The sequence below is a fragment of the Malus domestica genome, chromosome 16 (genome assembly GCF_042453785.1).
Source record: "Malus domestica chromosome 16, GDT2T_hap1".
NCBI lineage: Eukaryota > Viridiplantae > Streptophyta > Magnoliopsida > Rosales > Rosaceae > Malus > Malus domestica.
Window position 1 is genome coordinate 37,029,711 of NC_091676.1, and position 70,873 is coordinate 37,100,583.

General features: G+C 40.1%; 4 protein-coding genes, 2 long non-coding RNA genes and 1 pseudogene across 7 annotated transcripts in view; 5 read left to right on the plus strand and 2 right to left on the minus strand.

Moving 5' to 3' along the window:
- The window catches only part of LOC114823684 (transcription factor bHLH18-like), a 2,656-nt gene extending 1,228 nt beyond the window's left edge, over window positions 1-1,428 (plus strand). The window contains exons 3-5 of the mRNA XM_029099104.2: window positions 1-289; window positions 566-937; window positions 1,027-1,428. The exon at window positions 1-289 is cut by the window's left edge and continues 320 nt beyond it. Of these exons, the coding sequence (XP_028954937.1) occupies window positions 1-289; window positions 566-937; window positions 1,027-1,101 (736 nt within the window). The 3' untranslated portion in view covers window positions 1,102-1,428. The remainder of the gene's footprint in view (window positions 290-565; window positions 938-1,026) is intronic.
- A 9,438-nt stretch (window positions 1,429-10,866) lies between these two features.
- On the minus strand, window positions 10,867-17,712 carry LOC139193139 (disease resistance protein RPM1-like; annotated as a pseudogene).
- A 2,089-nt stretch (window positions 17,713-19,801) lies between these two features.
- Window positions 19,802-35,882, minus strand: LOC114823678 (DEAD-box ATP-dependent RNA helicase 5-like). The gene is made up of 13 exons (XM_029099099.2): window positions 35,255-35,882; window positions 35,038-35,162; window positions 25,646-25,753; window positions 24,079-24,159; window positions 23,694-23,772; window positions 22,010-22,095; window positions 21,878-21,934; window positions 21,707-21,774; window positions 21,400-21,468; window positions 21,223-21,316; window positions 20,415-20,579; window positions 20,241-20,333; window positions 19,802-20,080 (listed from the first exon to the last, which is right to left on the minus strand). The coding sequence occupies exons 1-13, from the start codon at window positions 35,775-35,777 to the stop codon at window positions 19,988-19,990; spliced, it is 1,641 nt and encodes a 546-aa protein (XP_028954932.1). The 5' UTR covers window positions 35,778-35,882; the 3' UTR covers window positions 19,802-19,987.
- Window positions 35,883-36,245: 363 nt separating this feature from the next.
- Window positions 36,246-44,437, plus strand: LOC114823681 (secretory carrier-associated membrane protein 4-like). 2 transcript variants are annotated; one of them, XM_029099101.2, is made up of 12 exons: window positions 36,246-36,681; window positions 38,740-38,853; window positions 38,932-38,994; window positions 39,409-39,442; window positions 39,537-39,659; window positions 40,761-40,823; window positions 40,927-41,020; window positions 42,124-42,169; window positions 42,248-42,315; window positions 42,478-42,526; window positions 43,610-43,675; window positions 44,215-44,437. In XM_029099101.2, the coding sequence occupies exons 1-12, from the start codon at window positions 36,613-36,615 to the stop codon at window positions 44,245-44,247; spliced, it is 822 nt and encodes a 273-aa protein (XP_028954934.1). In that variant the 5' UTR covers window positions 36,246-36,612; the 3' UTR covers window positions 44,248-44,437. The 2 variants fall into 2 exon arrangements, with proteins under 2 accessions (XP_028954934.1, XP_070671694.1); XM_070815593.1 differs by lacking the exon at window positions 36,246-36,681 and adding an exon at window positions 37,039-37,478 and having other exon boundaries at window positions 37,586-38,853.
- Window positions 44,438-45,352: 915 nt separating this feature from the next.
- LOC114823680 (phosphoribulokinase, chloroplastic-like) lies at window positions 45,353-49,050 on the plus strand. The gene is made up of 5 exons (XM_029099100.2): window positions 45,353-46,493; window positions 47,861-47,945; window positions 48,027-48,111; window positions 48,227-48,471; window positions 48,603-49,050. The coding sequence occupies exons 1-5, from the start codon at window positions 45,949-45,951 to the stop codon at window positions 48,849-48,851; spliced, it is 1,209 nt and encodes a 402-aa protein (XP_028954933.1). The 5' UTR covers window positions 45,353-45,948; the 3' UTR covers window positions 48,852-49,050.
- Window positions 49,051-55,613: 6,563 nt separating this feature from the next.
- On the plus strand, window positions 55,614-57,884 carry LOC139192822 (uncharacterized). Its single transcript, XR_011577244.1, has 4 exons — window positions 55,614-55,825; window positions 56,017-56,154; window positions 56,773-56,831; window positions 57,683-57,884. It is a non-coding gene; the product is annotated as an uncharacterized lncRNA (long non-coding RNA).
- A 9,520-nt stretch (window positions 57,885-67,404) lies between these two features.
- LOC139192823 (uncharacterized) lies at window positions 67,405-70,269 on the plus strand. Its single transcript, XR_011577245.1, has 3 exons — window positions 67,405-67,530; window positions 68,149-68,207; window positions 70,073-70,269. It is a non-coding gene; the product is annotated as an uncharacterized lncRNA (long non-coding RNA).
- Window positions 70,270-70,873: the final 604 nt, after the last annotated feature.

Here is a 70,873-nt window from a genome sequence, read left to right on the forward strand (position 1 = left end):
ACCTCCAACCACTTCTCAGCAGTACTATGGTCTAGATTGCAAAGTTATCAAGCCAAAGAATGAGGTGGAATATTCTAATGGAAAATTGAACCCTTCAGCTTTGGCTTCCCAATGTTCCTATGACACCCAAATTTGTTCACCCAAACATGGACAAGGGATCAAGAGGGCAGCTACGGTGACTAGAAGTCCTTTACATGCTCAAGATCATGTTCTTGCTGAGAGAAAGCGCCGAGAAAAGCTCAGCCAGCGGTTCATTGCTCTATCTGCCTTAATTCCAGGACTAAAGAAGGTACTAGCTAATCAGTTAACTTTTTTGTTGGTACTTCTAATGTGTTCACTGTTAGACAGTATGTTATGTTTGTAAAGTTATGATCTAATGTAGCCTTTTTCACACTATCATGTTTTAAACTGTTAATGATCTAGATTTTATGGAAGAGTTTGTCTAATCAATGACCCAAATTGATAATCTGGCAGTCGTGTTGTCTGCTAAGAGAACACTTCCGTAGTTTACTTTGGTTATAATGCCATTAAAGATTCTAATTTACCCTTTATCACAAAATTACAGATGGACAAGGCTTCGGTCCTCGGAGATGCGATCAAGTACGTGAAACATCTTCAAGAACGTACGAAGGTGCTGGAGGAACAAGCAGCCAAGAAAACTGGGGAAGCAGTGGTTTTTGTGAAGAGGATGCAGTACTCAGCGGATGATGATATATCTTCATCCGACGAGAACTCCGAGAGCTGCTCTGACCAGCCACTGCCAGAAATTGAAGCAAGAGTTTCGGACAAGGAGGTTCTCATACGAATCCACTGCGAGAAAACCAAAGGATGTTTGACAAGCATACTAAGTGAAATAGAAAAGCTTGGTCTCACCATAGTTCACAGCTGTGCCTTGCCCTTTGGCAATTCAACTCTTGATATCACTGTAGTTGCTCAGGTACCGATACTTGGTTAGGTTAATTTGGTACTTAAACCTGACATTTTTTTTACCCTTAACTAATAAGACTCTCTATTTCTTAATTACAGATGGATGTTGAATTCAGAGTGGCAGGGAAACATCTGATAAAAAACCTAAGACATGCTTTGTTCAAGTTGGTGTGAACAGAAATTTGAAGTTTTGACGTTCACTCGGCGTCCTAGAGTTGGAGATAAATAGGAATAAACCTGACAGTTTTTTTTTTTTTCTTCTAGACCTTTGGAGGAAACACCAGCCATTGTACTCATGCTGCGAGCAAGGCTTTATTTTGCAGGAGGGTTTTTTCCTATGTGTTTTTTGCGTGGTTGACCGGCCGTTAACCACGTTCGATTACCCTCGTGCTATATATGAAAACCTAGCTGCAGTTTTTTGTTGTTGTGAAGCGCTTTTGTGTGAACTTCCTTAGCAATCTCTTTGCTATCCTCTTGGCAATTGATTCTTTTTTATTTTGATTTTTCTTTTTGTTTGATCGTATATTACTAGTTACATGCTCACATATGTAATTATATTTGTCTATTATTTCTTATAAAATATTTATATTACTTTTTTTAGAAACCAAATTGAGAGTGAAAGTAGAGGAGGGAGTGGGGGTTGAAGTGGGAGACGTGGGTTATTATTATTTTTTTTTAAATCAATTATTTTTATTGTTTTTATTAGTTGTTTGATATATTTATTCATACTCAGAGCATTTTCATTCATGTTAAATTGACATGGCTAGATCTCAAATCCGACCTAAAACACACCATCAATTTTTGGGTCGCCAAGGCTCACCAATCATGGCTGGCGCCATGTCGATTTTGAGTCCAAGCCCAAATCCATGACCCTATTGTCAACGTATCCATTTTTTTTTTGTGCTACATAAACTAACGCTTGGGCCAGCCACAACAGTCAGTTGGGCTTCCAACAACTACTTCAACACTAACTATAACCACGTGGCCAAATCTCGGACGTCCATTTCCAATTTTCAGTTTAATCCAACTATTATACTATTCTTCCTAATAATAACTGTTTAATCCAGAAAATATAAGAAAAAATAGAAAAACCAAATAAAAAAATATTCCAAAAGTTACTTGTAGATTTTATACAAATACTAAATCTTTTTTTCTCTTCTCACACCAAATTTTATACAATTTTTATTTTCTACATTCTTATTTCATTGTCTACATTCCTATTTTGTTTGTGCTTACAAAAATGGCATCTCCCATCGAAGGTGTAGCTGAAGCCGGAACCACATGGTTGACTCGCTGAATATGTTTTTTGTGTGAGTATTGGAAAGTCGTTACCCGTTGTCCAATTACGGGCAATGAGCATGCAGAGGTGTGCTAATATGTGGAAGCAAATTCATGAAGGTTATGTCGGTTGGTATGGCACTAGTCGTAGGGAAGGCGCATTTACTATTTAAGTGAATAGTAACTGCCATAAGTCTACTCCTAGATCTGAATCTATCAAAGCTGGTGGGAATGCAATTAGGGCCAGTTTAGATTGCTGCATTTTTTTTTAAAGATTGATTCTACTGTTCTTTAAGAATAATCAACTATTAAATACAACATTTGAGTATTTGATAAACTGTATTTTTAAAAGCGTTGTGAATATGAAAAGCAGTGTAAAGGTATTCGGTGAATTTAATATAAAAGTGATATAATTGTTTATAATGACAAGAATGGACATGGTAGTGGGAGTGGTGGCAATGACACCGATGGCGAAGGCGGTGATGGTGATGGTAGCAACAATGGTGGAAGTATGATGGTGGTGACAATAGTGGGATGTGGTAGTTAGGGTGAAAACATAATAATCATGGTAGGGGTGATGGTAGAGGAGGTGGTGGCAGTTCTGGTTATAGTGGTGGTGGTGGTGATGGCGACAACGATGGTGATAGCGGTAGTGACGATTGTGGTGGTAATGGTGGTGGTGGTAATGTGGTGGTGGTGTAAGGTTAGTGTTTGTAGTGGTAGCTAGTGGGGCTCACTTTGTTTTTCAAGGGACAAAGGGTGTGTAAAATGAAAAATAGTGGTAGCTGGAGGCTATTGCTTTTACAACATGCAGGATATTTTACTTTTACTGAACTTTTTTTTATTGTTTGACTTTAAAGTGAAGCAGTTTTTGGTAAAAAAAAGGGGGGGACGTTAGTTAACTTATTTTCTAAAATTGAATTATTTGTGAAGGGTTATAACTGTTATTTAATGGGTTTTTGGTTTACAAACTGTGTTTTATTAATAATATAATTATTTATAATGATAAGAATAGACATAGTAATGGGAGTGGTGGAGATGATACCTATGGCCAGGGCAGTGGTGTTGATAGTAGCAACAAGTTGGAAGTATGATGACAATAATGGAGGGTGTGGTTGGCGTCCAAACGTAATAATAGTGGTAGAGGTGGGGGTGGTAGTTCTGGTTGTGGCGGCAGTGGTTATACTGGTGGTGGTGGTGGTAGTGGCCATAACGATGGTGGTAGTGGAGGTAGTGGTGGTAATGGCGGTGATTGTGTAAGGTTAGTGTTTGTAGTAGCAGATGGTGGGGCTCACTTTGTTTTTCAAGGGATAAAATGTGTATAAAATGAACAATAATGTCATTTAAAAAAATAATAATGATGGTATTACAAAAATTGAAAATATTTATTAAAAGCTCAACTTCGCTTTTTATAAAGAAGCTTTTAAAGGCAATATGTAGATTGCTCTTAAAAACTACTGTCTGAAGTAGCCCTTATTTTTAAAATATGCAGGATATTTTATTTTTAATAAATACTTTTTTATTGTTAAACTTTAAAGTAGAGCTTTTTTTTTTATTAAAAAACAGGTCCTTAGTTAACTTATTTTTTAAAATTCAATTATTTGTGAAGGTTATAATTGTGATTTAATGGTTTTTGGTTAACAAAGATTATCTTGTTAACAACAACAACAACAACAAAGCCTTTTCCCACTAAGTGGGGTCGGCTATATGAATCCTAGAACGCCATTGCGCTCGGTTTTGTGTCATGTCATCCGTTAGATCCAAGTACTCTAAGTCTTTTCTTAGAGTCTCTTCCAAAGTTTTCCTAGGTCTTCCTCTACCCCTTCGGCCCTGAACCTCTGTCCCGTAGTCACATCTTCGAACCGGAGCGTCAGTCAGCCTTCTTTGCACATGTCCAAATCACCGGAGCCGATTTTCTCTCATCTTTCCTACAATTTCGGCTACTCCTACTTTACCTCGGATATCCTCATTCCCAATCTTATCCTTTCTCGTGTGCCCACACATCCCACGAAGCATCCTCATCTCCGCTACACCCATTTTGTGTACGTGTTGATGCTTCACCGCCCAACATTCTGTGCCATACAACATCGCTGGCCTTATTGCCATCCTATAAAATTTTCCCTTGAGCTTCAGTGGCCTACGACGGTCACACAACACGCCGGATGCGCTCTTACACTTCATCCATCCAGCTCATATTCTATGGTTGAGATTTCCATCTAATTCTCCGTTCTCTTGCAAGATATATCCTAGGTAGCGAAAACGGTCGCTTTTTGTGATCTTCGCTAGATTGCTCCGGTCATTAGTGTGGATAAGTATATAAATGGATAGAGATAGGAAAGCAAACACAAGATGTACGTGGTTCACCCAGATTGGCTACGTCCACGGAATAGAAGAGTTCTCATTAATTGTGAAGGGTTTACACAAGTACATAGGTTCAAGCTCTCCTTTAGTGAGTACAAGTGAATGATTTAGTACAAATGACATTAGAAAATATTGTGGGAGAATGATCTCGTAATCACGAAACTTCTAAGTATCGGAGTGTGGTGTCGTCTTGACTTGCCTTATCTGTCTCATAGGTAGATGTGGCATCTTCTCTGGAAGTACTTTTCCTCCATCCAGGGGTGGTATCTTTAACTGGTGGAGATGCACAAGGTAATGTATCAATTTCACTTGAAGCTTACTTGTAGTTTCAGGCTTGGTCAAGCGCGATACAAACCATGTAGTAGGAGTCCCCCAAGTCGCCGAGCTAGGGGGTCTGCTGAAAGAGGTGACAGACAAGGTAAGCAATCAGAGCTCCGACTGATTGTTCACCTTCTCCCCATCTTGCAACAGCATGAAGGATAAAGAGAAGAAAAATGAGAAGAGATGATATGAGATACTTTTGCTTTTGAAGAAGTAACTTTACACAGGCTTATTCTTGAACTGAGCTGGAGGGTTTTCTGGTTTCCTCCAGAGTATAAGGCCGACTGAAGAATTTGAGGGTCAAAACAAGTCCATCAAATCTAGAGTACGTTCCACCCTGCTGATATGGGATACTTTTGCTTTTGACAGAGTAATGGATGTATCGGCACGTGTGCTGTTACGCTTGTCTCCACATGCTTCCTTGTATCCTTCGCACTTGCCCTATCTGTTCCTCAAGCAGATGCGGAATCTTCCCTGGAAACATAAGATGTTGAAGATGAGTACTCGAGAGCAATGCCAGGTAAGTAATCAGGTAAGGGGTTCCAGGCAGTCAGTTCCTGGCTGGAAGCTTGATTCCAAGTGCTGACTGATTGCTCTCTTTCTCCTTGTCTTGCAGGTAAAAACAAGGCCAAAGGAAAAGACAGGGAAAAAGCATGATATGGGATACTCTTGCTTTTAACCCTGATGATATGAGATATTCTTGCTCTAGTATAGCTTGTTTGCAGAGGTATTATCGGGGGGAAAGAAAGCTGAATATTTCGAAAGGCTTCGTTGGGAGTGCCCTCTCAGATATGATGAAGGGTTGAGCATTTTTGCAGGTCTGCCTGTCCGTTGGGGATGGAGGTCGACATATATAGGCGTCTCCCTAACAAGTAATAATGCTATTCCTTTACCCTGCTTGGTCATAGCACGGTAGTGGGAGATGTCAGTTTCACATGTTTTAACTCTGTCAGAGCACTTTGAAAAAGTGGTCTGTGGTATCTGGCTCTCGAGATTCGGAGAACGATGCCTCTTCGATTTTTGAGAAAGCAATCATGCTGGGGGTCTGGCTCTCGAGATTCGGAGAGCAGTGTCTCTTCGATTTTTGAGGAAGTAATCATGTTGGGAGTCTGGCTCTCGAGATTCGGAGGGCGGTGCCTCTTCGATTTTGGAGCAAGCAATCTTGTTGGGAGTGTTGTCTCGAATTTGAGTAAAGGTTGGGCATGTTTGCTAGTCTACCTTGCCACGAAGCACAAAGGTTGACACACAGGGACTTTCCAATTATCCAGCAATGGTACTGTTCCTTTACCCTCTCTTCGATTTTGAGAAAGTAGTCATGTTGGGAGTCTGGCTCTCGAGATTCGGAGGACGGTGCCTCTTCGATTTTGGAGCAAGCAATCTTGTTGGGAGTGTTTTCTCGAATGTGAGTAAAGGTTGGGCATGTTTGCTAGTCTACCTTGCCACGAAGCACAGAGGTTGACACACAGGGACTTTCCAATTATCCAGCAGTGGTACTGTTCCTTTACCCTTGTGGGTAATAATATGGTAGCTAGACCTTCAAAATTTATGTGTCTAAACTTTGTTAGTGCTGTTTCTTTGCTCTTCTTTTACCTTTCTTGGTCAGAGCGATGTAGTGGGAGCTGCAAGCTTCACGTGCTCAACTTTGGCAGAGAACTTTGACAAAGTTATCTGTGGTACCCATGAGCTATTGTTGCGTGTGGGAAGTGGATAATTGAACAGTAAGATTCATGTGTTTTCTACTTCACCAGAAATCTTCGACAGAATGCCCATAATTTCTGCAAAGCTGAGTGTGCGTGTGACAGGTGCTGACAAGGCTAGAAAAGTAGGTGCCTCTTCGATTTCTGAGATCGGCCCTCGTGGTCTCTGAGCAGCCCAGCTTTTGAGAAAGCGAGCGCCTCTTCGATTGATTCGGAGAACGATGCCTCATCGATTTTTGAGAAAACAATCATGCTGGAGGTTTGGCTCTCGAAGATTCGGGGAGCAGTGTCTCTTCGATTTTTGAGAAAGTAATCATGTTGGGAGTCTGGCTCTCGAGATTCGGAAGGCGGTGCCTCTTCGATTTTGGAGCAAGCAATCTTGTTGGGAGTGTTTTCTCGAATGTGAGTAAAGGTTGGGCATGTTTGCTAGTCTACCTTGCCACGAAGCACAGAGGTTGACACACAGGGACTTTCCAATTATCCAGCAATGGTACTGTTCCTTTACCCTCTCTTCGATTTTTAATAAAGTAGTCATGTTGGGAGTCTGGCTCTCGAGATTCGGAGGACGGTGCCTCTTCGATTTTGGAGCAAGCAATCTTATTGGGAGTGTTTTCTCGAATGTGAGTAAAGATTGGGCATGTTTGCTAGTCTACCTTGCCACGAAGCACAGAGGTTGACACACAGGGACTTTCCAATTATCCAGCAGTGGTACTGTTCATTTACCCTTGTGGGTAATAATATGGTAGCTAGACCTTCAAAATTTATGGGTCTAAACTTTGTTAGTGCTGTTTCTTTGCTATTCTTTTACCCTTCTTGGTCAGAGCGATGTAGTGGGAGCTGCAAGCTTCACGTGCTCAACTTTGGCAGAGAACTTTGGCAAAGTTATCTGTGGTACCCATGAGCTATTGTTGCGTGTGGGAAGTGGGTGATTGAACAGTAAGATTCATGTGTTTTCTACATCCCCAGAAGTCTTCGACAGAATGCCCATAATTTCCGCAAAGCTGAGTGTGCGTGTGACAGGTGCTGACAAGGCTGGAAAAGTAGGTGCCTCTTCGATTTTTGAGATCGGCCCTCGTGGTCTCTGGGGAGCCCAGCTTTTGAGAAAGCGAGCGCCTCTTCGATTTCTGAGATCGGCCTTCGTGGTCTTTGAGCAGCCCAACTTTTGAGAAAGCAAAAGCCTCTTCGATTTCTGAGATCAACCCTCGTGATCTCTAAGCAGCTCAGCTTTTGAGAAAGCAAACGCCTCTTCGATTTCTGAGCAGGCGCCTCTTCGATTTCTGAAGCTCCGTCGAGTGCAGATTTTTATAGGGGCTGTCATTAAGTTCTAAAGCACACTTGAATCTCCACCAGTAGAAGCTTCATTCTTGCACTTCTAAGATCTTGATTTGTCCGACCTCTTCTCTCTTCAACACCTTTGAAAATGTCTGGCCCCTCCGACCGTCGTTTTGACTTGAACCTTGTTGAAGAGGCAGCCCCGCCTTCTCCAGACAACATATGGCGCCCATCCTTCGTCTCCCCTACTGGTCCTCTTACCGTTGGGGATTCCGTGATGAAGAATGATATGACCGCTGCGGTGGTGGCCAGGAACCTTCTCACTCCCAAAGATAACAGACTACTTTCCAAACGGTCTGATGAGTTAGCTGTTAAGGATTCGCTGGCTCTCAGTGTTCAGTGTGCAGGTTCTGTGTCTAATATGGCCCAACGCCTATTTGCTCGAACCCGCCAAGTTGAATCATTGGCGGCTGAAGTGATGAGTCTCAAACAGGAGATTAGAGGGCTCAAGCATGAGAATAAACAGTTGCACCGGCTCGCACATGACTATGCTACAAACATGAAGAGGAAGCTTGACCAGATGAAGGAAACTGATGGTCAGGTTTTACTTGATCATCAGAGATTTGTGGGTTTGTTCCAAAGGCATTTATTGCCTTCGTCTTCTGGGGCTGTACCGCGTAATGAAGCTCCAAATGATCAACCTCTGATGCCTCCTCCTTCTAGGGTTCTGTCCAGTACTGAGGCTCCAAATGATCCCCTTCCGGTGCCTTCTCTTTCTGGGGCTCTACCGACTGCTGAGACTTCTCCTAAGCAACCTTTGTGAAGGCTCCCTCTTGTGTGTTTATTTTGACTCATGTATATGTACATATTTGTAGCTTATCAGGGATATCAATAAATAAGCTTTCCTTCATTTCAACGTATTGTGTTAAATACACCAAAGCCTTCTTCGCTAAGTTCTTTGAATTTTCTTTTGTTGAAGCTTGTATGTTGAAGCTTTCTGAGTGGAGCATGTAGGTTGGGGTAGTGTTCCCTTAATTTCCCGAGTGAGGAAAACTTCTCGGTTGGAGACTTGGAAAATCCAAGTCACTGAGTGGGATCGGCTATATGAATCTTAGAACGCCATTGTGCTCGATCCTGTGTCATGTCCTTCGTTAGATCCAAGTACTCTAAGTCTTTTCTTAGAGTCTCTTCCAAAGTTTTCCTAGGTCTTCCTCTACCCCTTCGGCCCTGAACCTCTGTCCCATAGTCGCATCTTCTAATCGGAGCGTCAGTAGGCCTTCTTTGCACATGTCCAAACCACCGTAACCGATTTTCTCTCATCTTTCCTTCAATTTCGGCTACTCCTACTTTACCCCGGATATCCTCATTCCTAATCTTATCCTTTCTTGTGTGCCCACTCATCCAACGAAGCATCCTCATCTCCGCTACACCCATTTTGTGTACGTGTTGATGTTTCACCGCCCAACATTCTGTGCCATACAGCATCGCCGGCCTTATTGCCGTCCTATAAAATTTTCCCTTGAGCTTCAGTGGCATACGGCGGTCACACAACACGCCGGATGCACTCTTCCACTTCATCCATCCAGCTTGTATTCTATGGTTGAGATCTCCATCTAATTCTCCGTTCTTTTGCAAGATAGATCCTAGGTAACGAAAACGGTCGCTCTTTGGCATTTCTTGATCTCCGATCCTCACCCCTAACTCGTTTTGGCCTCCATTTGCACTGAACTTGCACTCCATATATTCTGTCTTTGATCGGCTTAGGCGAAGACCTTTAGATTCCAACACAACAATACAATAAATTTCTTCATGTAAAATCCATTCTCACTTTTAATAATTTATTGCAACACTGACAACAAGTTGAATTTCAGACCAAAAAAGTATAATTAAAGACAAAAAAAATTGGATTGTACTTTTAGTTTTCATCTTGGACAACTTCATATAATAGTGGGACACCACAGTCAACGAAATGGGGTGGTGACCAAAATATGAACTCGCTCGAATTTCATTGTAGTCCATTTTACGTTTAATTCAACATTATGCTTTTGAAGTTGAACAAACTATTCAATTTTTTTTCAACGAATTTTTTTCAACGAAATCTGCGATTTTTTCACTACAACGCAGAGAGAAAAGAGGAAATACAGGTAAGGCAATCCAACTATTCTATCAACCTGGATTCGCCATGCTTTATATGAGTAGATGCTTCCTCTAGATTAATTCTCAACTGAGGTCGTATATGTATTTCTGTTGAATGGAATGCGAGAAATTTAATTATAATGATGAGTAAAACTACATGCAGTGGTCAGATGAATGGACAACTTGAAAACCAGCAAAATTCAGGATCATGATCAATTATTGTTTAGGTAGGGGACAACATTAGTCCCACCAGAGATTATGTGATCTGCCCAGTTTGTAGGCTTCTGGAGACATTCTTGCTGTTTTTAGGTTCAAACCTAGATTTATTAAAATGCAAAGGACTATTATAAATTTTGATTGTTTAGATTAATTAATAACGCTGCTGTCTTATTAATTAGAATATCATGTATTCTAACTTGGTAGACACTGTTTGATGGGACGGATCAGATGTGAATACTACTCTTTCAAACGTTCAGCAAAATAATTAACACTCAAGGCCGGGGAGCCAATTTCTATTGACTTCTTGATGTAAACTATCTGATACGCAATTCTTCGCAGATATGAACATTAGAGATCGGATTACAACATGGGACACTATTATCTTATTTTTTGATAGCTTAATTACTATTTTTCTGCTCAACCAATCATGCATGTTTGTGAGATGTAACGATGACCAAGTTACGGTACACGAATACATCCATCCAAATCGAATCATTAAATTAAGCTCTCCTCGTCAGGCTTCTTATATCACATGGTCCAAAATGTCATATAATCATACCCTCAAGATCAGATGAAATTTTCATATTTAGAAGGTATCATTCAAATTGAGAGTACACCAACTTGTACTAATGTCTAAAATGAGAACCTTAGTAAATTAATTTACAGGCTTTTGTTCTAAGAAATTCCATATCATGTCCTTCTACACAGAAGATACAGAGAATGAGCGAAGGTTGGTCATCTTTTCAACCGATGAGCATAAGGTGAACCCATCTTCTGTTCTCAACTTGAAGATGCCCAACCTCCTATCAGTTGATTCATTCTGCCAAGCTCCGCCATTAAAATACCATTGTCTTGATTTGCCTCAATAAAACACAGCTTTTGGAGTGACTGCAAGCCACATATTCCTGCAGGAACCTTAACTCCATATCTGGAATTAAATTGCGCATAAGACTCAACTTCATACCTATACACCAGGAGATGGTGAAGACGCTTGAGATTCAAAATTTCTGGAGGCAACTCAACGACACGAGAAGGTTTAAGATCCAAGGTCTCTAGGTTTTGAAGCTTCGTGATGGAGCTCGGACTTTTTTTACCTTGGTATCCCTCAAAATAAGATACCTGAGAAGAAGGTTGACGACCTCTATTGGAAACATGTCTAGATGTGGACCTTGCAAGTCTAATACAATAAGCAGTGGAAGACCTTTAGGGTATGTTTGTTTGCCTTCACTAGCATTCCTTGGATTGGACTAGACTAAATGATAGTCCAGTCTGGTGTTTGTTATTTATACGGACAAGAGTTAATGAGACTAAAGGGGACTCGCCCCGACTGAACGCCTCGCTAGCCGTTCTTAGCGAGAGCCCTCGATTTCAAGCGAACTCCTAGTCCCGTCCTCTCTCGCAGCTGATCCATCCGTCTTCTTCTCCTTCACACCTTCGCCATCTCCCATCTCCTTCACGACTTCGCCGTTTCATCCGAGTTTGAGTAGGACGAGGAGGTTCTCAGTGACGACGGAGAGGCCTCCCTTGACCTCAAACTCTTCGTGGGTAACCTTCCCTTCAACGTCGATAACGCTCAGCTCGCTGGTATCTTCGAGAGTGCTGGAAATGTCCAGATAGTCAAGGTAATTCCTTGTTTTCACTTGAAATTTTGTAAATTTTATTTGAAATTTGGGTGAAAAGTGAAATCGGTTATTGTTGGTTTAGTGTGTTGTGGGTTAAATTTGGAGGGTTTTTAGCAGGTGATATATGATAAAACAACCGGAAGAAGCAGAGGATTTGGGTTTGTGACTATGTCAAGTGTTCAAGAAGGTAAATATGCTACTCGACAGCTAAACGGCTATGTAAGTCTTCATATTTAAGTTTGACCATTTGTTGATATTTTCTTATATATGCGAAAGTTTGTGATTTGCAAATTGGTACTTTATTTGTAATCATATTTATTAACATTCATTTATTGAAACTTGCTTGAGATTTGTCTTACTGAAGAAATGTTTGATAGAGCCTAGTCTCTGGCCTTTCGTAGTGTGTATTTTTTTACGGTTGCGATTACTTATTACCATGTTGATTGTTTTGAGTTGAAGTCATTGGTTATAGGTCAAGTTGAGAACCCTGTTTGTTGTATATAACTATGTTAGCAAGAGTTTCATGGCATTATCGTGAAAACAATTTTATTGATTGACGTTTGAAACTTGGTCGATGTTTATTTCATTCTGAAAAGGTTGTTTTGTTTTGTAGCTTTGTGTTGCATTTCTTGATGTTGGTTTTTTAGTGTAGTGATTGGTTGAGTTTCGTATTTATTTTGCTAAGTCTTGCCGTCATTTGGTTGTATTGCATCCATGAGAACCCTGTAAATTGTATCTAAGCAAGGCTTATATCGTATATAAGAAATACTTCATTGCATTTGGCAGGAACTTGATAGCAGGGCATTGAGGGTAAACTATAGACCTCCTCCTCCCCAGACTGAGGATTCCTCTTTCTCTGGCTTTTCATATTTGGTTGTGTTCATGCATTGCTTGATTCCATTTATTTGAATGTGCTGAGTTTTCAGGTTTTCGCATATAATCATGTTCTAGATGCTATGGTACAGAAACATTATTGAGATTTTTGAAATAAACAAATGTGCTTCCATATCAATTTGTTATGGATATAAAAGTTTCACTTGATTTCTAAGAGCACCGTATTTGAGATGTTCCAAATTTGTTCTCTGATTAATATACTTAGCTATGGTGTGTGAAACATATCCACCAACTACAGTTTGCAGCAGTGTTGAGACTTTAAGGTTGAGGTAGTTGCGGATTATCTGCATTTTATCCATTTTTAATCAATTTATGTTCTGTTTACTACACGATGCTTACAACATGCAGTCTTTTGATCTGAGTATTTGACATCATGGTTAATCTTTCTCAGTCTAAGCTTCCACCTGGGGTGGAGTCTGCCCTACTACAAGAAGTTTTGAGCCTAACACCGGAAAAACTAAGTTCATTGTCTCCGCAACAACAACAAGAAGTAATAAAGCTCCAAAAGATGCTTCGGTAAGATTAGATTCAGCCATCGTAGCAGAGTCATAAATGGCAGTTTTGATGCAACAAGTTGTTACATGTGGATGCACCAACTTGCTTGCTAGAGCAACAAAAGGCGTGGTATTGATTCAATCGATTTTGATTGTTTGTAACAGTATGTTCATGTAAGGTGTCGATTTAGAGGATGTGCAGTGCAGGAGTACTATTGTATTTGTGTAGCCTACACAAGCTTGTGTTTTAGTCTAGTCAGTAAATTAGTTAGAATAGCAAAATTTTGTCTGTATCACAACATTTAAATTTACATTCCCTCAGCTAAAACTTTTTGCTTCACTTTTGCTCCAAATGTTGTGTACTTTGCTCGAGGTATATTCATGATCTCTTGCTTTTGCATATTGTTATTGGTTTTCTTCAAACTAGTTGGAGCAAGCAATTTACATGCTCGAATCCAAATGTAGCAATGATCAAGGCTCGGCTATCCATTTGCCATTGCGCCTCACGCATCATTGTGGTCTTGGGATTGAATGCAATCAAACCAAAGGTGAATAATTAAGAAAAGCATTCTAAACCTTGTCAATTGTTAGGAAAACACCTTTGTTATATTGATGTTTGGAGCAATACTACTCTTGAATCATGTATGCTTCTTTCGTTGGCAAGAAATTTGGTTTTTGTATTTTTTTATTGAGTCATACTCTCATCTAATATTATTAATTTTGATAATATCTTTAAATAAAAATAAATTAAATTAGAATAATAATTTAGTCTCAGTTTGAGCAAACACCAAATTGGTGACAATACTATTTTCATTATCCTGCTTCTTAGTCTGACACTGCACCAAACGCTTCACTAAGCTTGTCCAGCTTAGTTAGTCTAAGCCAGTCCAGCTTAGTCCCTGAACCTAGTTCAGTACGAGATAGTCCGGTGCAACAAACGCACCCTTAAGAAACAATTTTGGTATCGAAAACTCAGTAAGCGAATGTTCTGTTGGAATTTATTAGGTTTATTTAGGAAATTAATTAGAGATTTGATTTGATTTTATAGTAGGGTATTTTTGGCATTTACGCATTAGGGTTTTTTAGATTTATTGCTCTATAAATAGAGCTTGTAATTTAGTTTGAGAACAAGTTAGTCACAATGCAGCCTTTAGGGTTTTGTAGCTGTTTCGGCATTCTCATTTGTTTAATAATATTATTATTTTGTAGTCTTGTTCGTTGCACACTCTGATATTCAACTTGGTATCAGAGCAGGTTAGATCCTTAGGGTTCAATCTGTTCTCGTTAGTATCAATTTGTTTGCCTTTGTCGTTGCTTGTTTTAGATTTGTTAGTTGGTATTGATTGTTTGCAAGGAAAAGAAAGATGAAAAAAAAAATTGAATTAGATGATTTTGAGGAAAGCCTGAAGTTCGTATACTGCAGTGCATTGAATCAAGAACCTCGATCAAACCCGCCCTCAACCTACTGCCTGTCTGCTGACGAGGCCCTGATCCGAGAACCACAACTTGGATCGAGTTCATCTCTGCTGCACCTACCCCATCTGAATCTGCTGTGAACCTGCATCACAACGTCTTGAAGCCGTCCTGCTACGAACTGCAGCCCAGATCCATCCCACCACCAAAATCACATCGCCACTACACTCGCATCAACCCCATATGCACACTGCCACTGCAACTAGAAACCTAGCACATCTACCGTCCAAATGGATTGTTTTGTTCGCTTGAATTGTTTGTCTTGTTGTGTCTGCCTAACGGAACTTGCCTTGTCGTGTCCGTCTAACCGAACTTGCCTTGTCATGTCTGCCTAACGGAGCTTGCATCCATATCTGCTTGTTGGCAACCTCATGATGTGTACCGCCATGAGTTTGACGGGGGGTGTTGGAATTTATTAGGTTTATTTAGAAAATTAATTAGAGATTTGATTTGACTTTGTAGTAGGGTATTTTTGGCATTTACGCATTAGGGTTTCTTAGATTTATTGCTATAAATAGAGCTTGTAATTTAGTTTGAGAACAAGTTAGTCACAATGTAGCCTCTAGGGTTTTGTAGCCATTTCGGCATTCTCGTTTGTTTAATAATATTATTATTTTGTAGTCTTGTTCGTTGCGCACTCTGATATTCAACTTCTTCCCCAAAAATGAGCAGTGAGCGTAGATGAGAAGGGGTCCTCTTTGGTTGTACATTCTGCAAGGTGTTAAAAATTGATAGGCGTTGAACTTTGTTCGGCCACATTGTACCTTGCTCTTTCTATATTGCCGCAAAGTTTTGCTCTCTAGCCTTCAAAATGACAATCTCCTGTAAAAGATCATGGATTTGGCATGATTTGACCCTCCCATCGGTTGCTGTTTCTGCTGCTTGGATCAAACTTTTGTCCAATAGCTAAGTTAACTCTCAGCAACTTCTTCTGGTGTCTTTCCGTTCTTTTCGATGACAAATTCTTCAGCCATCCATAATTGAATTAACCTGATATGGTCGATTTTATAGAGATCAGGAAACATTCTTGGATACAAGAAACAAGACTTGAGACGGTATGGTAAGTCGCTGAAACTGAGAGACAACTTTATATGTTATCAAGTTGGTCGTTTTCCTCAGTTTCAGCACCAATACTTCCACACACGCAGCCCATTCATCAATATTTTTCTTGTCTTTTGTAGCTAGAACGGCACTGATTGCCACAACTGCAAGGGGCAGTCCACGGCATTTCGTTAAGATACTTCGACAATTTTCCTCCAAATTGGGAGGACATGAGTTTTCCGGAATGCGAGTGCAGAAAAAGAGTCCAAGATTCTTCTGGTGATAAGGGCTCTAAATTGTAGACCATACCGTGGTTGTCCACGCCAGAGGCCGAGGCTACAGCAGCATTGCGGGTGGTGATCATTACACGAGTACCGTGAGTGTTGTTGGCAAGGTTCTAAAAAATGCTAGGCACTAGCCGGGCAGTGGGGAGGGGCCTAGCACATAAGCGGTCTAGGCGGATTTATATAAATTTATTATGTATCTTATAAATAAGTGCTTATTTATACTTAATAAAAAAAAAAAAAAAACCCTATACTTGTATGGATAATTAAAGAATGATAAAATGTAAAAATAGAAGTAAAAGAATACACAAAGTACATCCATCCAACAGATTCAATATTTAAAAAATAGTAAGCATATAATCATAATGAGGGGTATTCTTGGATGATAGACTAAATTATTCTTGTTCATGATCCTTTTATTGGATTGCACATAGACTAAATTATTTAACCTTATTGTATCTAGTTTATTTCTTTTCTTTGTATGTATCCCCTCAAAAGTGCTCCAATTCATTTCACAATTGGATGAACTTGTAGTCAATCCATCATTTGCAAATTAGGTACACAATTTCCATAAGTATACCACTATGAAACTAAAAAAGAAAAAAAACACACAATTAATAATAATAAAAAAAAAAGAAAAAATAAACCAAACCGCCTAGGTGCTGCCTTGCCCGCAGCCTAGGACTGCCTAGGCGGCCACCTAGCTCCAAACTGATTTTTTAAAACGATTTTCCTTAAATCATGGTGGGTCTTCTCCGCCTAGGCGCTGCCTAGGCCGATTTTTAAAACACTAGTCGTTGGGCAGTGCATGATTGATGACATCCCACGCATCGTTGTTCCAAAGATCATCTAGAACAGTCAGGTTCCTGATTTGCTGTAGTAGTTTTTTTATTCTCTCTCTTAACTGGTTGGTGTTCATAATATCAACTTCTTCAGGGACTGGTTTCCCGATAACTTTGAAGATATTCTGAAGTATGTGTCTTAGGAGCTGCTTTATCTTGAATGATTGAGAAACTATGATCCAAGCATGTACCTTAAAATGTTTCTTAACTTTTGCATCCCAACCACCGATACTGCTTGGTGTCTAGATTCACCCGTCATGAGCAACTCAATCAGCTACCTTTTGGGCTCACCGATTGCCACGAGATCAGCCTCTTCCAGCCAAAAGGGCATCACCTTGACTGATCTGAAGCTTCCTAACCTTGCTTGAGCCAGGGTCAACATCAAGCTTGTATTTGTCATGTCACGTCCCTCTGAGAGACTTCTGATCTTTGATTTGATGCCTTGAATATCACCAGCAACCGAGCTTTTAATTTCTTGATGATGCGAGAAAGCTTACGAAGGGATTGCATGGAATCCGTGCCTGTGAACATGTGAATGAGAGAGCCTGAATTTGTCAAGCGCATCTTCAATCTCATAAGCCAAGTCTCTGACTTGTTTAACCCACACTTTGAGTCGAGGGTCTTCGTCTTCCTCTGTGTCAGCAACCCTTAAGAAGGCTTTAATGCGCTCCAACTCATCGATGATATCCTCGATCTGTGCTTGGACCCCTGAGAATAGTCTCCCCTCCTGTTCGATCAAGGAGGTGAGCCTGTCGAGCAAGAAGGTGACAACACTTTCTGCCATTTCTTTGGCTTTGAAACTTTTGTTTTGAAACTGAAAAGATGAAGAATGATGAGTGGAAGCTGGGAAGAGAAGGGTTTTGCGTGGAAGTCGTAAAATATATTGATATTGTTTTACGTGAGAAATGGTCAAAGTTTCTTTCAAACATTTGTTCATCCCATTACTTTGCAGCTTCCCAATTTTTTGGTTTTTATCTTACTTTGTAAACTACCAGGCAAATACTTTGACAAATTTTTGTAACACAATAACTGAATGATTAGGCAAGTTCGATATCTACTTTCTCTTTTTTTTATTTTTTTTTATGACGAAACTATATTATCTACACTAAGAGGGTGGGAGAGTGGGTTAAGCATCACAATGGTCTAGTAATAATGCAATTCAAATTTGTTTTTTATGAGAATCGAACCTAAGATATCTAAGTTATTTAACTTAGCCAAATTATCAACCCTTACTGTAAAATATCGTTGTAATTGAATAAATTTATCTATTTATTTTTGTTTTCTATAAGAAATGAATAAAAGATGGTAGTTAAACAAAGTTGAGTTGCGTGGTCCGACGAAACACCGTGTTGCCTCATATTACAGGATCTGGAAGGAATCATTCGGCCCGTATAAATTTCCTAGCAATGTTCCAATTACCTCATCTTTGTCTTTTTCTCACTCGCACGTTTGCAGTCAACTACACAAAAACCCACAAGACTCCAACAAGACCGTGTCAGGCCATCTCCAACCAAATGGTCTAGAGGGTTAGATAGCCGAAAATAGCCCAAAAACTGTCTCCAACCGAGGGCTAGGCCAAAGGGCTCGTGAGCTCCATAGGACAAAAATGGTCAAACGACCATCCAGTTGGCCCATTCCAGCTAGCCAGTCGGCCCCGGGCCGGGCCATACATTCAAATGCAACGGCTAACTGACGACAGCATGACGCCAGCTAGCAACGGCTAGCTGGCGTCAGTTACTGTTGGATTTGAATTTTTTTTTTTGGGCCAAATTTTTTTAAAAAAATTTTAAAAAATTCTCATTTTTTCCTATAAATACTTAAGTCATTCCACCTTTTGTCACATAATTTTCACCATTCCTACACTATTACCTCTTCCAATAATCTTTCCTTCATATTTTTCAATAATTTTCAAATGGCCTCATCTGCAATGAAAGGTAGGGCTTGAACTCGAAAAGAAGATGAAGCTCTTTGCAGGGCTTATAGATGAGTCTCGGAAAATAGTGTGAGGGAGAATTCTCAAACAAGTGAAGGTGTTTGGACTCGTGTGTCCAAAAAATACTATGAGTTCTACGAAGGCACCACTCCACCGAATACCGGAAACTACGAGAGTTGTTCTTTAAGATGGAAGAAACATCTTCATCCAAATTTGAATAAATGACATCAAGCAATGTTAGCTTTATTTTAAATATTTAATTATATTACTTTAATTTCATAAATGAATTTCCTTTAATTTTTGTAATTATATTACATTTAATTTCATAAATTAATTTCCCTTAATTTTTGTAATTATATTTTCTAGGTACACCAAGCGGAAGAATTGTATATGGAGGGTAGCTCGAAATCCTTTCAGCATCATAGTTGTTGGGAAATTTGTAAAGGGCGGCAGTTGTTTACCTTTGACTATACTCTTACAATGGCGGATGATGAAGATGATGTTGATTATGTACTTTAAATTTAAGTTGTAGTTTTTAAATTTAAGTTATTGTAGTTTTTAAATTTAAATAATACATTATGTTTGGCCCTCAGTTGGAGATGGTTTTTTGTCATAGGGCTATGCTTGGCCCTATGACCCTATAACCCTTTGGCATTCGGTTGGGGATGGTAAGAAATATAGCACTGCACTGTTCATTAAAATATTAATTTCTTGGAATGTCAAAGGGCTTAAACAAACCCTCGGACCCTTCTTCGATTGGAGATAGCCTTATTGACAAATAAATCGACTAGGACAAAAGATACACACTTGTTTACCAAAAACTTGTAACGGACAAGCAATATATCATGGTTCACTGAAATTGGGCTACGTCAAAATTGGGGTACAGCAGTGTTGCAATTTAAGTCATACCTTGTTACCTAAGCAACCGGGTCATACCTTATGATAAGTAAAATGTTTCAGAACACTTTCCACGTGATGCTCTCAGTTATAACGTAAAATGCTATAAGTTTTAAGGTAATATGAAAATCCAAAGTAAATAATCATTGAGAATCCATGTAATACAATCGAGGGGGAAAACAAAACAAAAAAAGGACAACAAAATTTGCGTAAATTACAATAAGAACTAATTCCCACAGCCAACTTTGGGCGTTTTACTGCTCGAGTAACAAATGTTTTCATAATTGCAAAAAGAACTAATCTTCATCGTCAGAGTTGAAGGTGATTTTTTGAGACTTTGGAGCATCGGCAGGAATCTCTTTGAAGTGAGCCCCGTAAAGTTTGGACTCCTGTATTTCAATACCCCAAAGAAAGAGCATAAGAAAAAGGATTGTTAAAATGCCACTCATGCAAGCAGATTAAAAGAACGCGGAACATGAATGCGAATTATTCAGCAACCAGAAGGAAAAGCTAAATATGAGATAAGATGAAAGAGAACCAAATGCGTGCCTTCTTCTTAACATGGGTGCCAAATTTCAACAAGGCTTCTGGCACATTTTGCTTGGCTTCTCTGAGAACATTGACCAGCTCCCCCGCAAGTCCCTGGAATAGTACTCAATATATAGTAGTTCGACGTAGAATTCTTCTCAAAATCTTGTAGAATATTGATTTATTTAGTGTTACCTTGTTGTGATGTGTGAAAAAAGTATGAGCAACGCCCTTCTTTCCAGCCCGTCCAGTCCGCCCAATTCGGTGGACATAATCCTCAGTAGTGAGGGGAAAACTATAGTTGATCACTACTTCAACGTCTGGAATATCCAATCCACGAGCAGCCACATCAGTAGCTATCTGAAAATATGTTTCAGATAAAATGCAATATATTATAACCAGTTTCCAGACATAGCTACAAGAAGTTAAAATATTTCTTCATACAGATAGGGTCTTTCAGACAGAAGCAAGCATATGCTAACCACAAGTTCCCTGTCAAAAAGTTCGTAGAGATTTCAATAAATAGTTACCCCTATACAAAAACATTTTAAACCAGCTGGAAGGAAACTATAAAACAGTTGGGCGGAATGTAAAAACATACCGAGACTTCCACAATATACAAGAACGTTGTTTTGGTAAATACGAGTACCTACCTTGTCCAAGATACTTGTGGGTTCTTTTTGTCATCATCATTATCTTTCAAGTTTCAAGTTCCATTCTAGTAAACCTTAATTCTTTCACTTTTCCTTAATACTGATTTTTGTAACCGAGTTAAAAAAGTTCGGATACAAATTAAGAGATCCCTCCTAAATAGGGTAGGAAAGAAAATGGTGCCTCTCATCATGTGGCACTAAGAGCTAAAATGTCCATCCAATTCTTAGATAAAAAGGGGAGGGCAAAGCAGAAGAAGACATAGTGTCAACGGTCAAGTTTATTATCATCCTCCATTGTATTTTAAATACTGTATTTAGATAAAACATATCACTTCTATCGAACAACATACCATCAAGGGGCAGCTTCCCTTCTTGAACAGAGAGAGTGCCTTTGTACGCTCACTTTGTGCCTTATCACCATGTATAGAAACAGCTTTCCAACCCCTAAAAATAAGAAATACATAGACCATCAGTAGCTTTCCTCAAATATCTTCGGCAGCAATCCAAATATGTATCAAGAACTTTACCCTTTGTGCAGCATATTCTCAAGGCGAGGGGCTTCCGCTTTGTACAAGACAAAAATCAAAACTCTGTTCCTGTTCCACAGTATGACATCGGTATTAGCTGATATCAAATTACATCATCAAGGAAAGTAATTAAGTATTGAAGGAGCTCCATTGTGTGATCTAAAAATTGAACATGTATAGATGGTAAAACCAAGTGGGATTCGATCACACAAAATACACACAACACTAGTTCCAAAATAATCCACGACGGATTGGCTAAGACACAAGTTACAAATGAAATAATGGGACATAATGTGCCAATACTTACTCTTGGGATTTGTGGTATTTTTCTAGCAATGCAACCAAGCGCCCATTACGTGAATGATCATCCAAGACCTACGAACGTGAGATGGAGGTCAATTGCAGTAAAGCATATATTGAATTAACAAAATAAACATCTATTCATCACATAGGTTTCATGTGTGTTGAGAACTTGTACCTCAACTATCTGCATAACATCATGGTTGGCAGCTAAATCCTCTGATCCAACAACTACCTGAAATAATGTGTTATTAATTTTCCAAAAGGTGAAAACGAACTATTAAAGGTCACAATAATTAAGAATTCACACCTTAACAGGATTAGGATCCATGAATTCCTGAGCTAATTGATGAACTGATGGAGGCCATGTAGCACTGAACATTACCATTTGCCGAGCTGCACAGAGTCAATATATCTATATCATTATCACCAGACTGAAATTATCCTACAAAACTAATTGAACTAGTTAGAAAGATCCGAGAGTACTGAAATGTCAAGGTTCAAGTGGGACAGACCTTACCTAGCCCAAAAATTGGAGAAAACTTAGATACTTCAACCTAATTAGCAGTCTAGAGTTTAATTGGCCTCAAATTTTCCAATAAATTCATTTCAGAAATTCAAACTGCTCATGGTACTCCTTTTACGAGACATCTTTGGAGAGCAATCCGGGGGAAATAGATTACTTCTTATTTCATATTTAGGCAAGCATCACAAATTATTCTATAGAATTCCCCAATGGATTAATGTGGATATTTCCAGAGTCATGTACCAACTGGCACATTAAAAGGGCAACTTTGTAAGCTTCTAAAATAAGAGTTAGTGAAAAGAAATTCTGGGTTTCTTCTTGTGTGGAGGCACAGCAACCTTGGAGTGATTGCAAAATACCTTTGGTATGATGCTGAAGGCCAGTCTGATGCCGGAATTTTTCTAACTTTATTGGAGTGATTCCAATAACCTTTGGTATGATGCCAAAGGCCAGAGTGAGTACACATCTTCTATATTCCTATCTATTTCTATTGTCCTACATCAGTTTGGTGGGAGACCCAGTATATTTGGCAAGGCTGGGAACCTGGCGACTGACTTAAGATACTACTACTTCAACATGTCAAACTCAATGTCGATTCTTTTGCAACCAAGGGAGAATAATGGAGGAGCCAAGTTAAAATTCAATAAATTAGTCTTTCTACTTCTTATGTAATGAAAGCAGTTTAGTCAGCAAATTCTGCGTTTGAGTCTCTCTATGTTACAATATTAATTATTTGTTGTCATAATTTTTTCTTTAGAATTCCTCAGTATATTAATGTAGATCTTTCCAGATTCATGTACCAACTGGCATATAAAAGGGGCTTACTTTGTAAATTTTTAAAATAAAAGTCAGTGAAAAGAAGTTCTGGGTTACTGCTTGTGTGTGAGACACAGCAACCTTGGAGTGATTCCAAGGTACCTTCGGTGTGATGCTGAAGGCCAGTGTGATGCTGGAATTTTTCTGATTTCTCTATTGGTGTGATTCCAGTACACCTTGGCTGTGATGCCAATGGCCAGAGTGAGTCTGATTCTTTTATATTCCTATCTATTTCTACTGTCCTACATCAATAGGTCTCATAACTGAATTACTTCCAGGCCCCTCATAATTAAAATCATTTTCAGTTAGATGATTTCTATTAGAAACAAAAAACAGTTGTCCAAAAGTCTAAGTCAAAATGATTGTCTTTCCTCTCTCTATGGATAGGTATCCAATAGCACTAAACCTGTGTATGTAAGTAGAGATGAGTGGTTATTTCTAATAAAGGGATGAAACAATTAGTAACATAAACTGGAAGAGCATATTTTTCCTCACACACCTTCTCCATATGACAATGGAATCAAATAAACTATTTAAATTTTAAACAAATCATTAAAATGTTTTAGACTTAATTAAAGTACTTCCAAACAAACTAGAGTACTTGATGTCACCTGATAGATAAAGAGAGAACTATTAATGCTACATCACATACCAGAGCATGTCTGGCCCAATATATAGCGAACTTCTGGTTCAAATCCCAAGTCTAGCATTCGATCTGCTTCATCAAGGACCTACGAAAAATTTCTGTTAGTCTCTATTTTCTGAGATCTTTAACACTACTAAAACATTCCATGTATAAAAAGACAAGGGTAGTGCTATTCACACACCCCTTTTTACCTCCCACACACCCTTGTCAATTTTTTGTGCATTGATCCTCTTCAATTCATTCGATCCGATGGCCAAAAATTGAGTGGGGTGTGTGAGAGGTAAAAATAGGTGTGCGGATAACACCACCCAAAGAAAAATTCACATCCAAACTAAAGAAAAATAAGAAAATGAAACTTAATGATACTTCCCTTCAGGTAACAGATACTTACCGTAAAAGATACTTCCTTCAGGCAACAATCCTTATTTTCAATGAGATCCTTTAGACGACCAGGAGTTCCAATGACGATGTCCTAAGAGCACAGAAAAGTATACAAAAACCAATTGTAAGAAGATACAAAATGACAAACATAGAACCTCTACAGAATACTTCCACCTGCACATGTACTGAATTAACTCAATCAGACTTTTGCCCAAACCAAAAGAACTAACTTTTCAAAATTTCCAAGTAAACCCAACTGATGTGGTATACCAGACTACCAGTAGCAACGACTGAAGTTTTTAAGTTAAAACTATTTAGTCAGCAGGAGTAACCCCAAATCTAGTTTGAATCATAAGCTCTTTCTCTTCTATAAGTAGGATACTACTATACTCAGGGCTACCAGGGTACTAATGCATATAATCTTTAATTGTAGACACATTCAAAACAATTTCTTTTAATAAGATCTTTGAATAAGCTTTTCAAATGAGAACTTGTTTCTCACTTGTTACAACAATAACAACAAAGCATTTTCCCACTAAGGGGGGTCGGCTATATGAATCCTAGAACGCCATTGCGCTCGGTTGTGTGTCACGTCTTCCGTTAGATCCAAGTACTTTAAGTCTTTTCTTAGAGTCTCTTCCAAAGTCCTTCTAGGTCTTCCTCTACCCCTTCGGCCCTGAACCTTTGTCCTGTAATCGCATCTTCTAACCGGAGCGTCAGTAGGCCTTCATTTCACATGTACAAACCACCATAACCGATTTTCTCTCATATTTCCTTCAATTTCGGCTACTCCTACTTTACCTCGAATATCCTCATTCCTAATCTTATCATTTCTCATATGCCCACACATCCAACGAAGCATTCGTGCCATAAAGCATTGCCGGCCTTATTGCCGTCCTATAAAATTTTCCCTTGAGCTTCAGTGGCATACGACGGTCACACAAAACGCCGGATGCACTCATCCATCCAACTTGTTTCTCACTTGTTAATCATACTTAAATAGATAATATGCACTGAGTTGCATGTCATCCACTGTGTTTTTGTGAAATTTATAACAACTTTCCAATCTTTTTTTTTTATGTAGATTTCACCAAACTCATCCTGTCATTTCTCTGAAAATTGATGTTTTGTCGATATTACCATCTACATTTTGGTATTTTGAACCTCACAATACTTCCGTTAACATTAATATTCAATACCTTGGTTGTTATATGACCAGCAAAACAAAAGAAAAGAGGAAACTGTTTTGTGCACATCAAGTACAGGGCAAGCTTTGCATTAGGGAATCCTTGATTTGGCTACAATTGACTATGTGCAAAGCTTTCAAAAAGGACAAAGAATCCTTACATCATTAGGTGAAATTTATTTGGTTTATGTATATTCAAAACGAGGACAAAGTTCAAAATAAAGAATTAAATCTAGACGTCATCGTATTTCCAAGTCGCAGCGTTACTGATACAGTTTAAAACATGAAGTTAATTTTGATTAGCCAATTGTAGACCAGTGTAAAGTATGAGGGGATGAAGTATAAATTTGAATTTGTGCCACATAAAATAAGAAAGAATTAAGTATCTTACAACACCAGACTTCAACATAGATATTTGGGGTCCCTTGGATGCTCCTCCGAACAAACAAACTGATACCACACCACAAGGTTTCCCAGCCTCGAACAAAACATCTGAAATCTGCCACCAGAAGATAAAGCAAATGGTCAGTCACCTTTCAATAAATAACCTTGAATTTCTCCGGTGAACATATCACATGCCCAAGCAGCAGGTGAAAAAGGAATGTAAGCAACAACAAAAAATTATTAGTACAACCAAATACAAAAAGGAAACAAAGTTCACAAACTTGTTTCACTCTACTATTTGTTGGACATTCTTCTTACATGAAAAGTTTGTGGCTTTTAAGTGTTTGACATAGAAGGATATGATACTTGCTGACCCATTGTTGAAACTCCTTGAATGCTTAAAAAGAATTCCCCTTTCTTCTTACATCAGAACCAATGGAACACTGGTTCTATCCTAATGCAAAAAACATTTCCCCCACCCTCATTTACCACTGTGGACTAACCCAAAGATATTCGCCTACATTGCAAGAGCGCAGAATTTGTACACATGACTATCAATATCACAATTTGTGCAACTATATGGTTCTTTTTCAACCTTAACAAGCAACAATCCAAAAGAGGGTTATCATCTTCTATCAGCTTTCTGACAAGTAAAGGTACCATTTGCAGCAACTCTGTTCAAAACTCATTTATGGACTATTATAGTGAAATGCATGACCAGATACCCAAAAAAATCAATGTTCTCAACTCCCCGTGTATGTGAGTGATTCCCCATTACACGTTTTATGATGAATATCTAATTCACGTAACAAAATCCTTGAGACAATTGAGTCGAATCCTTATGATCACGTCGAATCCTTATGAAAATGAATCCAGAACAAAATCGCGCTAAAGCTTGGGCGTCACCCGTAAGTGGCGCGCTGTGTGGCCCGAGCACAGTGATAAGTGAGCAAGGGTCGCTGTATCTCCATCGGCACCCGGATGCAGTGTTAAATGAGCAAGGGGCCGTAGAAACTTCTTTTCGAACGACTCCACTCAAAGTTGTTTGGGAGCATATGCTCCTATCAACTTTACACGGGATACACAAAAGAAGTACTTTGATCCTATTAGACGGGGGAGGGTGAAGAAGCTAGGACAGAAGGGTAGAGTTCAAGAGAGCAAAATGCGTTTAGGAACGTGGAATATAGGAACCTTAACGGGAAAATCTATGGAAGTAGTGGAAGTTATGGTGAGGAGAAGGATAAATATTATGTGCCTACAAGAAACTAAGTGGGTTGGTAGTAAGGCAAAGGATCTAGAAAACTCAGGGTTTAAACTTTGGTATTCGGGCACAAATAGAACGAGAAACGGTGTTGGCATCATCGTGGACAAGACCTTGACACAAGATGTTGTAGATGTCAAGAGGGTAGGAGATAGAATCATGGCAATCAAGATTGTAATAGGACAAGAACTTATCAATGTGATTAGTGCGTACGCACCTCAAGTAGGGTTGGATACGAGTTCGAAGGAGAAATTTTGGGAAGACCTTGGAGACTTGGTGCAAGGAATTGCTCAGACGGAGAAGTTATTTATAGGAGGAGATCTAAATGGACACGTGGGCAGGGAGACAGGCAACTATGGAGGTTTTCATGGTGGCCATGGTTTTGGGGAGAGAAACGAGGATGGGGAAGCTATCTTGGATTTTGCAATGGCATATGATCTCTTCTTAGCCAACACCTTCTTTAAGAAGAGAGAAGAACATGTGATCACCTACAAGAGTGGGTCGTCAAAAACACAAATAGATTTTCTTCTAATGAGGAAAGGGGATCGTATAACTTGTAAGGATTGCAAAGTTATACCAGGAGAGAGCGTGGCTAATCAACATCGCTTGTTGGTGATGGATGTACATATCAAAAGAGGGAGACAAAAGAACAAGACTTGGAAGTGCCCAAGGACTAGATGGTGGAATCTAAAAGAAGAAAAACAAGCCATTTTCAAAGAGAAGGTAATCACCCAATGTGTGTGGGATAGAGAGGGGGAAGCTAGCCAAATGTGGGATTCCATGGCTAGTTGTATCCGAAAAGTAGCAAAAGAGGTATTAGGAGAGTCCAAGGGCTTTGCCCCACACCAAAAGGAATCTTGGTGGTGGAATGAGGAGGTACAAACAAAGGTGAATGCTAAGAAGGAATGTTGTAAAGCCTTATACAAGGAGAGGACCGATGAAAATGGTGAAAGGTATAGAAAAGCGAAGCAAGAGGCGAAGAAAGCGGTCAGAGAAGCTAAGTTAGCGGCTTACAACGATATGTATAAACGACTAGATACCAAAGAAGGAGAGTTGGATATCTATAAACTAGCTAGAGCAAGGGAAAAGAAGACAAGGGACCTAAACCAAGTGAGGTGCATCAAGGATGAGGATGGAAAGGTTCTTGCTACAGAGAACGCGGTTAAAGACAGATGGAGAGGTTATTTTCATAATCTTTTCAATGAAGGACATGAAAGGAGTGCTTCTTTAGGGGAGTTGAGTAACTCAGAAGAGTGTAGAAACTACTCTTTTTATCGTCGAATCCGGAAGGAAGAAGTGGTTGTAGCTTTGAAGAAGATGAAGCATAGAAAAGCAATAGGCCCAGACGATATACCAATCGAAGTGTGGAAAGTTTTGGGAGAGACAGGTATAACATGGCTCACTGACCTTTTCAATAGGATTTTGAAAACGAAGAAGATGCCAAATGAGTGGCGAACGAGCACTTTGGTGCCTATCTACAAGAATAAGGGCGACGTACAAAATTGCATGAACTATAGGGGTATTAAGTTAATGAGTCATACAATGAAGCTCTGGGAGAGAGTCATTGAGCACTTTGGTTTCGGACAACCAATTCGGGTTCATGCCAGGGCGCTCAACCATGGAGGCAATCTATCTCTTACGAAGATTGATGGAAAGATATAGAGATGGGAAAAAGGATTTACACATGGTCTTTATAGATTTGGAAAAAGCGTATGATAGGGTCCCAAGAGACATTCTTTGGAGGATCTTAGAGAAGAAAGGAGTACGAGTAGCATATATCCAAGCTATAAAGGATATGTATGAAGGAGCAAAGACTGCCGTAAGAACTCATGAAGGACAAACCGAAAGCTTTCCCATAACTGTAGGATTACATCAAGGCTCATCCTTAAGTCCTTACCTTTTTGCGTTGGTAATGGATGAGTTAACAGGACATATTCAAGATGATATTCCTTGGTGTATGCTTTTCGCAGACGATATAGTGTTGATAGATGAAACTCAGGAAGGGGTAAATGCAAAGCTTAACCTTTGGAGAGAAGTGTTGGAATCTAAAGGTCTTCGCCTAAGCCGATCAAAGACAGAATATATGGAGTGCAAGTTCAGTGCAGATGGAGGCCAAAACGAGTTAGGGGTGAGGATCGGAGATCAAGAAATACCAAAGAGCGACCGTTTTCGTTACCTAGGATCTATCTTGCAAAAGAACGGAGAATTAGATGGAGATCTCAACCATAGAATACAAGCTGGATGGATGAAGTGGAAGAGTGCATCTGGCGTGTTGTGTGACCGCCGTATGCCACTGAAGCTCAAAGGAAAATTCTATAGGACGGCAATAAGGCCGGCGATGCTGTATGGCACAGAATGTTGGGCGGTGAAGCATCAACACGTACACAAAATGGGTGTAGCGGAGATGAGGATGCTTCGTTGGATGTGTGGGCACACGAGAAAGGATAAGATTAGGAATGAGGATATCCGGGGTAAAGTAGGAGTAGCCGAAATTGAAGGAAAGATGAGAGAAAATCGGTTACGGTGGTTTGGACATGTGCAAAGAAGGCCTACCGACGCTCCGATTAGAAGATGCGACTATGGGACAGAGGTTCAGGGCCGAAGGGGTAGAGGAAGACCTAGGAAAACTTTGGAAGAGACTCTAAGAAAAGACTTAGAGTACTTGGATCTAACGAAGGACATGACACAGGACCGAGCACAATGGCGTTCTAAGATTCATATAGCCGATCCCACTCAGTGACTTGGATTTTCCAAGTCTCCAACCGAGAAGTTTTCCTCACTCGAAAAATTAAGGGAACACTACCCCAACCTACATGCTCCACTCAGAAAGCTTCAACATACAAGCTTCAACAAAAGAAAATTCAAAGAACTTAACAAAGAAGGCTTTGGTGTATTTAACACAATACGTTGAAATGAAGGAAAACTTATTTATTGATATCCCCGATAAGCTACAAATATGTACATATACATGAGTCAAAATAAACAAACAAGATGGAGCCTTCACAAAGGTTGCTTAGGAGAAGTCTCAGCAGTCGGTAGAGCCCCAGAAAGAGAAGGCATCGGAGGGGGATCATTCGGAGCCTCAGTACTGGACAGAACCCTAGAAGGAGGAGGCATCAGAGGTTGATCATTTGGAGCTTCATTACGCGGTACAGCCCCAGAAGACGAAGGCAATAAATGCCTTTGGAACAAACCCACAAATCTCTGATGATCAAGTAAAACCTGACCATCAGTTTCCTTCATCTGGTCAAGCTTCCTCTTCATGTTTGTAGCATAGTCATGTGCGAGTCGGTGCAACTGTTTATTCTCATGCTTGAGCCCTCTAATCTCCTGTTTGAGACTCATCACTTCGGCCGCCAATGACTCAACTTGGCGGGTTCGAGCAAATAGGCGTTGGGCCATATTAGACACAGAACCTGCACACTGAACACTGAGAGCCAGTGAATCCTTAACAGCTAACTCATCAGACCGTTTGGAAAGTAGTCTGTTATCTTTGGGAGTGAGAAGGTTCCTGGCCACCACCGCAGCGGTCATATCATTCTTCATCACGGAATCCCCAACGGTAAGAGGACCAGTAGGGGAGACGAAGGATGGGCGCCATATGTTGTCTGGAGAAGGCGGGGCTGCCTCTTCAACAAGGTTCAAGTCAAAACGACGGTCGGAGGGGCCAGACATTTTCAAAGGTATTGAAGAGAGAAGAGGTCGGACAAATCAAGATCTTAGAAGTGCAAGAATGGAGCTTCTACTGGTGGAGATTCAAGTGTGCTTTGGAACTTAATGCCAGCCCCTATAAAAAGCTGCACTCGACGGAGCTTCAGACATCGAAGAGGCGCCTGCTCAGAAATCGAAGAGGCGTTTGCTTTCTCAAAAGCTGGGCTGCTTAGAGACCACGAGGGTTGATCTCATAAATCGAAGAGGTGTTTGCTTTCTCAAAAGTTGGGCTGCTCAAAGACCACGAAAGCCGATCTCAGAAATCGAAGAGGCGCTCGCTTCCTCAAAAGCTGGGCTCCTCAGAGACCACGAGGGCCGATCTCAGAAATCGAAGAGGCACCTACTTTTCCAGCCTTGTCAGCACCTGTCACACGTACACTCAGCTTTGCGGAAATTATGGGTATTCTGTCGAAGACTTCTGGGGAAGTAGAAAACACATGAATCTTACTGTCCAATCACCCACTTCCCACACGCAGCAATAGCTCATGGGTACCACAGATAACTTTGCCAAAGTTCTCTGCCAAAGTTGAGCACGTGAAGCTTGCAGCTCCCACTACATCGCTCTGACCAAGAAGGGTAAAAGAATAGCAAAGAAACAGCACTAACAAAGTTTAGACCCATAAATTTTGAAGGTCTAGCTACCATATTATTACCCACAAGGGTAAAGGAACAGTACCACTGTTGGATAATTGGAAAGTCCCTGTGTGTCAACCTCTGTGCCTCGTGGCAAGGTAGACTAGCAAACATGCCCAACCTTTACTCACATTCGAGAAAACACTCCCAATAAGATTGCTTGCTCCAAAATCGAAGAGGCACCGTCTTCCGAATCTCGAGAGCCAGACTCCCAACATGACTACTTTCTCAAAAATCGAAGAGAGGGTAAAGGAACAGTACCATTGCTGGATAATTGGAAAGTCCTTGTGTGTCAACCTCTGTGCTTCGTGGCAAGGTAGACTAGCAAACATGCCCAACCTTTACTCACATTTGAGAAAACACTCCCAACAAGATTGCTTGCTCCAAAATCGAAGAGGCACCACCCTCCGAATCTCGAGAGCCAGACTCCCAACATGATTACTTTTTCAAAAATCGAAGAGACACTGCTCCCCGAATCTCGAGAGCCAGACCCCCAGCATGATTGCTTTCTCAAAAATCGAAGAGGCATCGTTCTCCGAATCAATCGAAGAGGCGCTCGCTTTCTCAAAAGCTGGGCTGCTCAGAGACCACGAGGGCCGATCTCAGAAATCAAAGAGGCACCTTCTTTTCTAGCCTTGTCAGCACCTGTCACACGCACACTCAGCTTTGCGGAAATTATGGGCATTCTGTCGAAGACTTCTGGTGAAGTAGAAAGCACATGAATCTTACTGTTCAATCACCCACTTCCCACACGCAACAATAGCTCATGGGTACCACAGATAACTTTGTCAAAGTCTCTGCCAAAGTTGAGCACGTGAAGCTTGCAGCTCCCACTACATCGCTCTGACCAAGAAAGGTAAAAGAATAGCAAAGAAACAGCACTAACAAAGTTTAGACACATAAATTTTGAAGGTCTAGCTACCATATTATTACCCACAAGGGTAAAGGAACAGTACCACTGCTGGATAATTGGAAAGTCCCTGTGTGTCAACCTCCGTGCTTCGTGGCAAGGTAGACTAGCAAACATGCCCAACCTTTACTCACATCCGAGAAAACACTCCCAACAAGATTGCTTACTCCAAAATCGAAGAGGCACCGCCTTCCGAATCTCGAGAGCCAGACTCCCAACATGATTACTTTCTCAAAAATCGAAGAGACACTGCTCCCCGAATCTCGAGAGCCAGACCCCCACCATGATTGCTTTCTCAAAAATCGAAGAAGCATCGTTCTCCGAATCTCGAGAGCCAGATACCACATACCACTTTTTCAAAGTGCTCTGACAGAGTTAAAACATGTGAAGCTGGCAGCTCCCACTACCGTGCTATGACCAAGCAGGGTAAAGGAATAGCATTACTACTTGTTGTTAGGGAGACTCCTATATATGTCGACCTCCATCCCCAACGGACAGGCAGACCTGCAAAAATGCTCAACCCTTCCTCATATCTGAGAAGGCACTCCCAACGAAGCCTTTCGAAATATTCAGCTTTCTTTCCCCCCGATAATACCTCTGCAAACAAGCTATACTAGAGCAAGAATATCTCATATCATCAGGGTTAAAAGCAAGAGTATCCCATATCATGCTTTTTCCCTGTCTTTTCCTTTGGCCTTGTTTTTACCTGCAAGACAAGGAGAAAGAGAGCAATCAGTCAGCACTTGAAATCAAGCTCCCAGCCAGGAACTGACAGCCTGGAACCCCTTACCTGATTACTTACCTGGCATTGCTCTCGAGTACTCATCTTCAACATCTTATGTTGCCAGGGAAGATACCGTATCTGCTTGAGGAACAGATAGGGCAAGTGCGAAGGATACAAGGAAGCATGTGGAGACAAGCGTAACAGCACACGTGCCGATCCATCCATTACTCTGTCAAAAGCAAAAGTATCCCATATCAGCAGGGTCGAACGTACTCTAGATTTGATGGACTTGTTTTGACCCTCAAATTCTTCAGTCGGCCTTATACTCTGGAGGAAACCAGAAAACCCTTCAGCTCAGTTCAAGAATAAGCCTGTGGAAAGTTACTTCTTCAAAAGCAAAAGTATCCCATATGGCAAGTGCCTTCGCCCATGAGCGGTAGGTCTCGGGTTCGAGACTTGGGAGCAGCCTCTCCATAAATGGGGGTAAGGCTAGCCGACATTCACCTCTCCCAGACCCTGCGTAAAGCGGGAGCCTTGTGCACTGGGTACGACCTTATCCTTCATGCTGCTGCAAGATGGGGAGAAGGTGAACAATCAGCCGGAGCTCTGATTGCTTACCTTGTCTGTCACCTCTTTCAGCAAATCCCCTAGCTCGGCGACTTGGGGGACTCCTACTACATGGTTTGTATCGCGCTTGACCAAGCCTGAAACTACAAGTAAGCTTCAAGTGAAATTGATACATTACCTTGTGCATCTCCACCAGTTAAAGATACCACCCCTGGATGGAGGAAGAGTACTTCCAGAGAAGTTGCCACATCTACCTATGAGACAGATAAGGCAAGTCGATACCACACTCCGATACTTAGAAGTTTCGTGATTACGAGATCATTCTCCCACAATATTTCCTAATGTCATTTGTACTCTAATGTCATTTGTACTAAATCATTCACTTGTACTCACTAAAGGAGAGCTTGAACCTATGTACTTGTGTAAACCCTTCACAATTAATGAGAACTCTTCTATTCCGTGGACGTAGCCAATCTGGGTGAACCACGTACATCTTGTGTTTGCTTTCCTATCTCTATCCATTTATATACTTATCCACACTAATGACCGGAGCAATTTAGCGAAGATCACAAAAAGCGACCGTTTTCGCTACCTAGGATCTATCTTACAAGAGAACGGAGAATTAGATGGAGATCTCAACCATAGAATACGAGCTTGATGGATGAAGTGTAAGAGTGCATCCAGCATGTTGTGTGACCGTCGTAGGCCACTGAAGCTCAAGGGAAAATTTTATAAGACGGCAATAAGGCCAGCGATGTTGTATGGCACAGAATGTCGGGCGGTGAAACATCAACACGTACACAAAATGGGTGTAGCAGAGATGAGGATGCTTCGTGGGATGTGTGGGCACACGAGAAAGGATAAGATTGAGAATGAGGATATCCGAGGTAAAGTAGGAGTAGCCGAAATTGAAGGAAAGATGAGAGAAAATCGGTTCCGGTGATTTGGACATGTGCAAAGAAGGCCGACTGACGCTCCGGTTCGAAGATGTGACTACGGGACAGAGGTTCAGGGCCGAAGGGGTAGAGGAAGACCTAGGAAAACTTTGGAAGAGACTCTAAGAAAAGGCTTAGAGTACTTGGATCTAACGGAGGACATGACACAAAACCGAGCGCAATGGCGTTCTAGGATTCATATAGCCGACCCCACTTAGTGGGAAAAGGCTTTGTTGTTGTTGAATTTAGAGCAAAAAATATCCTTAATTTTACTGATTCTAACTTTCTAGATTTTCTTGAGGTCAAGGGTAATTCCATAATAGCTCATCAGCATCAGATTAAAAGACCTACGACTAGCCGCCCACTGCCATATACCTACCACACAGTCATCCATCATTGGACTTATCCAAGGGTACTATAGCAATAAATTATTCATTATTCAACACCCTTCGTCTTCCTCTGAACTTGCATTCTAGGAGGAGAGAGAAATTGACCGGGGGAAACACAATTACTCTAAAACCCCTTCTTGGAAGTCGGAACCCTATGCTACAAGAGGCAATATTGAATCAGAGATTTCAATTTCTTAATCGACACAGAAAACTTAAAAATATTATCCAACACTAGTTAGAATATGCATCTTGGGTCAGTAAGCACATACTTGTTGAGCTAGCTCCCTTGTAGGTGCAAGCGCAAGGCAAAGAGGAGTTCGTCCCCTCGAAAACTTACCCTTCCTCTTGTTCAAAACCTGCATAATAGCGGGTATTCCAAAAGCCAAAGTCTTGCCTAGAAAACACAACACAATCAGCTTAATTGGACAAAAAGAGCTCACAACACAAACCAAACTTCAAATCCCAAAATCCAATCCACACTAGTACCTGACCCGGTTTTTGCAATCCCAATAAAATCGCGACCGTCCAATAAGAACGGCCAGGCCCGGGATTGAATCGGAGATGGACTGTTGAAATTCTGACAGCATTGTAAAACCTCACTAGGAAGCTTCGATTCTGCAAAGGAAGTCAGTGGCTTGTATTTGGCTTCCTTCGAATCCTTCCCACTAACCACCACAGCCGCGTCTCCAGATTCACCTTCGTCGGCATGGCCATTTTCCTGTGGCTCCTGATTATTTTCGGGTTCTTCCTCCTTGTCTTTGGATTTCTTGTGCTTCTTCTTCTTCTTCTTCTTCTTCTTTTTGACAATAGAATCTGAGTCTTCTTCCTGAGGAGCAATGTCTTCGAGCTTTCTCTTGGGGTTGGGGCTGGGATGGGCTTCTTCTTCGTCTTTGTTTTTCTGCTTCTTCTTCTTCTTCTTCCTCTCGGCTTTGGCTTCGTGGAGAGGTTGGGCCTGTTGCAGTTCTGCCTCGCCGATGGCGGCGGAGGATTCTTTGAGTTTGCGACCCATTGTAGAAGCTCAACTCGGGTGATAACGGCGGAGGAAAAACCAGCAGAGGCCGACGACGGGGTTTATTCTAGGTAGGGTTTTGACGTTTGACCATTTTATAATGTAGTACTGTCCACTTGCACGAAATTGATGACGTGACGAGGGTGGTTTTATCATTTTACCTATGTAGCTAACTAACCACCAATAGGAACATGCCACGTGCATTATGCGTTAAAAGGATGTTATTCCCACACTAATTATCCACCAACCGTATGTTAACCACCAATAGGCACCTACAATATGCATAAAAGAATGTTATTTACGCACTTATTTTTACTTTTCACACGCTCTAATGAATTTTGGCAATTGATATTTGTTAATTCATTTGATTGAAATTTGAAAAAAATATGTGACAAGAAAAATAGGTGTGTAAATAATACTGGCCGCTGGCATAAGATGGCCCACAACTTGCCCTTACTTTGTTGGCCCGCTGAAGGTGGCTTTTTGGGTTGGAGGAGTTTTGGGCGGGCTTCAACATTACCAAGCGGTGGAAAATGCGAAGGAGAGAAAGAAATCGAATGAAAAAAGCTGATAGATAGCATAAAACTAGTGACCGCCGACCGTTGGATCAAATCCAACGGATCAAAAGGCGTCGGCACTGTATATTACCATCCAACTTCCGTTCCAAATTTGCAATTGTTATCCCGCGTACGCGTCTCTCTCAGAATAAAGTGGGAGTTGAGTAGTGTCACTCGCACAACAGAGTCTCTCTCTCTCTCTCTCTCTCTCTCTCTCTCTCTCTCTCTCTCCCCCCCGAGCGTGCACTACGTCTTCTGCAAGATTTGGGGATCTAGCTATGAATCGCCACCACGACCCCAACCCGTTTGACGAAGAAGTGGTCGAGGTCGAGGTCAATCCCTTTTCGGTAATTTTGCCTCTTCCCTTTTCTCTTTCTCCAATTTTAACCCTTTTCTTCTTCTTCCTTGCGCTTAGATCTACCTTCCATTTTACTTCGTGATCTCAATTCCTGGATAATTTCGTGAATTCGGTTATTCGATCTGGATCTGAAAAGTGAAATTTGAATACCTTGTTTTTTCCTTCTTTTTTGGTAGGGAAGAAAATGAAGAAATGTTATTTTGAATTTTGAATAAAAATTTGAAATTTGAAATTTTTTGCCTCATTCACTTCAAATTCAGTAGTGCCAAAAAAAAAAAAATGGATTTGGGCAACATTTATTTAACTTGTTCTTTAAAATGAAAGCAAAAAAGAACAAGTCCAGTCAATTTAGATGAGGCTTTGTTGTTGTTGTAGAAATGTTTCCATCCCCGGTTTAAGCAATGGCATCCTTTTACATTTTGTTGCCCCTCCCATTCTTTAATAGTGATATTTATTCCTTTTGCATCTTTTCGATAATACATTTACTTAATAGTCTGCATATTCTTATGATTTACTGCCTACCTCCCTGCCTTGAAGGGCACATGACTATGTTGCATGGATACGGGATATATATTCGATGTGTTCATATTTCATTGTTTAAGTTAAATCACAAAAGAGTGAAACATTCATGTTTATCTTTTAACAGTAACAAAATAGAACACTGCTTAGTCTTTGTGATTCTTGAGATTGGGAGTCTTTGTGATTCTTGAGATTGGTCCTCCCCTCTCCCAGGACCGGAATGATTTTCCTTGCCCGATGGGGCTACATCCATCTCTTAATGACCTGGTGAGTCTACCAAACCCACACTGTTCTAAAATGCGGCCTAGGCGTTAGACGGTGAGTTGCCGTCGCTACTAGTCCCTAATTGGTCGGAAAATCGGAAAGCTTTTTAGGTGGCTTCTTCGACGGAGCTAGGCAGGGCTAGGCGAGGATCTGTGGAGAGCTATACTGGAATCTGGAATTTTTTAGATGCAGACTGATCGGCTCATTCCAAGAAGAAGATGGCTTGTATGCAGAGTGTCGTTTTGGCAAATTTGTCCGTTGCTGTTTGAGTTTTTTATTCAATCTTTTTGTTCTAAGTGCCCACTATCTAGTTTCTTTTTTTTTAATTATTCACTTTTCATTTTTATTATTATTTTGTCTCTTTTAAGACCCCACTGTCTCACCAATAATATCTATATTTTTCTCATTTTGTTTTGATGATGTCTATACTACATATCAATACCACACTTTTTGTCAACTAAAAACTAAGAAAAATACAAGTAGAGTTTTTTTAAGTGTTACTTATTTACATCATATAATACATTTACTTAAATCCGCCTAGTCCGCCTAGGTGCTAGGCTCCAGCCCGTCTCCGGACTAGCGCCTAGTGTCTTTTAGAACCTTGCAAACCCATGAAATTTAGAAACTACACAACCCAAATTCCTAACTTAATTCAAAGATCAGTATCTTAGGAGTATCTTAACCATGTCCTAGGAGTATCTTGACCGTTTCCTTGGAGTATCCGTTAGTCAACATCACAAAAAAAAATCATGGATTGATTTTGATTATATGTATAGAATTCAACTTCTTGTGTTTTTTGTCATGTCATTGGATTTTGAACCTCAAGTAAAATTGTAAGAAACCATTACTCTAGATTATTTCAGTGATGCAATATGACATATTAATGATGAATTAGAGATGTTGGTTCTTAAAAGTTGAGTGGAATGATGAGGGTTACAAATGCTGTGCTGTGTGCTTCTTTCACATCTTTATGAAGTCCTAGTTCTTTGTACTTAGGCAATATGTATTTTAGATATTATAGGTCCCACGCCATGTCTTGTGCATATGCTATTTGATTTTCAGGCATTTTAGAAGTCACATGTTGGCACACCATGCATACTCCATTTATGATATGATACAAAAATCACTTTTGGATTATAATCCATACAGCTGCATGGTTTGGACATGTTTATTAAGACTGGTGTGAAGCTTAGTTTTACATATATTTTCCCTATCATCCTCGTGTAAATGTGTTAAAATGTGCCATAATTTGGGAATTTTGCAGAATGGTGCTGCTGCTCCTAAGTCAAAGTCACGAGTTCCACCAGTGTCATCTGACCATCTGGGTTTTGGGCAGAAACACGATGCCACAGTCGATATTCCGTTGGATACAATGAATGTAAAGTAGTTTTATGTCGTATACATTTTTTTCCCACTCTATGAGATTATTTATGTATTGTTTGGCCATTTTCTGCAGGATTCTAAGCAAAAGGCAAAAGAGCTTGCAACTTGGGAAGCAGATCTCAAGAAGAGAGAAAAGGTTAACTGACAAGTTTTTTTATTGATTACTTGTCAGTTCTACCTTTATTGTATAAATCACTTTATATTATTTTGAAGTGGAGTTTACAAATGGATAAATTGATCACAATATGGAATATGTTGCCAGTAATAAACCATTGAAGGCACAGTGGGAGTGGCTGAGGCACATGGGTTTGTCCCATGGTGCCTTAGGTTTGAAACCCCAATGTACCTTTCTAGCAATTGCTAGTGTTTCCTGTCCCCAATAATTCTAGGGTTCGGTGGTGGGCCCCAGTTTAGATGCGTTATTTGTTAGTATATCTCATTTTTTATTTTTCTTTTTCTTGGTTACAATCACTCATTTGTGCTGTACTGCTTAATGCGTTCCTGTATTTTTTTTCAATACAGTTTTTGTATTAATATTTAGCTTTAACAGGATATTAAACGTAGAGAAGATTCTGTTGCAAAAGGTAAGCACTATGAATCTGCAACCTATATTATTAGTAATTTGGGTGCCCTTTCTTAAATCATAGTAATTAATTTTTTTTCTTCTTTGTGTATCAGCTGGTGCCCCTGTTGATGATAGAAATTGGCCTCCTTTTTTTCCAATTATTCACCATGATATAGCTAATGAAATACCAATACATGCTCAAAAGCTACAGTATCTGGCTTTTGCAAGTTGGCTAGGTAAGGCATGTTTATTATGCCAATGTGGTGCTATGTATTTTGCTTTGCTTGTATTTTTATCCATGTGTTGAGGATTCCATTACAAAAGAGTCGATTTCAAATAGTCTGCCTTATAAGTTATAAATTGGATTTACATAAAATTATATGCTTATGGAACATTTTCTCTAACAATCAGTAGTAGTAAGTTATTTCATTGCTGGGATTTAAGGACTGTAGGTACTTATATTCGATTGGACTGTGTTAGTACTTAGTATTCCTCTTAGAATTGTTTACTTAAATATAGATAGTTCCAAGGAGAGGATTGGGAGTTAAAATTGTTTACTTAAATATGGATATTTGAATAAGGTTAGTGTCTTTCAGTTGTTTCTGATTACAGACATATATAATGGATGTTTTTAAAGAGGATGGCCGCGAATTTTGAAAAGTTTGGAGTTTGGACATCCTTGTTGGGGTCATCTGGAAATGTAGTTCAATGATCCAAACGTCCATTTCTTTAGGTCCTTATTTAAATATTGACCGTACATAATGTTAGCCAAATTGAAATTGGCCAACTTTTTGGTCCCTCCTCAAGAATTATTCCTTCAAAAGTAAGCTTCCAGATAGGGAACTGTCTGGTCGTATAAATTATGTACACAACCATAGTTGGTCCAATAAAATGAAAACATTGGTAATCAAATGGCGCAATGAGATTTGGTTTGGCTGATCTTACTTTTTTGCGTGGATGGTCCTTTGAAGAAATGATTCTGATCAGTCTAAGAGATAGTCTAGTATGTCCTCATTTTTTATTTCTAATTAGGGAGATACTCACTTGTAGCTCCTCGTAGGCTCGTGCACAAAAAATACATGTATATGTATAATGTAGATAATACAGAGGAAATGCTCTCTTGACAGACTCTCAATATGGACAACTGGTCACTTGAATTTTAATTCTAATATGTGATGCTAGATTAAGAGTCTGGCAGAATATGTGGGTGGACTCCTTGTGTCATTATTCTTCTTATCATCACATATATTTCCTTATTAGACGTAAGTGGATTCATTTTTTTATGTTATTTTTCCTTTACATGCCTGTCTAACACTGAAGTAATATTGTCATTGCAGGCATAGTTCTTTGCCTATTTTTCAATGTGATTGCGATTATCGTCTGTTGGATTAGAGGCGGAGGTTAGTTTTCCTTGATGATATTTGGTTATTACTTGATTGTAATGAATTTAGCTCCTTGGCTATCACGGTAATTGGATCTTCTGATGAGTTTCATGAACTGCAGGTGTTAAAATATTTTTGCTTGCGACGATCTATGCTCTAATGGGATGCCCTCTTTCATATGTTCTTTGGTACAGGCCTCTCTATCGTGCTATGAGGTAAATGTTTTAAGATGGCTTTGTTTCTAGTTTCCACGTAAATAAAAGATTTGTAGTTCCTCTGGAGATTACAGAGAAGCTGCAATGTTAGCATAAATTTTTTGGCACTTTAGAGAAAATAGCTTGACTGTAATATCACGGATCTTAGGTTAAGACAAGAAAATACTTTGACATTTTTGGGAACCAAATATGAAAGAGTAGGCATTTGTATTTATCCTAAAATTATCCTCATCCGATTAATGGAAGAGACCCTTGGCATATGATAGACCCATGTTTAAATTATGCCCTGTTTATGTTATGAACGAATCAAATTTACACTATGGACTCTAACTGGCACTATAACTCTCTCGCAACTCGTTTCTACCAGAAATTATGGTGCATAATATTTATTTGTCCTTGCTTTTAGTATTTCATGGGCACACCTACGGGGGGACTTGGTAAATCAAAGTTTGATTTAGGAAAATAGTAAGAGAAAGGAATATAATAGAGTCAGACTCACTCCAAAAAAGGTCAATTGGAATAACTCCGATAGAAATTCAGAAGATTCCAGCATCATACCAGCCTTCAGTATCACACTACCTTGGAAACAGTGCTGCTTAGTCACCAGGGTGGGATTGTTATGTGATGCATCTAACATGGTGGTTGTGGTTGAATGTGGAAACCAATTTTTCCTGGAAATCAAGAGTTGTTTGGAATTGAATCCCTTCGCCGGGGGAGGGGGGGGGGTGGTAATTATGTGCAGCTAGCATGATTTAACTTTTTAATTTTGTATGTAGCCTTTCTGACAAGGTTCTTTTGCTCAAAGATGACACCTCGTCAGTTTTTCAGCCACTTTACAGTAACAAATTTCATTTATTCTTTGGAACTTCTAAAAAATTTACTGTTGCTGTGACCCTTTTCCATTTATAGTTGATAAAGAAGTTTATGATCTATGGGACCCTTCACATTTGTTGTACAAATGGGTAGAGAATCAGTTGTATGATGTCAATGTTATCAATATGGATGGAAATAGAATGTGCAATTGTTTTCCTTTGTTAAATTGAAATCGGTAATATCATGCACTTCTGCTGACTCTGTTGAGGTGTATTTTTTCCAACTTGCAGGACTGATAGTGCCCTGAAGTTTGGTTGGTTTTTCTTGTTCTACATGGTATGTACTGATACCGTATATGTTTGATTTATTATGCTTGACTTATCAATCTGATTTTAATCAATTTGCTTGTGGCAGCTCCACATTGGGTTTTGTATTTTTGCGGCGATAGCTCCTCCAATTGTCTTTAATGGGAAATCATTGACGTAAGCTCTTCCCTTCTTTTTTGTTTTTTGTTTCTTGCATTTAATATTATTTACTTGTGGCGATAGCTCCTCCAATTGTCTTTAATAAGTGTTTTGATGCTGTGTAACTGATCCAATATATTTTCCTTCTTTTATGTCTTTATTTTTGCTTCTTATATACAGGGGCATTCTTTCGGCAATTGATGTTTTCTCTGACCATGTGGTGGTAGGGGTAAGTTTTTAACGTACCTGCATCTATAGACACTGCTGCTAGAATGTTGTCTGAAGTGTAATGTTTGTTTTATTTCTCATCCCCATCATCTCAGTGTCTTCGATTTTAATGTAACCTCTAAAGTTGAAGAAGAGAATAGATTCGTAGTTGAGATTTTTGTTCATGATTCAAAATATCAAACAGTTACAAAGAATTTGGACTACTTCATTTAACTGATAAAAGGAAGAAAAATCATGGTCTAGACTCTAAACTATGACGTAGGCCACAGCAACAAAAAACTATGGGGTAGGCCGGGAAGAAATACAAAGTCGTGCTGGTTTTCTGCCAAAACTGAAAACTCAGACTTGTGTGCACTTTTGACTTCCGAATTAATGTTTTCTTTTCCTAAGCATTCTTAACAAATGAACCAGTAACCACCTTCACAATGATCTAAAGTGGGAGAACCCTCTCTTCACCAAGATTCCATTTTCAGGTTCTCAATGCTATGCATTTATTGAGAATATCAGATTATTGCCGAACTTTTGTTTGCTCTGGTTGGCTGGTCAAGTTGTGAATTTGTGCTATGCATTGAGAATATACTGGAACAAATTTTGGTAAAAGAATATCTGCTTTTTAAATTTGGCCAATAATACATCCCTTATGCTTCTTACTTGAGCATTGAAAGGTTCTCTCAACACAGAACAGTGAAGGATACACTTTATGCTACACACACACACACACACGCATATATCCACTTTATGGTTCTTGATCGGTGGTGGTTCCTTAATGTGCATCGGTTGCCCAGTGGTTTTTTTCTTGGTTGCTGGCACACTTTACTCAGTTAGATTTTAGGTTCTAATGAGATGTTATGTACCCTAAATATCAATCCTGTCGGGGAAATGGATCGAAACTATTAATAAAATTCATGAAGACTTGCTTCCCAGTTCATAGCCATATCGCCCAGATTTGCAAATAAGAACAGAAAGGGTAATATCTAGCATCATGACATGGATTTCAGATAACCAAGGGATCTTAGTTGTCGGTTGGATTGTTTGGTGCAAATCTCAATGACTAATATTATTTCTTTTGTTGTATCCTGTGCAGATATTCTACTTAACTGGGTTTGCCTTGTTTTGCTTGGAGTCTCTTCTAAGCTTATGGGTACTTCAGGTGAGAGAGAGAGTTCCCTTGTTTCCTATGTACATTTTAAAAATTAATAGTCTTTCGTTAGAAGTATAGAAAATGCTTCTGGTGGTTTACAAAGGCATGGATTTACCTGAATAATATCTAGTTATGGATTTATGGAGGTCTCGATTGTTGTGACTGCTTCTAGATCACCGTGAGCCCACCAATTTGCTTCAGATGTATTCTGTTTTTGTTTTTCCTCTTATAGATGAAACTTAATCTTTACCGTTAACAGCAACGAGTATGTTTGTTTCTGTATTCTCACTTTCACCAAATATATCCATTTAGGTATGTTTACAAAAGCTGGGACAACTATATCTGGAATATGTTTATTCACTTTCATCTGTGGTCTCTTAAAAGATTTGAACTTCGTTACCAGTCCGAATGCCTCTTTTTTGTGTTCTAGTCAGATTGTGAGAGTAAATTATATTATTTAGGGTCTCATAGTCAGATTGAAGTCATTGTTAACCTGTTATTTATCGTTACTAATGATCTGATCGTGTTTCCCTGTTGTGTTTGTGCAGAAAGTATACATGTATTTCAGGGGGAACAAGTGAGATTTGATGGTGGGATTCAGAGTTGCATTGCCTTTCTAGAGTGGTTTTAGTATATTCTTGTGCGGCGTATTTTGTTTGCCATTTCGTTGCGATATGAGTTAGTAAAGAACGATGAGTAAGCTATATATGTAGTGTTGTACCCAGACTCTAAACTACGTTGCGTTATAATATTACTGTTTTATGTGTTGCATTTTCATATTCAACAACCTGCAACGAACCAGATTAGTTGTGAATTGTTTGCTCAAAACCAATAGACATAGATGCATAGATGAACAAAAACTAGTTTTAATCATTCCATTTTCGAGAGCAACAGTACAATATCGTATTGGGTGGGCTATTCACACATCTCTTTTAACTTTTCACACTTGTTAACTTATGTCATTTGATATTGTTCAATTTATCTGACCCAACGGTTGAAAATTAGAAGGGTGTGAGAAGTAGAAAAAAAGCATACCCCAAGCGACTGGAAATCTAATACACCAACTATCGTAGGACTAAAGAAAGTACACTTGCAAGAACTGTACCGTTCTTCTGAGTGCGCCAATGGTGTGGAGCTCCATGCGCTTAATATCATCTATGAAGTGATAAAGCGGCCACAATTTCACCGTACAAAACGTGTATCCCGCAACAAACCAAGAGTCACCTTCCAAAATCCTCCGAGTTAGAACCTCCTCAAGGTCCAGAGTGTCCTCAAAGCAGACAGAAAGGATTGAAGTGCGTCTCTGCCATAGATCCGGCAGAAGCCAGACAAGGGTGGGAACTTTTCAAGCAAACAAAGCCCGAGACAAGGGTCGCAGAAAGAAAGAGATGGGCTCTCGACATTTTCTACGTAATTAATTCCCAATTCATCAGTTTATGCATGCATGCCACGTAATTTGTCATGCCTGACTTCCATGACGAATCTAAACGACGTTGGTGGAGAAATTTTTTATTGTAACCGGAATATGGATGATACACTACGTGTTATATAATTGGTGAAAGATCTATTGTTGGTCTGTACGTTTCTAGTTTCATGTACGTTGCGCCTTCGTCATTCGCGCGAAGCAGATTTTTTGCAAGATTAGTTTTAAATACTTTATAGAAGAATACTTTTTGGTCGAAACTTGAAAGAATAATATAAACAGACAAATTAAGAGCGCAGGGAGAGAGAGCGGGGAAAAATCAGAAGTGGATGGCACATGGTACGTACTCTTATCTATCTCCAGAGATATCCTCTTTCCATTCCTCACCCTTCACCCCTAATCTTTAACCTGCCACCACTGCGTTGCCACGTGGCACATCAAATATCCAAACCACAACAAATAACCACCAAGCTTCTTCTTCTTCCTCTCCTCTCCCCCCATGCCTGCGTTTATCACCTACCCATATGACATCACCTCATACAAAAATAACAAGTATATAAAAATAAAAAATAAAAAATAAAAAATAAGAAACCCCAAAAAAAACAACATGACACGTCAACAGCAGCGGTCTTAGCCGACATTTTCTTTTCTTTTCCAACCCAAAAAAACTTCCTCCCATCAACCTCTTCCAGCCTCTTATTTTGTGTCCCAAACTTTTTAGTTTGTTATTAGCATCCAAAGAAAAAAAAAAGGAAGAAAGAATAATATGTGTAGCCTTTCTTTCCCAAATCAAACCAAGTAAGCAAGAACACAGAGAGCTAGAGAGAGAGAAAGTAGTAGTAGTAGTAGTAGTGGGAAAATGGCGATTTGTGCAGTGCACACAAGTGGCCAGCTGAACCCGACGTGTTCATTTTCCTCGTCCTTGGGATTCAACGGCCAAAAGCAGCAGCAGGTGGCGGTGTTTTACAAGCAGAGAAGCAGCAGCAGCAGGAGAGTTGGAGTGAGTGTGATAAGATGCGAGCAAGAGACGATTGTTATCGGTTTAGCAGCAGACTCAGGGTGTGGGAAGAGCACATTCATGAGGAGGCTGACGAGCGTGTTTGGAGGAGCAGCGGAGCCGCCTAAAGGTGGAAACCCTGATTCCAACACGCTCATCAGCGACACCACGACGGTGATATGCTTGGATGATTACCATTCCCTGGACAGGACAGGGAGGAAGGAGAAAGGAGTGACGGCGCTGGACCCAAGAGCAAACGACTTCGATCTTATGTATGAACAGGTGAAGGCCATCAAGGAAGGCAAGGCTGTTGAGAAACCTATTTACAACCATGTTTCTGGTCTCTTGGATCCTCCTGAGCTCATCAAGCCCCCCAAGATTCTTGTCATTGAAGGTTTACACCCAATGTAAGTGCTTGTCTAATTGACTAGTTACTCATCATAATCACTTTGATTACACTAACTACTATTTTATTATTTTCACACTCTCTTTCATTTTTCACTAAACATTCATGAAATCCTGGAGTTGTTCTTATTTTGGATCTTCTTTCTAATTTATTTCAACTTTATTTTTTTTGTTTTTTTTGTTTTTGTTTAAACAGACGGTACTTTACATTAAATTCATGAAAAATAATTTCACACAACCACTTCTCTTATTATTTTTTGAATGAGAGCATCCACGTAATTTATATCGAGAGGAAAACAAACCTTCTTTTAATTTTTGTATTAGTAGTTACTTCTATATGTATGTCTGTAATATTGTTAAAATGTCTTCTAAGGACGACTAGAAGTTTTTGCAAGACCATGAATTTGTACCACAAAATTTATACAAACACATTATCCTGATCAATAGTATCAAGTTAGTATTTTGACAAGAAAATAGTTTCCTTTATATATTAAGTTAAACCTCAAAATAGACGGGAGGGAAGTTAAAGAACTTTCCTTTTCAAATAAATAAATAAATGTTGGAGTAGTTCATAATTTTATAAATGATTACAATACTTACATGTATTTAAAATAATATTAAATAAGTATTGTAGCTAAATTCCACAAAATTTCAGATATACTCACTGACATAAATAAATAAATAAATAAATGTTTTACTAAAATGACTTCCTTATTTTTGAATGGTTAAAAGAATTTAACTAACATCAGTAAAATGAAAAGAAATAAATAAAAAATTGATGTCGTCAGCCAAACAATAAAACAAAAACGTAAAAAAAGGAGACTAAGATGACTTCCTTATACTCACTTACTATTGTCGAAATTTGAATTTAAAATCTCTTATTTACAAGTAAAGACTATAATGTAGTATTAAGTGACTATTTTACTAGGAGTAGGATTCTCTCCCCTATTTTTTCCCCTCCCCATCCCTCTCCTTCTATTTGAACGATCACGGTTAAGCCACGTCAAAATCTTATATTAATTTTATATAGAAAGAGAAAGACAAAATAGAGAATGTGAAAGGAGGGGAGGGAAGGGGATGGAAAGAGGATGAGAGAGAATCCTAGTCCATTTTACTAATACTGTAATTACTCAGTGATAAATTAATTAATTCCATCAACATCAAACAATGCACAATCGAACCAATCACATGTGTCGCGTAAATTTTCGTCCTGCAAATAGTTTTTTTTTTTTTTAGAAGCGCAACTCATTACAAGCTTGTTGGAGAGCAGATTTAAAACTTGGAAAGAGAAATATCACTATACAACGTACTTACCTCATAGTTAATTAAGCATAAACATATATATTAATCCATCAATATATATGTGTAGGTATGATCAGCGAGTTAGGGACTTATTGGACTTCAGTATCTACTTGGACATCAGCAATGAGGTTAAGTTTGCATGGAAAATTCAGGTAATTAAATTAACCTCGCATAATTAAACTTAATTTCGATAAATTTACCAAGGTAATTAAGCTAAAACTTGGATTGTTCAGAGAGATATGGCGGAGCGTGGGCACAGTCTTGAGAGCATCAAAGCCAGTATTGAAGCCCGAAAGCCTGACTTCGATGCTTATATTGGTACGTAGCCACCCCCACCTAAGCATGATTTATTTATGAAAATGTATCTTGTTCGCACTCTTAGTTTGTCATTCTGCACTCTCATAATTATTAACTGTTTGTCAATTGTATGCAGATCCCCAAAAGCAGTATGCAGATGCAGTTATAGAAGTGTTGCCAACCCAATTGATTCCAGGAGACAATGAGGGGAAGGTGTTGAGAGTGAGGTTGATAATGAAGGAAGGTGTGAAATATTTCAACCCAGTCTACTTGTTTGATGAGGGCTCCACCATCTCATGGATTCCCTGTGGAAGGAAACTCACCTGCTCTTACCCTGGAATCAAATTCAACTACGGCCCCGACACTTACTTTGGCAACGAGGTATGAATTTAATACTCATCGCCAAATCTGTTCACCAAATGATGTGTCACTACGCATCTCACGATGGTGCTATACAAAAGCGTTTTTAACTGATTATTTGGTTTTTTGTTATGCATGGTTATGTATAATAGGTGTCGGTGTTGGAGATGGACGGGCAATTTGACAGATTAGATGAGCTGATCTATGTAGAGAGCCATCTAAGCAACATCTCCACCAAATTCTATGGAGAAGTCACCCAGCAAATGTTGAAGCATTCTGATTTCCCAGGGAGCAACAACGGAACCGGTCTCTTCCAAACCATCGTCGGATTGAAGATACGCGACCTCTACGAGCAGCTCATTGCAGCCAGGGCCAAAACTCCAGCAGAAGCAAAAGCTTAGAAATATTTCATCAAATCTCTTTGCTTAATTATATTGTTATGCCTCTATTAATATTTCTACCTACTTAATTATTTAAGAGAATGTACGCATGCCTTTTTTCCACTCTTTCTTTCTTTACGTTGTAATTCTGTGGAAGAGTATTTGTATGATAGAGAAACAAATTTAATAAAATTAATATAAAAAAAAAAGATTGAAAAAATTCAGCTATGGGGTTCACCTCTATATCTTATCTCTTCAATATTTCAGTTTCCCAATACTTGATTGCATCACTCATATAACCAAGCAACCAACCAACCCTATGAATATGTGGCCCCCTTTCTTGTCCTTTATTACATATTTGCTTCTTCTTTCATAGGGACTAGGGAATGAGCTTAGCATAACACTCTCATCTTCCATTTAACCATCCTCAGTCTCACATTGGCATAATAATTGGGGCCCCCATAAAATTGGGGCTATGTGTGGTGGCACCGGTTGCACCACTCCAAGGTCGGATCCGTCCAGAAGCTTCTAATCTTATTAAACTAATAGAAAAATCTACAATACTACGTTGTATTCAATGCAACCTGAAATGAATGAGTGAGATTCAAAGAAACATATCTTATACCTTTTGTCACTTGAATCTACCCGGCCCATTAATCTCCACGTGCACTTAAACCAAGGGGTAGTGTAGCGACACAACACCCCTAACTAGTCATGAGAATCAGGCTTGCTTATTCACGGTAAAGTTTTAGGGAGCAATGGTAACTTGTACTCCACTTGGTCCTCTGCTTAAAACCTCCTAAACACGTTTGTCTTAATATCTTTGATTCCTCAAGACATCAAGTTCATCGCTTTTAGGTGCAGCTTACACATTCGCAAGGGCGTTAAGGTACACTGATTCAGTTAAAAGCAAAACTATTCAGGTTGTCTTCCTTCCAACCTAAGTTTTCTGGAGCAACAGTAACTGATAAACAAACAACAAACAACAACAAAGCCTTTTCCCACTAAGTGGGATCGGCTATATGAATCCTAGAACGCCATTGTTCTCGGTTTTGTGTCATGTCCTCCGTTAGATCCAAGTACTCAAGTCTTTTCTTAGGGTCTCTTCCAAAGTTTTCCTAGGTCTTCCTCTACCCCTTTGGCCCTGAACCTCTGTCCCGTAGTCACATTTTCGAACCGGAGCGTCAGTAGGCCTTCTTTGCACATGTCCAAACCACCGGAATCGATTTTCTCTCATAATTCCTTCAATTTTGGCTACTCCTACTTTACCTCGGATATCCTCATTCCCAATCTTATCCTTTCTCGTGTGCCCATACATCCCACGAAGCATCCTCATCTCCGCTACACCCATTTTGTGTACGTGTTGATGCTTCACCGCCCAACATTCTGTGCCATACAACATCGCTGGCCTTATTGCCGTCCTATAAAATAAAATTTTCCCTTGAGCTTCAGTGGCCTACAACGGTCACACAACACGCCGGATGCACTCTTACACTTCATCCATCCAGCTTGTATCCTATGGTTGAGATCTCCATCTAATTCTTCATTCTCTTGCAAGATAGATCCTAGGTAGCGAAAACGGTCACTTTTTGTGATCTTCGCTAGATTGCTCCGGTCATTAGTGAGGATAAGTATATAAATGGATAGAGATAGGAAAGCAAACACAAGATGTACGTGGTTCACCCAGATTGGCTACGTCCACGGAATAGAGGAGTTCTCATTAATTGTGAAGGGTTTACACAAGTACATAGGTTCAAGCTCTCCTTTAGTGAGTACAAGTGAATGATTTAGTACAAATGACATTAGGAAATATTGTGGGAGAATGATCTCGTAACCACGAAACTTCTAAGTACCGGAGTGTGGTATCGTCTTGACTTTCCTTATCTGTCTCATAGGTAGATGTGGCATCTTCTCTGGAAGTACTCTTCCTCCATCCAGGGGTGGTATCTGTAACTGGTGGAGATGCACAAGGTAATGTATCAATGTCACTTGAAGCTTACTTGTAGTTTCAGGCTTGGTCAAGCGCGATACAAACCATGTAGTAGGAGTCCCCCAAGTCGCCGAGCTAGGGGATCTGCTGAAAGAGGTGATAGACAAGGTAAGCAATCAGAGCTCCGGCTGATTGTTCACATTATCCCTATCTTGCAGGCAGCATGAAGGATAAAGAGAAGAAAAATGAGAAGAGATGATATGGGATACTTTTGCTTTTGAAGAAGTAACTTTCCACAGGCTTATTCTTGAACTGGGCTGGAGGGTTTTCTGGTTTCCTCCAGAGTATAAGGCCGACTGAAGAATTTGAGGGTCAAAACAAGTCCATCAAATCTAGAGTACGTTCGACCCTACTGATATGGGATACTTTTGCTTTTGACAGAGTAATGGATGTATCGGCACGTGTGCTGTTACGCTTGTCTCCACATGCTTCCTTGTATCCTTCTCACTTGCCCTATCTGTTCCTCAGGCAGATGCGGTATCTTCCCTGGAAGCATAAGATGTTGAAGATGAGTACTCGAGAGCAATGCCAGGTAAGTAATCAGGTAAGGGGTTCCAGGCAGTCAGTTCCTGGCTGGAAGCTTGATTCCAAGTGCTGACTGATTGCTCTCTTTCTCCTTGTCTTGCAGGTAAGAACAAGGCCAAAGGAAAAGACGGGGAAAAAGCATGATATGGGATACTCTTGCTTTTAACCCTGATGATATGAGATATTCTTGCTCTAGTATAGCTTGTTTACAGAGGTATTATCGGGAGGAAAGAAAGCTGAATATTTCGAAAGGCTTCGTTGGGAGTGCCCTCTTAGATAAGAGGAAGGGTTGAGCATTTTTGCAGGTCTGCCTGTCCGTTGGGGATGGAGGTCGACATATATAGGAGTCTCCCTAACATCAAGTAATAATGCTATTCCTTTACCCTGCTTGGTCATAGCACGGTAGTGGGAGCTGCCAGCTTCACAAGTTTTAACTCTGTCAGAGCACTTTGAAAAAGTGGTCTGTGGTATCTGGAAAGCTGATGTTGCGTGTGAAGATTACAGACAAGCTTTATCCAAGGAGATCCAGCTCTTGAAGTTGGGAAAATGGTGCCTCTTCGGTTTTCGAACAAGCAATCTTGTCGGGGATCCGGCTCTCGAGATTCGGAGAGCGATGTCTTCGATTTTTGAGAAAGTAATCATGTTGGGAGTCTGGCTCTCGAGATTCGGAGGGCGGTGCCTCTTCGATTTTGGAGCAAGCAATCTTGTTAAGAGTGTTTTCTCGAATGTGAGTAAAGGTTGGGCATGTTTGCTAGTCTACCTTGCCACAAAGCACAGAGGTTGACACACAGGGACTTTCCAATTATCCAGCAGTGGTACTGTTCCTTTACCCTCTCTTCGATTTTTGAGAAAGTAATCATGTTAGGAGTATGGCTCTGGAGATTCGGAGGGTGGTGCCTCTTCGATTTTGGAGCAAGCAATCTTGTTGGGAGTGTTTTCTCGAATGTGAGTAAAGGTTGGGCATGTTTGCTAGTCTACCTTGCCACGAAGCACAGAGGTTGACACACAGGGACTTTCCAATTATCCAGTAGTGGTACTGTTCCTTTACCCTCTCTTCGATTTTTGAGAAAGTAATCAGGTTGGAAGTTTGGCTCTCGAGATTCGGAGGGCGGTGCCTCTTCGATTTTGGAGCAAGCAATCTTGTTGAGAGTGTTTTCTCGAATGTGAGTAAAGGTTGGGCATGTTTGCTAGTCTACCTTGCCACGAAGCACAGAGGTTGACACACAGGGACTTTCCAATTATCCAGCAGTGGTACTGTTCCTTTACCCTCTCTTCGATTTTTGAGAAAGTAATCGTGTTGGAAGTTTGGCTCTCGAGATTCGGAGGGCGATGCCTCTTCGATTTTGGAGCAAGCAATCTTGTTGGGAGTGTTTTCTCGAATGTGAGTAAAGGTTGGGCATGTTTGCTAGTCTACCTTGCCACGAAGCACAGAGGTTGACACACCGGGACTTTCCAATTATCCAGCAGTGGTACTGTTCCTTTACCCTTGTGGGTAATAATATGGTAGCTAGACCTTCGAAATTTATGTGTCTAAACTTTGTTAGTGTTGTTTCTTTGCTATTCTTTTACCCTTCTTGGTCAGAGCGATGTAGTGGGAGCTGCAAGCTTCACGTGTCTCAACTTTGTTAGAGAACTTTGGCAAAGTTATATGTGGTACCCATGAGCTACTGTTGCGTGTGGGAATTGGGTGATTGAACAGTACGATTCATGTGCTTTCTACTTCGCCAGAAATCTTCGACAGAATGCCCATAATTTCCGCAAAGCTGAGTGTGCGTGTGACAGGTGCTGACAAGGCTGGAAAAGTAGGTGCCTCTTCAATTTCTGAGATCGGCCCTCGTGGTCTCTGAGCAGCCCAGCTTTTGAGAAAGCAAGCCTCTTCGATTTCTGAGATCGGCCTTCGTGGTCTTTGAGCAGCCCAGCTTTTGAGAAAGCAAACGCCTCTTCGATTTCTGAGATCGACCCTCGTGGTCTCTGAGCAGCCCAGCTTTTGAGAAGGCAAACGCCTCTTCGATTTCTGAGCAGGCGCCTCTTCGATTTCTGAAGCTTCGTCGAGTGCAGATTTTTATAGAGGCTGACATTAAGTTCCAAAGCACACTTGAATATCCACCAGTAGAAGCTCCATTCTTGCACTTCTAAGATCTTGATTTGTCCGACCTCTTCTCTCTTCAACACCTTTGAAAATGTCTGGCCCCTCCGACCGTCGTTTTGACTTGAACCTTGTTGAAGAGGCAGCCTCGCCTTCTCCAGACAACATATGGCGCCCATCCTTCGTCTCCCCTACTGGTCCTCTTACCGTTGGGGATTCCGTGATGAAGAATGATATGACCGCTGCGGTAATGGCCAGGAACCTTCTCACTCCCAAAGATAACAGACTACTTTCTAAACGGTCTGATGAGTTGGCTGTTAAGGATTCTCTGGCTCTTAGTGTTCAGTGTGCAGGTTCTGTGTCTAATATGGCCCAACGCCTATTTGCTCGAACCCGCCAAGTTGAATCATTGGCGGCTGAAGTGATGAGTCTCAAACAGGAGATTAGAGGGCTCAAGCATGAGAATAAACAGTTGCACCGGCTCGCACATGACTATGCTACAAACATGAAGAGGAAGCTTGACCAGATGAAGGAATCTGATGGTCAGGTTTTACTTGTTCATCAGAGATTTGTGGGTTTGTTCCAGAGGCATTTATTGCCTTCGTCTTCTGGGGCTGTACCGCGTAATGAAGCTCCAAATGATCAACCTCTGATGCCTCCTCCTTCTAGGGTTCTGTCCAGTACTGAGGCTCCGAATGATCCCCCTCCGGTGCCTTCTCTTTCTAGGGCTCTACCGACTGCTGAGACTTCTCCTAAGCAACCTTTGTGAAGGCTCCCTCTTGTTTGTTTATTTTGACTCAAGTATATGTACATATTTGTAACTTATCGGGGATATCAATAAATAAGCTTTCCTTCATTTTAATGTATTGTGTTAAATACACTAAAGCCTTCTTCGCTAAGTTCTTTGAATTTTCTTTTGTTGAAGCTTGTATGTTGAAGCTTTGTGAGTGGAGCATGTAGGTTGAGGTAGTGTTCTCTTAATTTCCCGAGTGAGGAAAACTTCTCGGTTGGAGACTTGGAAAATCCAAGTCACTGAGTGGGATCGGCTATTTATATTTTCCAAGTCACTGATGGAAAATATAAATAGTGTACAGCTTCATCGGACAGAAGTTATCTTAGAGAGAGTAGCAAAGATTTGCATACCTATGATGAAGCAAATCTTGATACCCGAAGCCGTGGGAATACTCTACAGAAAGGGGCAAAACAACCAGAGAAGGAACGTAGAACAATGGGAGCCATCTCTGGATGAAAAAAAGCGCCGGCTCAAAGTTCATCAAGCTTGTTGCCACAGCAGGGACGGTGGAATCAAGAATAACAAGAACGGAGAATTTGCAAAACATCCCGAAAAGCGCACTTGAGAACTTAATGGCAGCTGTCACAAATGCCTTCTTCAAAAACTTGTCCATTGCAAGAAAAATACCAACAGACCAAAATCCCAACCAAATTGTAAGAATCATACATCAAACCAAAGCCAACAACTTTTAACAAATAGAAAACTTCATTTTAATCATTGACAAAGATGGCTTTTATATTAAAATCATGAGTATCAAAATCTAATTTTAGTCACTTGATACATTAATAACCTCATTTATTAATTATATTTTGATTTTTTAATTATTTCTCTTTTTCTTCCTAATTTTTAATGTATTAATTTTATTTCATTATAATTTTCATTTCATTTATTTTAATATATTTTATTGTAAACTTTTAGATAAACTAATTTTTATTATACAATATATTTCGATGTACTTTATCTTCTTCATTTAGATACATTAAATTCATTATAATAGATTTCGGTGTATACATTTAGGTACACACATTTTGTGACAGTCCGTCCCTGATTTTAAGAATTTTTAAAGTTTTAATAAAGGATTTTACAAAAATGCCCTTTGAGGCACGCGCATTATTCGAGGTTAATCGTTGTGTCGCGCCATCTAAGATTTGTTTTCTTGACATATCCTCGTAGTACTCGTCGCTACAGAAGCGTGGGCGCAGACGGTTCGTTATTTGGAGTTATAACGAAAAAGATTTTAAAGTTTGAAGTTTGGGCATTTTATAAATTTTATTATTAAAATTTGGAGGGCCCAGATTTAATGAAGATTAAATGGATGGCTGGGATGAGAGAAGAATATTTGTGTGTGTGTGTGCGTAAGAAGAAGAAGAAGAAGAATGACCAAAAGAAGAGAGAGCCGGAGCTCCGGGAGAGAAAGGAGGGAGTCCAGCGAATCAGGAGAAGAGAGAGGAAGAATCTGACCAACCAGAGGAAGGAAAGGAGGAAAGGAGAGAGGGCGAGAAGCGGAGGAGAGAAGAGAGAAATGGGTTGGGAGAACCCGTGACCCGCTTGACCCGCCGGTGTTCTTCACCCATTTCCATCGAAATTTCATCATTTTTCCGGTGAGTTACATCAATCCATCACTTGGAAAACCCTCTATGATCTTCCCTCTTCCTATTACACCCCAAAAATCAAGGAGTTTGGCCTTGAAATTTGATTAAAACCGTGAGGGGTGTGCGGTAGGTTAGTGTGAAATTTCTTCAAAACTTGAAACGTTTTCTTTCAATTGCTAACACCCATAGCATCCCCTTAGGACCCGGAACAAAGCCCAAGAAGTAGTAGGGGCGTTGGAACAAGTTTGGAGGTCGAATTGAAGCTCACCCAATTCTAGGGTCCGCACGGATTTTGGTGAAATTGAAGTGTTTCCAGGACAAATTGGCCTTGGCCTCAGGTATAAAGTTTACTCTACTCATTGAGATCTTCAATTCTGTAATTTTTGAGAATTTTTGGAAATAGTTGAATTTTCCGGCGAGCCGGGGCGGCCGACAGCCACCCGCGGCGGCCCGTGCGGCGGCGCGTGGCCAATGGGCCACCAATGTCATTCTTATCATGTGTTTAAGGTTCTAGGTTCAGTTTTAATACTTGATGGACTTAAATTGAGTAATTGAACCTAAGTTCGTTTCGATTCGTGGTTAGGTGAAAATGTGAATTGACGATCCAACCGTCGGATCGTCACCAAACTTTGATACGTTGTAATACGTAATATTTGAGGATTATAGGAACTTACAGATCGGGAATCCGATTTACGGATCTTTCGTAATTAGAGTTGTAAGTTCATAAAATAGAATGTTAACCGTCACTTGGTTTTGACAATTGACGGAGATCCGACCGTTGGATGGTAATGAAATTTTAGGATGATGTCCTAGAGGTATATTGTGGACCTCTGGAAGTTATGGATTTGAAATCTGAGTTGCAGATCTTCCAGATCGAACTACGTAGTGACGTGTCTTATATAAGTTATATATTCTATCGATATGAATTCTGAGGTTGGATTTTTTTATTGTTCTAGGCGCTGATCGTCATGACGCCTTGATGTGTGGTGCTAGGGAGTTGTTGGGCGAACTCCAGGTGAGTGGGCAGTTTTTGTTTTTCGTATTACCTATATACTATTAATTGTCCCAGAAATTGAATTTATATGAAAGTATGTTTTCAATTGCCATGATGCATATTATAAATTATATGAATTGATATTGATGCATATATATATGTGAATTGGTGCTGTGGACGCACATGTAAGTATCAGGTGAGTTTATATGGTTTATATTAATGAAGGATGATGTGAATTATGTTGAGAGCTTGTAACCTGCACCCCTGGTGTTAGTGCTTATGTTATTCACCCTGCATCACACGCTCACCTTGGATCCAAGTAGATGCTAGTCGTACAGACCACTAGAGGCGGTTCCGACATGCCAGTCATACAGACCATTAGAGGGGTTCCGACTGGTAGGTGACCTTAGATTATGTGCACTGAGGATTAATGAGAGAAGCACTAGAGCGTATTATTTCACCACCTTAGTCGTACAGACTACTATAGGTAGTTCTGACTTATGTGTAGTGTAATGCCGTACAGGTCACAGTTGGTGACTCCGGCTGGATGAGATATTGAGCTATAGAATCAGCCGTACAGGACCACTGTAGGGTCTCCGGTTGATTTATTATTTCACCTGATTTATATTGATGCATTCATATTATATTTTGGCATATGGCTTGGCATGGCATATTCTTTCTAAAAAGCGTTGAAGGATTATAAATTGAGCTTTTGATGATATATATATATATATATATGTTTATATACTATTATGTTATTTTCTGGGAAAGTATTCAGGTTTTACGGCGAGGGGTTAGAAATGTTTTAAATGAAATGTTTTTGAAAAACTTGGTTGTACTGACCCACTCAATTTTGTTTTGCGCCCCTCCAGGTTCTAGTTAGCAGAGCTTTGGTGGCTATGAGGAATCCAGCGGTGTTCTGACAGAAGTCATAAAAATAGGACTCACCCTCGGGTGTTTCATCATAGTAATTGTATTTTTTTAAAGCTTCCGAACTGTGTAAATGGTTACGTCACACTCACGTGACAGCCAGCATGCCCTTCTTCGGGACGGGGTGTGTCAGTTGGTATCAGAGCCTAGGTTGCAATTCTAGACATCTTGAGAATTTCCTAGTGTCTTCTGTCAGAACTATACCGCCTCGTAGTGAGCCACGTAGTTCGGATGAGCTTAATTTCCCCGATATAGTAGTTTGGGGGGAAACTATTGCCATTGTGATTCAGTTTAGTATCTAAAGGAACCTTTTGAGACTGGTTATAAGTTAAATTTGAATCACTTTAGGGAAATAAAGAACCTAAGGGAGCAGATCGATGGCTCAATCATTTGGGAAAAGACGTTTCGGATTATGCAAAGTCAAGAGAATTTCCTCCCGACAGGTGGGTCGAGATGACTACCTAGTTTTTGAGTGTTGAATCTGCATTCTGATGGAGATAGGAATGTTATCCGATATTATCGGAAGAACAGCTGTTTGGAAGTCGTTTAAAGAATTGTTTAAGGAAAAGTTCATTCCTCCGGCATATTATTATAGAGAGTTTACAGACTTGCCTTGTTTCCATTCGGATGTTGTTGCTAATCTGGTCGAGGTGTTATGTCGTTTTTGGCTGGATAATAAGAAGAAATGGCGTTCTTTGGTGACCACTATTCATTGTACTTTTTACCAGGAGTTTACGAGATGTTGTTAAGCATTGAGGACTTTGAGAACATGATCAGCGAGAGTAAAGAGGAATAATAAAAGAATGAGAATAAGAAGAAAGACGATAAAGTTAAAGATCCGTCATATCGAAGACCTCAGAAGACTCAGAGCTTCAAAAGAAGTGAAACTAGAGCTAATTTTCCCAGCTGAGGTTTTAGTGCCACTGGTTAGAGGCGAAGTGATAGATTTACTAGTGATCCCAGATTTCAGAGACAAGGTGACTCTGGTAGATGAAATGTATCTTTGCACCGTAGGTACAATATTAGGCACTTTGGAGAGTGTGGGAAGTTGTGAATGTGTTCATGTGGTTAGATGAGGCATAGCGGTATGAATTGTCCCTGGGATCAGTTGTTACCCAGCAGTCTTCCTTGGCATATTACTTGGAAAATGGATGATCGAGCTGCAGACTCAGCCGTACAGGTCATTCTAGCTGACTCCGGCTGATATAATTCTTATTATTGACGATGTTGCCAAAGGAAGTAGTGAATGAGCACGATCGAGACGTGTTTATACCATATTTAGGGCCTCGTATTTAGACCTCGTATAAATACTCGGGGGACTTAAATGTAATTATGTAATAAAGGAAGGGGCAAATATGTAATTAGGGGAGGAGCCCTTATTCTATAAAAAGGCCTCCTCACCCTCACAAAGAGGGGGGTCTCTCCTCATCCCTCTCAAAGCCTCCTCACATCCCCTAAGCTCTAAGCTCTATTTCCCTCTTCAACAGAGAAATATAATACAATCAGTGTGGACGTAGCCCAAACCTTGGGGTGAACCACGATAACTCTTATGTCATTTACATTTCATGCAGATTCACGGTCGGATTTACGTTGTACCAAGACCATTCGGTTTTGTGCATCAACATTTGGCACCGTCTGTGGGAAACGACACAAAAAGTTATGTCGGTTCTCTTTCATTTTTTCACCTTCATCGTGAATCTGCAAAATCACACAAACCCAGAAACCAAAGTCACTGCAAAACCCATATCTCAAAACTGCAGAAAGGAAAACTCCAAAACTCAAGAAAAATCATATGCTGAATTTTGGATGGGAACCCATGAGTCTAAACCTTTCTTTCTGATTCATAAGATCTTGCTTCATCTCTCCTAGTTCCCTTACCAGCTCAAACGACGTCGTCTAGCTCTCACGTTACTTCACCATTCTCTATCTGTGAAGCATATTTCTACATAAACTACTGAAGATGAACAACCAAATTAGCAGGACGGGGCTTGAACTAGCAAATTTGCTAGTGACTTCTCCCCTGCACCAGTCATGGGACGCGGTCCAAAAGCAAAAGCTCCAGACAGCTTCCATGACGTTGTTTCACCATTCTCTCTCTGCAAAAGCTCCAGTCAGCTTCCAGACAGCTGCTCATACATCAGAGAAATCAACCACTCATTCATCCACCATCACTGATTGCTAACGGCGGTGCTGCCGATGTTGAGTCAGTTCCGGCACATGTCACCGGCTGATTCGCCTCCGTTTACAGCGAGGTCCAGGCCTGTCGTATCGATGCACTTCCTCTCCCTTCCGTGCTCAGAAAACCCTTCAAGGTCGTTGACGGTCCGTGCTCAGAAAGCCCTTCAAGGTTGTCTCGGTGCTAATGACACTATCAAAGCTTTCGACAAAAATGGAGGATTTGGATGATGAAATTGCCCAGATTAAGACAACCATGAAATCCAATGTGGATGTGAGCTTCGATTATGTTGGTTTTTAACATAACCATGTCAACAGCGCTTAATGCCACTCGTCCCGGCGTTAAAGTTTGCCTTGTCATAATGGAACACGGCGCGATGACAGTCCCATTTACTCCAGTTGCTGCCAAGAAAGGTATCGTCCCCGACAAGGGAGCTGTGACCGACGCCCACCACCTTTGATGGGTCTATAACCTACCCCTTCAAAATTTTCAATCATCCAACAGTGCAGCCAGTGGGAAGAGCTTCCTGCCAGGTAACCTACCCTTTTAAGTTTTTTCCAGTCAACATGCGCCAGACCGACAAAGGGATTAAGAGAGAATCCCAAAACTGAAAAAATGGCAGAGAAGAAAGCAAGCATAACCCACCAGCTTCAGGCCGCGAAGCACAAGTCCGGCAAGTCCTGCAGCCATATGTTCTTCAACCAAGACCACCGTTGTTTCTCCGTCACCACAGATTCCGGCTTCCATGTCCTTCTCTGTAACTTTTTCAACACCTTTACAGATTTGGGAAAATAAGCTCGAATTTTTCAGCTTCATGCCCTCCCATGGCGTGCTGGATCAAATCTTCACTCGGGTCTCTTAAATCGGCATTTTTTCCGAAATGGGTTGTCTTTCCAATCGGAGAATTTTAATGGGGTTCTGATCAAATCTCAATCTTTGGGTGTCTATGCTAGAGCAGCTACAGAAAGATCCCTACATCTCTCTCATATCCCTCATCTCTCTCCTGTTCTTGGGCGTCCACACCAACAGAGATCTCTCTCTCTCTGTTTCTCAGCTGCCAAACGGGATTTCTAACAAATTCAGCAGTCTGGTGGTTTGAAATTTTGCTCTATCAGAATTGGAATTGGAATTGGGGCTTCTCAGCCAAGAAAAAGAAAGGAGGAAGAAGAGAAGGTGATTTTTTTTTTTTTGAAATTACGCTCAGATCTCTCCCGACGCCCTTTCAGTTTCTCCTCCGCTACAAAGCCCAAGCCCACCACCACCACACCACACCAGTCTTCCTCCTCTGCGCACCCCCAAAACCTACGGGACTACCAGAACAACATCGTTAACACGACGTCCTCGCTTCTAATTGGCTCCATGACCACCGACGGCCTCCTCTATGACTCCACCTCCATAACCGACGCAGATGGCGATCTTGCCGGTTCTGGGTTGACCCGCCAGAAGAACGGCCCGACCCGTAATTTTTCCTTCCTTGATCATCTGAAGAATGATGCCAGCGGCTTTTCGGGTGGAAGTCTGGCCCACCATGCCCTCGGAGACGTCGCGGCTTCAATGGAGACATCACCATGTATCCAGTAGAAGGGCTGGTTACAATCAGTCCCAAGTTGCTTTTCAGATAGACCCATATCATGGAGCTAAGGTTCAATGTGGTGGTGGACAGAGAAAGCTGATGAAAGAAGATAAGAATTTTTTTTTGATGAATTAATGTGTCAACCACCAACTCAAAAAGAAAGAGACACCATCATCAAAAAACAGGCAAAAGCAATCATCCACTAGCAGTGGCACGGGCACCACCAACGGGTCCTCCACGAACTCCAACCATGCACTCACTCATGCTGTAAACATGTAGTGCAGTGGAAAAGATAAAAAAGAGAAAGCAAAAGGAAAAGCAGAAAAGGAAAAGAGAAAAGAAGAAAAGCAAAAGATCTTCGTATTATTATGATTCCTTATGTCTGCCAGATAAAGAAACAGAGAGAGTGCAGCAGAAAAACACTGCAAAAGCATGGAATAAACACCCCACCAGAATGATGTAATTTATTTTCCTTATCTTTCGGAAACATCTGTATAAACCCCATCAGAGGGTAATATGTATAAACCCCATCAGAGGGTAATAAAAAAAATAAAATAAAAAAAAGGGCAAGCCCAAAATAAATGGGTTGGAATGGAATGTTATGTGGAGGTCGAATGCCCATAGGCCCAAAATAGCAACCTGCCGCTATTATCACCAACTAGGTGATCAAAAGTACACCCAGTACTCCAAAATTATTCGGCAACCTGCCGCTATTATCACCAACTAGGTGATGAAATGTACAACCCGTACTCTAATATCATTTGGCCACTAGCCATTCATGCCACCAACCAGGTGATGAAATGTACAACCCGTACTCTCTTTCATGCCACTAACCAGGTGATCAAAAGTACGCCCAGTACTCCAAATTATTCATGAGCATTACTCATGTCATTCATACGTAAACATTCATGAGCATCACTCATAACAAACATACATAAACATTCATGACCATCATTCATGAGCATCACTCATGACAACATCCTTGAGCATCACTCATGTCAATCAACATAAAGATTCATGAGCATCACTCATGTCAATCAGCTTCAAAAGCTTCATTTACAGAGCTCCAGCTTCAAAGCTTCACTTACAAAGCTTCATTTACAAAGCTTCAGTGCTGGGTATACAAATACCGCCTCCGAACAACCGCCACTTCAGCCCATACATGGATTCAATTTGAAGTCTCCAGCCAACAGACTTTATTGACCGAAGACTTGAGGGACTACATTATGTACCATTTATTGGGCCTGTACCATATACTGGGCCTCATGAAAAATACCTTGGGTGACTTAGCTCATTATCTATGTACTGAGGAACGAGCCCTTATTTTATAAAAGGGACTCCCTCACTTTCATTAGAGAGGACCTATTATTTATGTACTGAGGAGCGAGCCCTTATTTTATAAAAGGGACTCCCTCACCATCATTAGAGAGCATCAACTCTAGCCTATCATTCATGTATTGAGGAGCGAGCCTTTATTCTATAAAAGGGACTCCCTCACCTTCAACGCCACAAGCTGAGCCAACCAAGGCAACATAAGCCACAAGCCGAGCAGCCTCGCAGCGTGTGCTACTTCTAGTTGAGCGTCATTTCAGATTAAGCACTGCCTCATATCGAGCATCAGTTCAAGACAGTATCTAGTTACTTCGGCCCACACATGGACTGAATTTCAAGTCTTCAGCCAAAAGACTCTCTTGACTGAAGACTTGGGGGACTACTGTTTATACCATATTTAGGGCCTCGTATTTAGACCTCGTATAAATACTCGGGGGACTTAAATGTAATTATGTAATAAAGGAAGGGGCAAATATGTAATTAGGGGAGGAGCCCTTATTCTATAAAAGGGCCTCCTCACCCTCACAAAAAGGGGGGTCTCTCCTCATCCCTCTCAAAGCCTCCTCACATCCCCTAAGCTCTAAGCTCTCTTTCCCTCTTCAACAGAGAAATATAATACAATCAGTGTGGACGTAGCCCAAACCTTGGGGTGAACCACGATAACTCTTGTGTCATTTACATTTCATGCAGATTCACGGTCGGATTTACGTTGTACCAAGACCATTCGGTTTTGTGCATCAACAAGACGTATATGTATTTTCCCTGTGAGGAGTAAAATGATAATATTGCACCCTTAAGAATTGTTGCTTACTTATCGAGACGACAGTGGGTTATCATTATTGCGGGCTGCAGACCGTAATACCCATAACTTATTTGTTGGATTCGTTAAGCAAGTAAATAGGTAGATCATTCTATGTTGGTTATGACTATTCAGGGTGTCCAGTGATGGTGGAAGAAGTAGTTATGCCAGCGAATCGTATCCCGTTAGACATGGTGGATTTCGATGTGATTTTAAGCACATATTGGTTACATTATAATCGTGCCAATATGGATTGCTACGGGAAATCAGTTACTTTCCATTGTCTTGGATTATCAAAGGTTACTTTTGTGATTGAGCAAAATGGAGTGAGGCATGCCGTTATTTCTGTTGTGAGAGCAAAAAGATTATTCTCAAAAGGTTGCCAAGGATACCTAGCTCATGTGGTGTTGCAGGATCGTACTCCTAGTATTGTGAATGACGTACGAATGGTAGACATTTTTCTAATGTGTTTCCGGAATGATTTACATGGATTGCCACCAGACAGAGATGTGGTGTTCACTATTGAATTGTCTCCAAGTACAGACTTTATGCTATAGATTGGTTCCTATAGAGTTAAAGGAATTGAAAATTCAGTCACAGGAATTGGTTGATAAAGGTTTCAGTCAACCTAGTCTGTTACTATGGAAAACCCCAGCTTTGTTTATAAGGAAGAAAGATGGAACCTTAAGAAGATGTATGGATATTAGGTAATTAAATCGGGTAACGAATAAGAATCGTTATCCATTGCCGCGCATTGATGATTGTTTGATCAGCTTAGAGGTGCCTATGTGTTTTCAAGGAAAGAGTTGAGGTCTGGTATACTCTTAAGTGAAAGTAAAGCATATTAGTCATTTTGAGTTGGTGTTAAAATGTTTGAGGGAACCTCGATTGTACGCTAAGTTTAGCAAATGTCAATTTTGGACAAATCAAGTGGCCTTTTTGGGACATGTGATATCTACACAAGGTATTCAGATAGCTCATCAATGAGTGACAACTGGGGAGAATTAGGAACAACCTCGAACCGTCACTGAGGTACTGAGTTTTCTTGGTCTAGCAGTCTATTATACACGTTTGTAAAGGATTTTTCAGTCATTGCATTGCCATTGACGGGATCGACTAGAAAGAGGTTAGGTTTGAGTGGATGAAAATTGTGAACAAAGTTTCAGACACTGAAGCATCATCTCACTCATACACCTGTTTTAGCACTCCCAGATGATAAAGGTAATTATGAGGCCTATAGTGATGCATCCTTGAATGGGTTAGGATGTGTGTTGATGCAACATGATAGAGTGATTATTACACTTCACGACAATTGAAACCTTATGAGATGAATTACCCTACTCATGATTTAGAATTAGCAACTATCATCTTTGCTTTGAAGATTTGGAGACATTGTCTTTATGGAAGAAAAGTGCAAGATTTTTACGAATCAAAAGAGTATCCAATAACTGTTTATTCAGAGGTATCTTAATTTTATGCAACGAAGGTGGATTGTGTTGCTTAGTGATTATGATTGCACGACCAGGGTGATCGTGCAAATGTTGTGGCCAATGCTTTTAGTAGGAAGACCCCAGCGAGAATTAATGACTCGGTACGATTGCCATGTTCATCTTCTTGTAGATTTGAGATCTACTGGAGTAAAGTTAGGAATGGAAGATCGAAAAGAAAACGTACTTGCTAAATTTCAAGTTAAGCCTATTTGGTAGGTCGTACTCGAGACTCAAGCGTTTGACGAAGAAAATCCAAGAATTTATTTTAAAGCAAGGAATAACGGGAAAAAGAAAGATCTCAGAGTTAGAGAATCAGATGGCAAGCTTATGCAAGAGAACAAGGTGCTTATACCTAATGTTATGGAAGTAAAGGAAGCAATTTTGGAATTTGCGTACCGTTCAACTTATACAATGCATCCTGGAGGTACTAAGATGTATTATACCATTCAATCATTTTACTATTGGCCAGGTATGAAAAGAGAAATGTTTGTATATATAAATAGATGTAACATCTGTCGGCAGGTTAAAACAGAAATAAAGAAGTCTTTTGGATTGATGTAGTTACTTCTCGTTCCATAGCGGAAATGAGAAAATATTAATATAGAATATGTGTGCAAGTTTCCTCATTCATGAGGTGGTTATGATGAAATGGAGGTGATAATGGATTGGCTTACTAAATCAGCGCAGTATTCTTCAATGAAATAGCAGTAACCTTTCCAGAAGTGCAACAATTATTTATCTGTCTTATGGAAAAGAGATTTGGGCTTATGGTTATGTTGAACTTCTTGGGTATGTTGGTCATTTCAGTTTGTTCTCTAGAGCAACGCCATAAGGCCGTGGAAAGTTGTGTCTTGTGTTTTGAAATTGTTAGAATTGTGGATGGATGGTATTCATGGCCCTGAGTTAATGGAGGAGACTACTCGGAATATTCAAGTAATTAAGTCTAACCTGGAAGTGGGCCAGGATCGGCTGAAGAGCTTAGCAGACAAGTATGCCACTGACCGGACGTGTAATGCAGGAGATTGGATGTTTTTGAAATTATCACCTTGGAAAGGTGTGGTTCGGGTCGAAATGGAAAACAAGTTAAATCCTAAGTACATCGAGCTGTCTTTGATTATTGAAGGAATCGGTGAAATACTTTCAAGTTTGAGTACCCTCGGGATTGGATAAGGTGTATAGTGTAGTTCTTGTTTTGATGCTTCGTTACAAAGTAGCAGATTCGTTGCGTATGATTTCGGTTCATCCCTTAGAGATTAATCCGGATTTGGCTTATAATGAGGAACCCATGATTATTTTGGAATAGAAAGAGGAAGTCCTGAGAAATAAAACAGTGTACTTGGTAAAAATTTTATGGAGGAATCATTTAGCAGAAGAACTACTGGGGAGACAATAGATCGAATGAGAGAGGTGTTTCAGGTTGTTTTATGGATATCGATGGATGGTAAAGATTGTGTAAATTTCGAGGACGAAATTTTTTTAAGGTGGGTAGATTGTGACAGTCCGTCCCAGATTTTAAGAATTTTTAAAGTTTTAATAAAGGATTTTACAAAAATGCCCTTTGAGGCACGCGCATTATTCGAGGTTAATCGTTGTGTCACACCATCTAAGATTTGTTTTCTTGACATATCCTCGTAGTACTCGTCGCTACGGAAGCGTGGGCGTAGACGGTTCGTTATTTGGAGTTATAACGAAAAAGATTTTAAAGTTTGAAGTTTGGGCATTTTATAAATTTTATTATTAAAATTTGGAGGGCCCAGATTTAATGAAGATTAAATGGATGGCTGGGATGAGAGAAGAAGATTTGTGTGTGTGTGTGTCTGTGTGTAAGAAGAAGAATAAGAAGAATGAGGATTGGGCAGAAACTGCCCAACCAGAAGAAGAGAGAGCCGAAGCTCCGGGAGAGAAGGGAGGGAGTCCAGCGAATCAGGAGAAGAGAGAGGAAGAATCTGACCAACCAGAGGAAGGAAAGGAGGAAAGGAGAGAAAGCGAGAAGCGGAGGAGAGAAGAGAGAAACGGGTTGGGAGAACCCGTGACCCACGCGACCCGCCGGTGTTCTTCACCCATTTCCATCGAAATTTCATCATTTTTCCGGTGAGTTACATTAATCCATCACTTGGAAAACCCTCTATGATCTTCCTTCTTCCTATTACACCCTAAAAATCAAGGAGTTTGGCCTTGAAATTTGATTAAAACCGTGAGGGGTGTGCGGTAGGTTAGTGTGAAATTTCTTTAAAACTTGAAACGTTTTCTTTCAATTTCTAACACCCATAGCATCCCCTTAGGACCCGGAACAAAGCCCAAGAAGTAGTAGGGGCGTTGGAACAAGTTTGGAGGTCGAATTGAAGCTCACCCAATTCTAGGGTCCGCACGGATTTTGGTGAAATGGAAGTGTTTCCAGGCCAAATTGGCCTTGGCCTCAGGTATAAAGTGTACTCTACTCATTGAGATCTTCAATTCTGTAAATTTTGAGAATTTTTGGAAATAGTTGAATTTTCCGGCGAGCCGGGGCGACTGACAGCCACCCGCGGCGGCCCGTGCGGCGGCGCGTGGCCAATGGGCCACCAATGTCATTCTTAGCATGTGTTTAAGGTTCTAGGTTCAGTTTTAATACTTGATGGACTTAAATTGAGTAATTGAACCTAAGTTCGTTTCGATTTGTGGTTAGGTGAAAATGTGAATTGACGATCCAACCGTTGGATCGTCACCAAACTTTGATACGTTGTAATACGTAATATTTGATTATTATAGGAACTTACGGATCGGGAATCCGATATATGGATCTTTCGGAATTAGAGTTGTAAGTTCACAAAATAGAATGTTAACCGTCACTTGGTTTTGACAATTGACGGAGATCCGACCGTTGGATGGTAATGAAATTTTAGGATGATGTCCTAGAGGTATATTGTGAACCTCTGGAAGTTATGGATTTGAAATCTGAGTTGCAAATCTTCCAGATCGAACTACGTAGTGACATGTCTTATATAAGTTATATATTCTATCGATATGAATTCTGAGGTTGGATTTGATTATTGTTCTAGGCGCTGATCGTCATGACGCCTTGATGTGTGGTGCTAGGGAGTTGTTGTGCGAACTCCAGGTGAGTGGGCAGTTTTTGTTTTTCGTATTACCTATATACTATTAATTGTCCCAAAAATTTAATTTATATGAAAGTATGTTTTCAATTGCCATGATGCATATTATAAATTATATGAATTGATATTGATGCATATATATATGTGAATTGGTGCTGTGGACGCACATGTAAGTATCAGGTGAGTTTATATGGTTTATATGAATGAAGGATGATGTGAATTATGTTGAGAGCTCGTAACATGCACCCCTGGTGTTAGTGCTTATGTTATTCACCCTGCATCACATGCTCACCTTGGATCCAAGTAGATGCTAGTCGTACAGACCACTAGAGGCGGTTCCGACATGCCAGTCGTACAGACCATTAGAGGGGTTCCGACTGGTAGGTGACCTTAGATTATGTGCACTAAGGATTAATGAGAGAAGCACTAGAGCGTATTATTTCACCATCTTAGTCGTACAGACTACTATAGGTAGTTCCGACTTATGTGCAGTGTAATGCCGTACAGGTCATAGTTGGTGACTCCGGCAGGGCCGTACAGGTCACAGTTGGTGACTTTGGCTGGATGGGATATTGAGCTATAGAATCAGCCGTACAGGACCACTGTAGGGTCTCCGGTTGATTTATTATTTCACCTGATTTATATTGATGCATTCATATTATATTTTGGCATATGGCTTGGCATGGCATATTCTTTCTGAAAAGCGTTGAAGGATTATAAATTGAGCTTTTGATGATATATATATGTTTATATACTATTATGTTATTGTAGACATCGAAATTTCGGTAAATAAATGTTGACCGATAAATCAAAGTGTCAACGCTCATGTATTACATAAATTTTACACGTAGCGTGTGACTCAACGAAAATTGAAATGAGTTGGAAAAGTCATCAAATAGGACACGTGTCAACACCTGGCAGAAACGACTTATTTCATCTGGGATATTATATTCAAAATTAGGCCTTGGAAAATTCTATAAATACAAGCCCATTTCATTCATTTTGGGAAACCAATTCATATTACACCTTGAAGCTCTGAAGCTCTGAAACCCCGAAGCTCTCAAGCATCTAGGTTCCCGAAGAATCAAGAAAGCCTTCTTCGTTCTTCGTTCATCGTTCTTCCAAGATCAAGCCCCAACGGCCCTTTGGATCAACAATCATCCACCAATTCAAGATCAAGCCCCGACGGCCCTTGAAGAAAGTGTTCTTCGTTCATTGTTCTTCCAAGATCAAGCCCCGACGGCCCTTGGATCAACCATCCACCAATTCAAGATCAAGCCTCGACGGCCCTTGAAGAAAGCACCATCGTTCATCATCCGTTCATCCAAGATCAAGCCCCAACGGCCCTTTGGATCAACAACGTCGACAAATCCACACATCCAACCGTTCTTCAAGATCAAGCCCAAAAGCCCTTGAAGATTCGTTCATCACTGTTCTTCAAGATCAAGCCCAAAAGCCCTTGAAGATCCGTTCGTCACTGTTCTTCAAAGATCAAGCCTAAAAACCCCCTTTGAAGATCCGCTCAAATCCACCTTCAAGATCAAGTCTACGGCCCTTGAAGAACGTTCATCCTTAGATCAAGCCCAACGGCCCTTTGGATCAATCGCACATCCACAAATACACACCTTACGGAGATCGAATCAGATGATCAAAATAGAGAGAGATTGTAACCCAAAATCATCAAATACAAATATTTGTTTGTGCACGTTTGTTCTTGTCTCTTTCGTTTCAGGAATTTTCCGTGTTCACAGTTATTTTCTGGGAAAGTATTCACAGGTTTTACGGCGAGGGGTTAAAAATGTTTTAAATGAAATGTTTTCGAAAAACTTGGTTGTACTGACCCACTCAATTTTGTTTTGCGCCCCTCCAGGTTCTAGTTAGCAGAGCTTTGGTGGCTATGAGGAATCCAGCGGTGTTCTGACAGAAGTCACAAAAGTAGGACTCACCATCGGGTGTTTCATCATAGTAATTGTATTTTTTTAAAGCTTCCGAACTGTGTAAATGGTTACGTCACACTCACGTGACGGCCAGCACGCCCTCCTTCGGGACGGGGTGTGTCACATTTTGGTACATACATTTTGATACAAACATTTAGATACATTAATTCAATATAATACATTTTGGTACTAATATTTCGGTGCATACATTTTGGCACACACATTTAGGTACATTAATTTAATATAATACATTTCGGTGTATATATTTTGGTACTAACATTTAAATACATTAGTTCAATATAATACATTTTGTACACACATTTTGGTACGAACATTTAAGTACATTAATTGAGTCCTTCAAGTTTGAAGAATGTTAAATAAAATTAATAAATTAAAAAACTTTTTTTTTGGTCAAAAAATAAATTAAAATTTGTATATTAATAAATTTAAATATTTAGACATTAAATAAAATGCACATTAATTATTTTGAATTAAGGACACATCAAGAGATTATAATAGATATGTAATATAACACTAGATTTATTTTAAATTTCAATCTTATTGAAGGATTAAAGTTAAAAAATCCCTTTAACAAAATACCATTGAAACAACAGGAAAGTGACCATCCAGGCCGATTTTAAACGCAGAAAGTTTCAATTACTCACAGTTCGAGAGGCAGAGGAAGTGGAATCACTCTCTGAGGCAGTTGATTTCACCAAAAAGGGTGTCTCAGA

Excerpts from the sequence above, each read along its gene's own strand:
- LOC114823678 (XM_029099099.2), bottom strand. The coding sequence starts at position 35,777 with ATGGGTCGCAAACTCAAAGAATCCTCCGCCGCCATCGGCGAGGCAGAA. Across the intron at positions 35,163-35,254 it reads GATTGCAAAAACCGGGTCAG|GCAAGACTTTGGCTTTTGGA; the intron begins GTACTAGTGTGG and ends TGTGTTTTCTAG. Across the intron at positions 21,935-22,009 it reads TGGATCCTAATCCTGTTAAG|GTAGTTGTTGGATCAGAGGA; the intron begins GTGTGAATTCTT and ends ACATTATTTCAG.
- LOC114823681 (XM_029099101.2), top strand. The coding sequence starts at position 36,613 with ATGAATCGCCACCACGACCCCAACCCGTTTGACGAAGAAGTGGTCGAG. Across the intron at positions 38,854-38,931 it reads TTCCGTTGGATACAATGAAT|GATTCTAAGCAAAAGGCAAA; the intron begins GTAAAGTAGTTT and ends CATTTTCTGCAG. Across the intron at positions 43,676-44,214 it reads TAAGCTTATGGGTACTTCAG|AAAGTATACATGTATTTCAG; the intron begins GTGAGAGAGAGA and ends GTGTTTGTGCAG.
- LOC114823680 (XM_029099100.2), top strand. The coding sequence starts at position 45,949 with ATGGCGATTTGTGCAGTGCACACAAGTGGCCAGCTGAACCCGACGTGT. Across the intron at positions 46,494-47,860 it reads ATTGAAGGTTTACACCCAAT|GTATGATCAGCGAGTTAGGG; the intron begins GTAAGTGCTTGT and ends ATATATGTGTAG. Across the intron at positions 47,946-48,026 it reads AGTTTGCATGGAAAATTCAG|AGAGATATGGCGGAGCGTGG; the intron begins GTAATTAAATTA and ends TGGATTGTTCAG.